This window comes from Erigeron canadensis, chromosome 8 (genome assembly GCF_010389155.1).
Source record: "Erigeron canadensis isolate Cc75 chromosome 8, C_canadensis_v1, whole genome shotgun sequence".
Classification (NCBI taxonomy): domain Eukaryota; kingdom Viridiplantae; phylum Streptophyta; class Magnoliopsida; order Asterales; family Asteraceae; genus Erigeron; species Erigeron canadensis.
Genome location: NC_057768.1, coordinates 26,944,642 through 27,016,730, shown reverse-complemented (window position 1 = coordinate 27,016,730; position 72,089 = coordinate 26,944,642). Strand labels below are relative to the sequence as shown.

The 72,089-nt window shown below is 29.9% G+C and overlaps 5 protein-coding genes across 6 annotated transcripts; 3 read left to right on the top strand and 2 right to left on the bottom strand.

Annotated features, from left to right (window-relative positions):
- The first annotated feature begins 1,293 nt into the window (after window positions 1-1,293).
- On the top strand, window positions 1,294-8,679 carry LOC122578772. The gene is made up of 8 exons (XM_043750804.1): window positions 1,294-1,748; window positions 3,148-3,288; window positions 3,580-3,807; window positions 5,358-5,565; window positions 5,709-5,845; window positions 5,991-6,071; window positions 7,945-8,011; window positions 8,134-8,679. The coding sequence occupies exons 1-8, from the start codon at window positions 1,414-1,416 to the stop codon at window positions 8,440-8,442; spliced, it is 1,506 nt and encodes a 501-aa protein (XP_043606739.1). The 5' UTR covers window positions 1,294-1,413; the 3' UTR covers window positions 8,443-8,679.
- Window positions 8,680-27,027: 18,348 nt separating this feature from the next.
- LOC122579627 (signal peptidase complex-like protein DTM1) lies at window positions 27,028-30,720 on the bottom strand. Its single transcript, XM_043751833.1, has 2 exons — window positions 30,358-30,720; window positions 27,028-27,400 (listed from the first exon to the last, which is right to left on the bottom strand). Exons 1-2 carry the CDS (start codon window positions 30,591-30,593, stop codon window positions 27,313-27,315), a joined length of 324 nt encoding a protein of 107 aa, XP_043607768.1. The 5' UTR covers window positions 30,594-30,720; the 3' UTR covers window positions 27,028-27,312.
- Window positions 30,721-41,811: 11,091 nt separating this feature from the next.
- On the bottom strand, window positions 41,812-43,976 carry LOC122578589 (protein CDC73 homolog). The gene is made up of 4 exons (XM_043750572.1): window positions 42,903-43,976; window positions 42,727-42,809; window positions 42,512-42,617; window positions 41,812-42,123 (listed from the first exon to the last, which is right to left on the bottom strand). The coding sequence occupies exons 1-3, from the start codon at window positions 43,915-43,917 to the stop codon at window positions 42,525-42,527; spliced, it is 1,191 nt and encodes a 396-aa protein (XP_043606507.1). The 5' UTR covers window positions 43,918-43,976; the 3' UTR covers window positions 41,812-42,123; window positions 42,512-42,524.
- Window positions 43,977-47,889: 3,913 nt separating this feature from the next.
- On the top strand, window positions 47,890-52,391 carry LOC122579682 (G2/mitotic-specific cyclin-2-like). The gene is made up of 12 exons (XM_043751901.1): window positions 47,890-48,007; window positions 48,191-48,256; window positions 48,361-48,511; window positions 48,618-48,674; window positions 48,781-48,829; window positions 49,024-49,155; window positions 49,233-49,346; window positions 50,200-50,292; window positions 50,373-50,594; window positions 50,694-50,792; window positions 51,316-51,494; window positions 52,030-52,391. The coding sequence occupies exons 2-12, from the start codon at window positions 48,199-48,201 to the stop codon at window positions 52,178-52,180; spliced, it is 1,305 nt and encodes a 434-aa protein (XP_043607836.1). The 5' UTR covers window positions 47,890-48,007; window positions 48,191-48,198; the 3' UTR covers window positions 52,181-52,391.
- A 2,755-nt stretch (window positions 52,392-55,146) lies between these two features.
- LOC122578566 (probable protein phosphatase 2C 10) lies at window positions 55,147-60,031 on the top strand. 2 transcript variants are annotated; one of them, XM_043750548.1, is made up of 6 exons: window positions 55,147-55,235; window positions 55,671-55,702; window positions 56,892-57,131; window positions 57,768-58,044; window positions 58,862-59,016; window positions 59,530-60,031. In XM_043750548.1, exons 2-6 carry the CDS (start codon window positions 55,679-55,681, stop codon window positions 59,665-59,667), a joined length of 834 nt encoding a protein of 277 aa, XP_043606483.1. In that variant the 5' UTR covers window positions 55,147-55,235; window positions 55,671-55,678; the 3' UTR covers window positions 59,668-60,031. The 2 variants fall into 2 exon arrangements, with proteins under 2 accessions (XP_043606483.1, XP_043606484.1); XM_043750549.1 differs by lacking the exon at window positions 55,147-55,235 and adding an exon at window positions 55,347-55,365.
- Window positions 60,032-72,089: the final 12,058 nt, after the last annotated feature.

The window sequence follows — 72,089 nt, the reverse complement described above, 5'->3', positions numbered from 1 at the left end:
AAATCATGTCAATACAAAGTCAATGACAACTTCATTTAAAAATTTATTTGGAAAAAGATCAAGTAATAATAACCATAATAATATATTTTTTTTGTTATTCTCATTAAATTTGGATCTCCTAACCCCAAAGGGACTTTGTATTTGATTAATGAAGATTTTTAAGAAATTGAAAAAGAGTCTCATTTTGTTAGCAAAATCGATAGCCAATTAATGTTGTCTTCCCCAAATATGTATGATCTTATCTTACATGAGCTATAATTCATAAATTCTACAAAAAAAAAGATAGAATATGTATGTGGTACGTAACTCTAACATCGTGAACCAAACATAACATGTGTTGATTAGCATTTGATTACGACTCTTGTTGTTAAAACAACCAGATAGTATGAAACACAAATATTCTGACAAAACAGGACATACACAACATGTTTATATATTAAATATTTTTAAAACATTTAATGACGACCGTTTTCTAAAAAACTTTTACCAAGTAGGGTACATATTAAATACTTTTCTAAACATTTATTTATTCAATTCCAAAACTTTTGAGCAATAATCATATGAATTTTTTTTTTTAATGAAATGTGTGAATTACTCGCATATATCAAAAAGTTTAACATATGTTTTTTAAGCAGGTCCGCACTAAAGAGCTCACTTGACGAGTAGATCCCCATAGAAAGTATAAAGAAAAAAAGAACTTACTTTACTAAGATTCGAACTTGAGACTTAATAAATTAACCGTGATTTACTTTAAAGTAAACTAGTAATCAATCCAACCAACTAAATGAGTTGGTTTATGTGATAGAGTCATATGTATGCGCAATGCGGCGACGATAGTGGTAGTTGCGCGGGGTGGTGGTGGCGGTGACATGCGAGGGCGGTAATGGTGATAAATGTAAAGGTAATTGATGTTATAGAAGATAGTGTAGTTATTCTAAGAATTGAATGATTTATGTTATAAATTATTTTATTGAGGACATTATATATATATTAGGTGAAAATATTTAAATTAATGAATAAATCAGAGAGGTATTTTTGATAGTTTGGAATTTAATTTGAGATTTGGGAAAAAGTTTTACTTTTATAATATTAGAGTATAGATATAGATATAAATATAGATATTCTATAAATAAAACTCAAGTAAAATACATGAGAAAAATGAAAAACATCACTTTTTAACCAAGCACCATATATATTTTCTTCACTTTTGCATTAAAAACTTTCTCTTTAGGTGTAACAAACAATAAATACATTCCAATTCAAAACAACCACATTTTACATACCACAAATAAAGCCAAAATTGCATAACAACTTTTTCCCTCTGCTCCCATCCTTCTTTCGTTAATCCCAATACTTGCACAAACACACGCTTAATCCCACGTCACCAATCTCCCTCTTTTCCGCACACTCTCCATGTCGCCGTCCGGCAACGATTTCACTGCCGCCGGCGACGGATGTACCTGTACCAACGACGGCGAAGAAGATAAGCAAAAAACGTGCTCGCAATGCGAAAAAAATAAGAAATTAGATAAAACTAAAATTCGACGCAGCAACGGGATGATGACGTCATCGTCGTCATACGCTTTGCTTAGCTTCGATTCGTTTTCAGTTGAAGATTATGATAAAAAATGGAGAATATTTACAGCTAGTGTTAAAGGATTTGCGATCGGAGCTGGTATTAAAGGCGGATTGTCACTTTTTGCTATTCTTGCTAGATTACGCCGTAGACGATCCTTATCTTCCGCTAAGTAAGTCCTTTTTTTATGTATCTATATATATATATATATATATATATATTTGATAGAGTATATTAGAATGTATAAAATAAAATTGAACTTCAATTGACCAATAGGAATCCTTTGTTTCATCCAGTTTAGTTAAAAAATGTATATATAATTTAAGTTTATGATTTTGTGTGATTTATGACAGAACTTGTTTCAAGCTGAAATGAAACTTGATTACAGATGTTCATTAGTTTCATGTTAAAAAAAAAAAAAATTGTATCAAACCAATAGGAATCATTTGTTTCATTCAGTTTAGCAAAAAATGTCTACAAACTTGTATCGAACCAATACGTGTATACACAGGGCTAAAGCTATCGTGATTCTATATTCGTTGCTGTTATAACTTTTGGAAAGTACAGGATTTGGTCCTCCGAAAGAGGAATCGTTTTTCTAGTATTAAGATGACTATTATATATTTTGTTTTAATTTCTGGAAATGTGTTTAGTAATGTAGTTAACATAATTAGGAAGTCAAACATATGGTTGTTCGGTTTTCAATGTTTATGAGGATTCTATTTGTAACAGAAGAGAAACAGTTAATAAGTTAGCGTAATAAAACTTTATTGCAAGTTGTTGTTACAGAACGTTTCGAAATTTTATGTATTGGAAGTACTTGGATTGATTTTAGAAATTCGAAGTGTAGATCTTTTGAATGGAGGATATTATTTTTTACTATAATTTTAATCACCTGCAAAGAAATTACCTTTACATTCTATGGATACTTTGTGAAATCTTGTTACAATAAGAAGATTTCCGATGCATTCTTTATGTTACTTGATGTGTAAAGTTCCATCTCCTTAGTACTAATTCTGTAAACTTCCATTTCCTGGGATGGGATCATTGCTTGTGTAAGGTTCATTTGCTATTGACGCAAGTAAACGGCATTATAGGGAAATGAAATGCTGTTTGGTTTTTAAGAATTTGAGGGGCGGTTTTTTACTGCTTATCTAGTTTTACTTAGGTTACATATGTGAAGATTATAATTTTATTTATACTTTAGATAAGTAGAATACAGGGAAATCTGTATGTTTTTGAAATAGCTGCAATAACTTTGCAAGTTTAGTACTCGTAATAGATTAAAAGTATTGCTGTTTGTTGGATATGAACTTGGTATTAATGTTGTCAATGTGAAAAATGACTACGTTGGAAACATCTGTTTTTTTTTCTGAGAATTTGGATGGTGTTTTATTACTTATATATTCCTTCTATTGTATTGTTAGAAATGACCTCAATCGTTGACATATTCAGTAGAAGGGTAAAGCGTACAGTTTATCTGAAGCCTGTATGTTGATTATTTTGATACAAGTTAGTAAGGGAATATTGGTCATCTATACAACCTTTACATATTTATATTTTTGGTTCAGGAAGGTACAAATGGCTTCAGGTGGTCAGGATTTGGTTTTGGCACTGAAAGAGACAGTCAGATATGGTCTCTTCCTTGGCACTTTTGCTGGGACTTTTGTTTCAGTTGATGAGTTAATAGCCGCTTTGGGAGGACACCAGAGGCATGTTCCTCTCCCCTTTCCTGTATTTCTTAGGAGTATTTGCCACTGACTGTGTCTTTAAGTATTTTTAAGCTATTGCCTATTTAAAAAAAGTACTTTTATATCTTCATTTTCATCTCTAAATTAGTTTTATATCACCAATTTGTATAACATGAATCCATCTAATAGCTCTAAAGCAAACTATAGTGTTATGGTGATTATATACAAATACTGTGGGCTGTGATTGTCAATTAAATTGTTGGTTTCATGTCATTTTCTGTTTCTTGACTTTCAATCCTTAATGATGTACAGAACAGCAAGATGGAGGGCTTTATTAGCAGGGTTAATAGCTGGACCTTCAATGCTCCTCACTGGATTCAAGACACAACATACAAGCTTGGCTGTCTATATCCTTATGCGTGCAGCTGTCTTGGCATCACGTTGTGGAATAAAGAGCAAGCGATTTGGAACCATTTGTAAACCTCTTACGTGGGCCCATGGAGACCTATTCCTTATGTGTCTCTCTTCTATGCAAATATTGTATGTGGATGCTTCTCCCATATCAAGCTTAATTTTCTTTTTTATATTTAGTACCAAGCTTTAAAGTAATCACACAGATCAAAAGTTCACTCTAGGAAGCTATATTGCTATAACTTTGGGGTATCTTATGAGTAGAATCTGATAAATTGCAGAGTTGGCAAGATAAGTAGGCCAGGCTGATAGTCTAACCGGATGGGTTGGAGTTCCATATCCCTCTTTTAAATATATATATATATATATATATATATATAGGTAAAGGTTCATGTGAGAACCATTTAAATTGGAAGAACCATGAGAACCACTATATTATAACTTGATGTTCATATGTGATAGCTATATGTGAATATATTCATTCACATATGAACAAATCAAATTATACTTAATATTATCTATGTTCATATGTGAATGGTTCTCAATTGAACCTTACCCTATATATATATATACTTACCCTATAGGGTAACACTCCGGTGAGAACACTTTTAAAATAAGAACGGTGAGAACACTTAAAAACATCATTTTGATGCATTAAAAGTCCATAAAACTAACATAGTGCATTACTAATTATCATTATTTAAGTGTTTAACAACACATTGATCCGTCAAAATCGAAAAAATCACGTTTTTTGTTTTGTGCATCCATCTTGGATGCATATTCATCAAAATGATGCATCCAACAAAAAACGTGATTTTTTCGATTTTGACAGATCAATGTGTTGTTAAACACTTAAATAATGATAATTAGTTATGCACTATGTCAATTTTATGGACTTTTAATGCATCAAAATGTCGTTTTTAAGTTTTCTTAGTTGTTCTCATTTTAATTTGGTTCTCATTTGATAGTCACCCTACCCTATATATATATATATACATACATATATATATAAGTAGACAACAATAATTGCCGGGATAACTGTGATTACAGAAATAGCATATTAAATTGATTACAACAAAATTTGGGAGGTTAAATGCATTAATAAGTAACTTCGGGCAGACATTCAACCTGTTTATCATTCGACTTATATGGCACATACCTTAGTAAAAGGCCATTTGTTTTACAAACTTTATGATTTGACCTGTCTGAGATGAAACTCAATCCAAACCAACCAATTTACAAGTAAATGGGTAAAAGTTACTGCTGTATTATGGATCGGTTAGGTGAGTTGTGATAAGAGGTTGGTAGGTTGCTGAAGATTGAGATGAGGAACAAGATTTCCTTTTTAGTGGTGGAAACTGTTTTATGTTGCCAACTATCTAAAGGATAGACTGATGTTTTATAGACTTTTAAACTGGAAAAAAGTAATACAAAGTCATTCAACTCTTTGGAAGGTTCAGACCTTATTGTTGATGTGGAAGTATGTTTCTTTGATCATATACATATCATCCAACGGGTATTTTGTAATGTGATGTTCCATTACTCGATTGAATTCATGTTGGGCATGTTATCTATGATCATACAGGTGTAATACAGAAATGATACAGCCATTGTTAGGAAATTGAAACTATATAAAAAAATTTCAGATTTCTAATGATTGTAACAATGTGGTTTCCCAGGTGTGCATACATACTAAATCAGGATAGCTTGCCTCTTTCGTACAAATCATTTCTAAATAAACATGGTGGAAAGGACCCAGTCATCCTTCAAGGTGTTAAAGACATTGCTTGTGGCATGCCTTTTACTAATCTAGAGCAGATACAGAAGTACTACAAGAGCACGGGTGTTGATGTCATACTCGATCCTCAAATGAAAGTTCCCTGTTCGGTATGCCTTTTATAAATATACTTCTATTTGCTGAAAAACGTAATTTTTTGAATTTTATCTTTCAATATTTTTGTAACTGTTGGATGAAGCGTATCGTGGACCTGTACGCTTTGATAACTAAACATAAAATATGGATTTTGTAGATTGTACATGAAAATCAATCATGTAGTTGGCATGCGTTTTCATTCTTTCTCCAAGCATACAAAAGAGCAGTACCAGTTTATCTTCCAGTTTATCTGATTCCTGCACTTATAGTACATCGACAGGGACTAGGAAAACGGTAACAAAATCTGTTTCTTTCTCTGCTATAGTCTATAGATGAGGTTATGTGTTTCACTTATATATTTGACCAACCCCACACAGTAATCTATTAATCGGAGCCAGACGTGTCTTGATATAAACTAGTTATTATATACCTGATGCAGGCCTTTCACAATATTAGCTAAAGGTCTTTTTGGTACCGCAAGATCAAGCTTGTTCCTCTCTACATACTGTACCTCTGCCTGGTGAGCTTCAGTTAATACACACTTCATTTTCTCTGCTGTTTATATGTAAAAGATTGCAATTGAAAATTTGAAATAGGGTAGAAGTTTTTATCAGTCAAATTGTTGATAGATAATACTATTACATTACGGAAATATGATTGCCTGTTAATTATCTCCTTGTAAAATCCACATTGATAACCTCAAGTTCACATAACCTATACGAGCCCTAACCTCCAATAGTATCTATGATATAGTATGACCAACTAATGAAGTCCATTCATTAGCCATCTGTCTTACAAGTCTCGGTATAAATTTGTTGTCAGTTTGGTTTGTGAAATGACTTGTGGTTTGTATGCTATCTCACTAATCTTTATCTTAATAAAAGACAGTTGGCCTAAAATTCAGTTCACCAATCGAAAGCCCAGTTTATGAAAGTTTAAAATTTAACTACGTAATAAACCATATAACAACAAAGAATTACAAATAAACCATCAAATTTGCTTAATTTATGTATATCTAATTATAATTTTTGTTATAATAATATTAGTTACACGACATCTCTTATGAATCCAATCCTAAATCTTGAAGCTTAGTTATCGTAATCTACAGAGTATATGTTTTGCTTTCATATGTAATCTTAATATCTACTATAAGACAATTGAACTAATGACTTATTAACCAATCAAATCGTTTGATTTTATCAATTAGCTCTCGCTTATGCATCATGTAGATAAACTATAAATTAAAAATCCTAATAATCATTATCCAAATATATTATTTTATTAGTATTTATATTAATTTGTAGAAAAAGTCTCATTAATTTACACTTTTTTGTTTTCCATCCATAATTTACACTTTTTAGCCATGAATACTTGATTTATACTTATTTTTAGCCATCAACTTGATAGAATCTTTTTAAGTTTACAATCATTTAATTAATTAAAAAAATTTCAACATAATCGATCTCTCAATAAAAAAGGTACATAATTTTATCCTTTAATTTTTTATATATTAGCTTTGTGTATTAATTTTTAAAGTTACAATTGTCACTCAAATCAAGAGTCCTAATTGTTATCAAAGAATATGAAAACAATCATAATTGTTATCTAATGATCATAGAACAGATGATTGGAAATAAACCTAGCCTGCATCATGATCAAATACAGGATCACAAGTATGTTTATATTTTAATTTTTAATTATCTTTCATAATAATATCACATTATGAGTAAAACTGGTTTCAAAAAATTCTATGATAGAGAAATTATTATAGCATGTGCCTTGTGAAATGACTACGGCAAGCAATTCCATCAATATGTCTCGACTAATAATGAAAGTGACAAACCTGTGATTATGGTACTACAACTTGCAAAGTATAACACTTGGAACCGTATATTTTCAAAATTATAAGCTTTTATGACTTAAATGTATGAAAATCTAATATTGATAATATCATAAACCCCGTGTCCAGTGTTGGACACGGGTCTAAAATCTCATGCACAAACTATTTACCGCATATTTGCATGTACAGAAATTGGGATATATTCTTTTTAGGAAAAACCATAGCCGTATTACTCGTTTTGGCCCACCACCTGACCCTGCCGTTTTTGCCCTACTAATCACTAAACCTTCAACTGTTTCTTGCTAATTTTTGGCCCGGTACACTACCTCTCCAGTTTCTAGTATAATCAAATTTCTTACCCAACATTGTAAGATATAGGCTCCGGGATTCATTTTTTTTTTATTGTGTTGGTCCCTTATGAAACAGAGCTGAATATGATCTGATACATTTTTAATCGTGAAATGCCTCCGAATAGTTCTTTTTTCCAGCTCTTTTGTTTCAGAATGTATATGTATGATTTATTGATTTGGATGATGGTGCTATTGCTTCTCAGGATCTGGACATGCTTCCTCTTTAGGATTTTTAAGAGATGTAACATCACCATGTTAGCATTGGGCACGGTAATACCACTTGCTCATTTTCTTCATTAGCAGTTGTTTCAACCCACCAACTTTGATTAACCGGCACCTTTATTTTCTTTTATTTACTTGTGTTTTGAGGTAAAACTTGTATTCTTCTGCAGTTCCCAACCGGTCTTGCATTGGCAATTGAGAAGAAGAGCAGGAGAATAGAAATCTCACTCTACTGCCTTGCTCGGGCGATTGAGAGTTTTTTCACAACCATGTCCGATGCAGGTTACATGCCCCATTTAAAGAACTTGAAAAGAGTGGATGTGTTAATATTCAGCATTTCAACAGCGGTCATAATGCATTGTTACGCCATTGAAAGAGAAGTTTTCCGATCTAAATATTTGAACGTGCTTGACTGGGTGTTCGGTGTGCCCATTCCTCCACATGATGCAACCCCACGAAAAAAGAACGATACAAATTGATAACTTTATATGCTTTGTAGTGATGCATGAATTGCAGGTAATACAATAGTATTTGATTTTTACTTTTATTTTTTGTGTTGATAATAGAAATCATGTTGTACGCATTGTTTCTTAACTAATGAAATAGGAAATAGGAAATAGGAAATAGGGATTTTGTATATTGGACATTGAAATTGGGGTTTAATGACACTGGACAAATAACTTTATTTATTTATTACTAAATTTAGATTGTGCTTATGCTATAACTTTGAGGTATCTTAGGCCATCTACAATGGTAGTTATAAAATGCCCAAAAATACTGGCCATCTTAGCAACACGTTAGCAAAATGTTATAGCACATTAACAAACACATTGAACTTATTTTGCCTCCAATTCAATATACCAAAATCCAATTTGCTTGTACATTAGCTAAAGAAAATATTGTAATAAAAAGTCCAATAAAGCACAATTCGCTAGTGGTCAAATGAGAAAAAATAATAAAAAAAATATCAAAGGCCCACTAAATGAGAATGCCTACAGTATGCTACCAAGCATTTTGATTGAACAAATTGGACGGCATTTTGAAGCTCCAATGGAGGCATATTGGTGGTCGGTGTGCTACCCAGTGTGCAAACTGGCATGGGATCTCAATTGGAGATGGCCTTAATAAATGGAATCTGATAAAACATAGAGTTGGCAAGCTAGGTGGGTCAGGTTGATAGTCTAACTGGATGGGTCGGGGCTACGTGTCCCCTTTTCAAATATACATATATCTAAATAATAATTGCTTCAGGACATTTAACCCGTCTATTCGACTAATCTTAATCTTATTTTAATATATATTATGAGACAGTTGAACTAATTAAATTGCTTTGTAACATCCCACTTTACCGCAACACAATATTGTCCGATTTGCTCGTAGGCTCACGACTTTGTTTTCGGTTGCCCGGGAAAACTTCATAGAATAGTTACCCATTTGGCATTGCTGCCTCCCGAGCACGCTTAACTATGGAGTTCTCCTTTCATCCACAGCCAATACACCCCAAAAGCGTTGTGTTATATAAGACCAATGATATTACTTATAGCCAAGATCTCTCTTGTATGTCAGCGATGTATGCTTTCACACCCCACCCCCTCCCCCCAACACAACTCAACGTCCTCGTTGAGTTATGCAAGTGCACCATACACTCCCGACAATCCCAAGGGTTGCTCTAATACCACTTGTAACACCCCGCCTTACCATAACATATTATTGTCCGATTTGCCCGCAGGCTCACGGCTTTGTTTCTAGTTGCCCGGGATAACTTCCTAGAAGGGTCTTACATAACACAACGCGTTTTGGGCGTATTGGTTGTGCATGAGAAGAGAACTCTACAGTTAAGCGTGCTTGGGCGGAAGCAATGCTAAATGGGTGACCCTTCTGGGAAGTTTGCCCGAGCAACCCAGAAACAAAGCAGTGAGCCTGCGTGCAAAGCAGAAAATATTGAGTTGTGGTAAGGCGGGGTGTTACAAGTGGTATCAGAGCAACCCTTGGGATTGTTAGGAGTGTATGACGCACTGGCATAACTCAACGAGGACGTTGAGTTGTGTTGAGGAGGTGTGAAAGCATACATCACTAACATACAAGGGGATGCTAGCTATAAGTAATATCAATGGTCTCATATAACACAACGCGCTTTGAGCGCATTGGTTGTGGATGAGAGAACTCCACAGTAAAGCGTGTTCGGGCGGCAGCAATTCCTTATGGGTGACCCTGTGGGCAACCAGAAACAAAGCGGACAATATTGTGTTGTGGTAAGGCGAGGTGTTACACGCTTAATTTCATTAGATTGATTCTAGCTTATGTCATCATTTAGATAAACTACAAATTAAAAATCTTAATAATCACTATCCAAATATATTATTATATTAGTATTTATATTAATTTGTAAAAAAAGTTGGATTAATTTACACTTTTTTGTTTATTTAAAAAAAAAATCAACATATGATTTTTTAAAACTTTTTTTTTTGGGGTTCAAAGTTTAACTATTATATTAGTTTTGCTTATTAATAAATATTAATATATAATAATATATTTGGATAATGGTTATTAAGATATTTAATTTCTACTTAAATTAAATGATGACATAAGCGAAAGTTAATTTAATAAAATTGAGTAATTTGATTGGTTAATAAGTCATTGGTTCAACTGTTTTATAGTATATACTAGATTTTAGGCCCGTGTCTAATACGCAGCTTACGACGTTATCAATATTGTATGTTAATTTATTAAAATTTAAAAATTAATATATTATTTTAGTAATGAAAACTTGATTTATATATCAACACTTTGACTTTTATATTGAAATTTTATTCAAAAAATATATTCATCAAAGTTGTTTATTATCACATGCTTAGCGATATTTGAATATTACAAAATTTAATATGTTCATCAAACTTATAAATTTTGACATAATTAGCGATATTTGAACATTAAAAAATCATAACTATATTTTTATATGATTTAATTATAAATAAAAAAAATTCAATAAAAAATAATAGTACAATTACTCTTAAAACATTAAATTTTTATTTGTTCTTAATTAGTTAATTTTATATTTATATGATAGAACATATTATTAGATATATATTTGTTATTATTCTATTGGATATATATTAGTTATTATTCTATTGAATTAATATTCGTTATCATTGTATCGGATATATATTAGCTATTCTTTTTTTTAATATTCTATTAAAATTAATGGGTAAAAAGTATAAATTTGTGATGGAAAAAAAATAATAAATTAAAGTCAAAATTGAAAACAAAAGTCAACTTTAATAAATCAAGAACTGTGATTGGTCGATAAGTCATTAGAGCAACTGTATTTTAGTATAATAATAAAAAAATTAGATAGATAAATAGATTAGGTTAGATTAGATAGATTATTATTATTATTTTACAGGGGAAAAAGTTTTTGGGAAAAGTTAATCATAATGACTTTTGGTATCATACAGTCTACACGATTGCACATGTATCCATCGATATATTATTACTAGTGTTCAGGCCCGTCCAATGAACGGGTAGTCTCAAAATATATTAATCAAAAATAAAAAATTCAAATTCAAATATATTAAATAGATACCAAAATTCTTGAGTATACACCATTAATGAGCTACTTTAAAACAAAATCAAAATAATCAAAGTTAATATATTAAAGTAATCAGGAACCTACTCATAGTAAATTTAGACTTTATATCTAAAAGATTATAGAAAGATATAATCGTAAATTCTAAGAGTTAATATAGGTTACAAATAAAAAAATTTAATATATAATATTTAGATTAGTTAAGTCATATATCACAACTTAATTAATACGAAAGCTAAAGAAGAAACATATGAAAATTAACTTCATATAAATATTGATTTCAATTTACCCATTTATTTTTCCAACTTTAGTTAAATAAAAAATTTAAAGTTTCTTATATTTTAAAAGTATAAACTATATAATTTGAAAAATACATACCAATTTATCAACAAATACCATCTCGAATGTTTTGATTTTTCTTCAAGTTGTTTCATTCCGAAACAGTCCATACATGCACAACACGAAGTCGTAAATGATGGTTAACATGTGTTGGCTTAAGATCTTCTTGATGATCTAATGTGGTCATATTTTTTGTTATTGAAGAAGAAACCATAACGAACCTATAATGGTCAACAAACTAAATTAAAAGAAATAATAATAACAATAACATAAGAATTCAATGTTAAAAATTAATAATAATGATTAATTATGTGCAAAGTATATAAAAAGAAAAACCGTTTTTGTAGTTGATTGTAGCTTCTTTTTTTTGTTGTCGTACGTGAATTATATTATAAATTACCAATAAAACCGAAAAGTGTAAATTAATTTGTGGTTATATTTTTTGTTATTGAAGAAGAAATCATAACGAACATATAATGGATAACAAACTAAATTAAAAGAAATAATAATAAAAATAACATAAAAATTCAATGTTAAAAAAATAATAATAATGATTAATTATGTACAAAGTATATAAAAAGAAATACCCTTCTTGTAATAAAATCGAAAAGTGTAAATTAATTATTTTAAAATTGGGTGAAATTGTAAATTGGTGATGGGAAACCAAAAAGTGTAAATTAATTATTTTTAAGTGTAAATTGGTGATGGAAAACCAAAAAGTATAATTAGTTATTTTTAAATTGGGTTAAAGTGTAAAGTAGTGATGAAAAATAAAAAAGTGTGAGTTAATTATTTTTAAATTGAGTCAAAGTGTAAATTGGTGATGGGAAACCAAAAAGTGTAAATTAATTATTTTAGATTGGGATTAAAGTAAATTGGTGATGGAAAACCAAAAGTGTAAATTAATTTAGATTAATATTAAAAAAATTAGAGGATTAATAAGGAGGGAGAATTAGACTCTAAGAGGAGAATTAGGGGTGCCAAGTGTACCCCCAACCCCCTCTTTTAGTTATATTATTAGAGAAGATTATTATTATTATTATTATTATTATTATTATTATTATTATTATTAATATTATTTTATTACGAAGTATTTGTTAGTCTCCTAATCGTAATATGATGGAGACATGGAGTTATAAATAGAATAGGATTTGGGTAGCTAATGAACTGCATATTGTCTATATAAACAGTTTTATCCTAGGTAGCCTTTTTAAATTAAAAGTTTAAACACGTACGTACCATCCAGGTTCGATCTGCTTTCATATATATATCTATATATACTTTATACGTACGTCGATCGATGGCCGAGTCCAATTCTTCTGCGATGGGCATCATGAGTTCTGAGCAAGTTGTCATTCCCGTTAACAACGATGACCAACCACACAACAACACACCATCACCATCTGCTGCCAATCCAAAGTAAGTTAATTCCATTTGAGTATAGTAGTAGTGCTTTTGAAAGTATATATCTTCGATCGATCGGTTTCATATTATTATCACTTTTAGACATATAAATAACAAATTTAATCACATATATAGCATATATCATACTATCTTTTAATTAGTTTGCAATTAATTATTTTCATTAACTAACTAACTTATGTTATTGTATGTGTTTTGATGCATTTAACAGGTGGTCGTACGACTTTTACTGTACGATTTGTTTATTCTCGTCTTATATCTACATGCTAGGTCTTCTGTTTGTTCGTCAAAGTAGAAGGACGTTACACGACGATAAAAAAAAATGCTTATTTGGAAAATAATGATGTGTTTATGATCTTTACAGTTGTTAAAGTTTGTGTGGCGGAATTGACGGCTTTGATATTGATTTATATACACTACCGTGGCTACTCACAAATAAGCCCATGGAATAGTTACACAACCAACATAAAGCGTACTGGTTCCATCTCAGCAGTTCTAGCAACAGTTTCGGTTTACATGATAGTGTGCGTCCCCCCTAAATTCAAACTTGATCGGGTTATCAGTCGAATGTGCAATACTCATTTCTATGATGTTTGCATTTTGCTTCTAGGGTGATGAACATAACGCGAGCGACGATGATCATTACTTTCCGATTTTTGCAGGCCCGTGCCATGAATTTTGGGTGCCCAGCTCGATAAAATATTAATGGTGCCCATTAAACGTCAAAATTTGTCATTCGGCTGAAGTATGGTAAGTATATATAAAAAGGTATCAAAACAACCATAAGAATAATATCGTTCGAAAATATAAAATAACTATAGCAAAGTTTTCTAACTTATTTTTAAATGCATCAAAATTTAAGTTTTGATAATTAATACCATAAGTTGTTTAAGTCTCACATGAAAAAAAATTAATCAAAGTATATAAATCAATATATATGTTTGAACAATGAACACTTCCAGTTTGCGTATTTACTCTTTGCGACTATCTGCATATATTAACATCAAAAAATATAGGATGGGATTATTATGTATGGTATAATAATAAAACAATAATATAATTCATAAGATATTGATGGACTAGTGGACTTTAATATATAAGATAACAACATCTTTTGACTAAGTGACGTATTGTATATAAAATTTGGTGCCCCTTACTTTTTGGTGTCCTGCTCAATTGAGCCTTTCGCACTTGCCCAAGACCGGGCCTGGATTTTTGCAGGAGTGATCGTACTAGTATATGTAGCTCTAGTGCTGCTCTTGGTGTTATTTGTACCCGTGGGCCCTAAGGGCCTCGACTGGATTATATATGGATCCATAATATCATACTTCATTACTAATGCGATACACTGCGCGCTTGTCATAATAAGAAACTAAGGAGGAGGGAAGGCGACCATTCGCAAAGACATAACAGCCCAAGAAGGATTAATTGAAGGCCCATTTGCATTTCTAAGAAACCTGCAGCCCGTTTCATGCATAATTAGTTAGTTATTTTAATTTTAATTTTTTATTTATTGTTTAGTGCACTTATTTTGTTTACTAATAATAATTAGGTTATGGCTGCATAGTAGGGAGTAGTGGCATAAAATAAGAACATGTATGATAAATCTTGTCTTTAATTAGCATGTTTAAGTACCGTGTTTTGCATTAATATAGAAAATCGTCATAAAAATCTCTTCTTGTCTTCTTTGGAGTGTTTGCCTACTAAAAAAAGCTACATCACTTGGTCTTTCCTTTCTGAAATCAAGACTAGCCATGCTAGAATATAATTGAAATTTTGTTTGCCTTAAAAAAAACGAACTTGAAATGCACTCGTAATATATAATAACAATAAACTTCGCATAAGGACAATTTTACCCATTCTTTGTATTTTTATGATGTATGCAAATGCTACCTATATGGACATACCGATATTAAATAAAATAAAATAAATACTAAAATAAAACAAATAAAACAATATGTTTTTTTTTATCTGAAAATCACCATGCAGCATGAAAATTATCGTGCATCAATATATGTATTTGTACTTTGTGATTCTTCGTGTATCAGTTTTATCATGTTTTTTTAAGGATCAAGATTTTATCCTATTTATTTTACCTTAACGCTTATTTTACAATAACCTACTTCTATACATACATCATATTCAATATTACTTAAATAAAACTTTTTAAATATAATACTCCTCATATATTTTTGCATCAAAATCAATAAGAGTCACTTTTACCAGACAACTTTAGTCATGACGTGTCATTCTTTTACTATCAAAACACCGACTATACAGATTGATGATGAGTTGATATAGTGGTTTGGAGTTCCATGATGATTTATAGGTTATATATAGGTTCGAATCCTTATTCAGCCAACTTTGATATCTATATAGGTAGTCTTCTATGAGAGTTTGACTTAGGTATAACTAGGTTTAAGTCTGAGATGATAGAGTTTACCTCTATTAATTATCGTGCTTTTGGACGAATATTTGAAATAAACATGAGTTTTGTATTTTATGTATTTTATTTTAAGAAATTATTGTTTTAAGAAAAAAGTTTAAAAGTATAAATTTGTGATGTAAAACAAAAAAGTATAAATTATATTATGACACGTGTTAATTTAATTAAATTAAAAAAATTAAGAGTTGTGATTGCTGGCCGGTCAATTGAAGTAAGTCAGTTGTATTTTAATATAATTAAGATATGATAAAGATTAAAATTAAAATAAGATTGAGATAAATTAATTTTTTTTAAAAGCCGAGATATTATCTAGACATTACCTTATTACTCAGTATTATTATTATTTACTTTGTTTATTTTAATACGATAGAGACATGGAGTTATCTACCAATATATATTATATAACAAGGTCTTAAACTCATTATTAAATAAATAGGAACCCTTAAACGAACTTCATCTTTAATTTGGAACCATTAAATTATATTTAATTATTTAATCTTTATTAAATTACAATATTAATACTCATACTTTATATGATTAGTCAAAATATATCCCTCTTGTATTTTAATTTTAACAAATTTATATAATTAAGATCTAATGCATGCGTACAATAAGGTGCCATAAACGTAAATATGATTAGACTCTAAATTTTTAAGATATATACTAGCATGTTACCCGCACAATGCGGCGGTGGTCGTGACAATGCCGTTGTAGTGGGGGGCCGAGTGTTGGTGGTGGAGACGGCGTCGAGTGGTGTGGATAATTGATGTAAATGGTTAATGAAAATATATTAAAGAATAAAGGATTGATAGTGTAAATTAATCATTAATGTTATGGGGTAGTGTATGTTGAAATATTTTAAGGGGTGCTAAGTGAAAATATTACATATTTTCAACACTTTCATAAATAAAAAGGGCTATTTCTTTTATAATATAGTATAGATAATATAATTAGTCGCGTAATACTTGGGTCCAAGGGAACATATTTTTGTTTATTTAATTTCATAATTCACTAACCTCTATTTAATATCCTTACCTAATATTAATTTTACATCAACCTTTTATTGTACCCGCGTAATACGCGAAAAACATATATAATTAATGAGATGTTAAATTTTTATTATATCATAAGTTTCACAAATATTTAATTATTTAATCTTTATTAAATGATAATATCAATACTCATACTTTATATGATTAGTCAAAATATATCCCTCTTATATTTTAATTTTAACAAATTTACATAATTAAGATCTAATGCATGCGTACAAAAGGTGCCATAAACGTAAATATGATTACACTATAAATTCTTTTAAGATATATACAATATGATTAGTCGCGTAATATTTGGGGCCAAGGGAACATATTTTTGTTTATTTAATAATTCACTAACCTCTATTTAATATCTTTACCTAATATTAATTTTACATCAACCTTTTATTGTATTTTAGTTACATAACTAGATTATTATCCGCGTAATACGCGGAAAACATATATAATTAATGAGATGTTAAATTTTTATAATATCATAAGTTTCACAAATATTTATCCAAGTTAGAATTAAACCATAAAAAAACATGAAGTTACATTATTGATGGTTTAGATTTCGGTTAACGGTAACCAGACAATTTAAAAATGGATACATCATTTATTAGAAGTTTCGTTAAGTAAGGTTTTCGTTTCAATTATTTTGATGTCTTTCATTCATCCGGATATATCTGCATTGTCATTGTACTTGTGTTTTAACGTTTTGCTCGAATAACTTAGTTATCCACTAAAATTACTAAAATTTAAATATCAATCTATATATCGCATGTTGCGTTAATCTAACTAAAAGTTATGTATAATATCATTGAAATCTTAATTCAGTTATTTTTCTGATATATAACTGTGATAGCTTACTATAAACTTCATATTTGTTTTTTTGTTCTTTATTAAGAAGACCGGTTTAACATTCGGTATGATTTTCAAAACATTAAATAATAAAATATTAATTAATATATAAAACTAAATACTTATAACCATATTTTATTACTTTATATGATAAAAATCCTATACAAAAACATAATTTAATGAAAATGTATTACATTGAAAAAGGAAATTTTATCATAAAAAAAACAAAAATTGATTTTAAAGATGAAAAATGATATAAAATATAAAAATATTAGTTTCTATAATTATATCATTAAAAACATTAGTTATTAATGTCTACAAATTTAAATAAGAAAATAATAATCATTTAAATCTATTAAAGTAAAATTAAATCTAAAAAGGTTAAAAAAAAAAAGAATATGATATCATCATTTGATCTAATGACTCTAATTAAAAGTTGAGCTTAATCTAAAGGTCCATAAATTTCCAATTATGAATTAAGGTTTCTTTTTAATATATATTTAGAGAATATAAATATAAATTTTAGAATGTTTCTATTTTAATCTTCCATGTTGTACGTACGGTAATAATAATGTAAAAATAATAAAAACACATAAAATGAGCAACCTTATTTCAACAAGTGCTTTGATATCTTTCATCGCAGTATCTACTCAGAGTCCTAAAATCATCTTTAAATAAATAAAAACCATTTGATGAATTTCAACTTTAATTTATAGCCACTAGATTACATTCTTTAATTTCTTAATTAAATAATAGTGATGCAAAATGTAAATTAGTGATAGAAAACAAAAACATGTAAATTATTGATGGAAAGCAAAAAAAATGTAAATTAATGTTTTTATAATTAAATGTCTTTTAAATTAGATATTAATGATGGATGATGTAAATTACTAATAGAAAAAAAAAGTGTAGATTATTGATTGAAAACAAAAAGGTGTAGATTTATGTCTGTGTCAAATACACGAATTGTTTATGACATTTTTAAAATAAGACGAATTGTTAAATATGTAAAATTTTAAATGCAAAAATATAAGTAAAACCAAATAAAAAGTGTATAAATCTAAAACATATTAATATTTTATTTTTTTTTTTTTTTTTATTGTAATATCCTAAAATCATTCTTAAAATATTAAGGAGCGTTAGATGATTTTCAACATTGATTTATGTCCATTAGATCACATTCTTTAAGTTTTTTAATTTGTTAAAGACAATATTAATTCTCACACTTTAGATGATAAGTCAAGATATATCTCAAGTAAATCAAATATTATTGATGGAAAATAAAAGATTGTAAATTGGTGATGAAAAACAAAAAAAAAATTGTAAAGAATGTGACTTTCGAATAATCATAGTAAGATTTATTTTATGAAAATCTAAATATAATAAATTGATAGAAAACAAAAAAGTGTAAACTTTTACCATTAGATGATTTTCAACATTAATTTATGGCCGCTAGATCACATTCTTTAAATTTTTAATTCATTAAAGACAATATTAATCCTCACATTTAAGATGATAAGTCAAAATATATCTCTACTAAATTAAATATTGTAAATTGATGATGAAAAACAAAAATATGTAAATTAATACGACTTTCAAATAATTATAGTAAGATTTTTTTTATGAATCTAAATAATGTAAATTGGTTATAGTAAACAATCTTTTTTTTAAAATATAATTAATAATTAAATGTTTTGTTTGTATTTATTTTTTAAATAACATAATTTACTCACATGTTTAATTATTTAATTTAAAGAAATCAAAAGTCGTGATTGATCATTAAAGTTAGGTCAGTTACTATGCACTTAATAATAGTGATTATGTATTGCTTCTTTGTATATAATTCTGAATATAATTAATAATCAAGTTCTTTGATTGTAAAAAAAAATGCATATTTTGTTATTTTAAAAAAATAACTACTAAGAAAAACTATTAATTTTATATTGATTCAAGATTTAAAGATAATGATTTTGATTTAAAATACTATTGAAAGTAATCAAAAATTACCTTTTTCTATCTATAAAATGGTACAAAAGATAAGACAGTTCCTATCCGTTTACCTAAAAAAATATCAATTGATCATAGATGAATTGGTATCGCCATCATGTTACCACATGAGCACACAGATGAAGGCTACAAGACACATGTTCAAACCTTGCCAAAAGCGAGGAAGAAACTATAGTTTATAATCTATGTGTAAAATGATGAGTCACTTGGGCATAAGTTCTATGTGGTGTGCACTATAGATATTAAGATGTTATATGAAACTAGATGATTCAAACTCATTTACCTAAAAAAAAATTTTGTATCTATATAAAAGATAAAAATAAATATCAAATTAAAACATCTTTAATTTGATATTTATTTTTCTTTTATATATATATATATATATATATATATTGACCAATCATATAAAGTATGAGTATTAATATTGTCATTTAATAAAGATTAAATAATTAAATATGATCTAATGGTTTCAAATTAAAGATGAAGTTCATTTAAGGGTTTCTATTTGTTTAGGAATGAATTTAGGACCTTGTTATATATATATATATATATATATATTAGTAGATATATATATAAAATAGAAAAGTAGTTAATATTATTTTTTAAACATATTATTATACAAGATTTTAGACCCGTGTCCAACACTGGACACGAGGTTTACGATATTATCAGTATTAGCTTTTCATACATTTAAGTCATAAAATCTTATAATTATGAAAATATACGGTTCCAAGTGTTATATTTTGCAAATTGTAGTATCATAATCACATGATCATGATGCGAGTTTATAACACGAATAGGTTTATTTCCAATAATCTGTTCTATGATAATTAGTTAACAATTATGATTGTTTTCATATTCTTTGATAACAATTAGGACTCTTGATTTGAGTTACAATTGTAACTTTAAACATTAATAACAAAGTTGATATATATAAAAAAGGATAAAATTATGTACTTTTTTTTATTGAGAGAGTATGTTGAATTTTTTTTCAATTAATTAAATGATTGTAAATTTTAAAAAATTCTCTCAAACTGATGGCTAAAAATAAATATAAATTAAATATTCAAGGTTAAAAAGTTTAAATTATTGATAGAAAACAAAAAAGTGTAACTTAATGAAACTTTTTCTACAAATTAATATAAATATTAATATAATAATATATTTGGATAATGATTATTAGGATTTTTAATTTATAGTTTATCTACATGATGACATAAGCGAGATTCCATTTGATAAAATCGAACGACTTGATTGGTTAATAAGTCATTAGTTCAACTGTCTTATAGTATATATTAAGATTAGTAGCTAATATATATCCTAACTAGATTAATACTCGGGTAATACGCAAAAAACATATATAATTAATGACATGCAGTTCCGGGGATCGGGGTGTTACCTTCAATTTACACCTTTTACACACAATACATACAAACACATGTTAAATTTTTATAATATCATAAGTTGACAAATATTTAACCAGGTTAAAATTAAACCACTAGAAAACATGAAGTTACATTAGTCGTCGATTAGATTCTGCTTAACAGTGACCAAACAATTCGCTTCTAGGCATGAAGTTCGTTTTTGTAACAAACCTTAGTCATTGTTTCTCATATATATTTGTGTGTTATTTAACCACAGTTTTGAAAAATGGACACATCATCTATTAGATGTCTCGCTAAGTAAGATTTTCGTTTCTTTGGATGTCTTCCATTCATCTGGATATGTCTGCATTGTCATTGCACTTGTGTTTTAACGTTTGCTCGAATAATTTAGTTATATACTACAATTTCTAAGCAATTTAATTATCAATCAATATATCACATGTTGTGTTAATATAATTTGAAATTATGCATAGTATCGTTGCAATTTTCATACAATTATTTTTTTGATATGTAATTGTCATAGCTTACTATAGACTCAATATTTGTTTTTTAAATTTTTATTAAGAAGGTCAGTTTAACTCCGATCCAATTTTTAAAACATTGATTTAATAAAAATATTATATGATAAAAATCCTATACAAAAGTCCTTATAACCAAATTTTATTTGTTATATGATAAAAATCCTATACAAAAATATAACTTAATATAAACGTATTACATTAAAAAAAATATATTTTAATAACATTAAAAGTTAGTTTTATAGATTAAAAATGATGCTAAATATAAAAATATTAGTTTCCATAATTATAGCATTAAAAAAATACTAATTCTTAATGTCTAAAAATTTAAATAAGGAGGTAATACTAACTTAATTTTAATAAAATAAAATTAAATCCAAAAATGTTAAATAAGGTATATGAAATCATTATTTGATCTAATGATTCTAAATAAAAGTTAAAATAAACGTTTCTCTTTAATATATATTTAGTGATAATAAAATAATACTCCTTTATCTTATATCTTATCCAATATAATAATAGTTAATATCATATATAAAAAACATTTTTTAATTAAAATATTCGAGATATGTTTCATTTAAAATATATAGATCAATTTTCTATTGATAAAAATAATAAGCTATATTTTAAACCATAATAAAGAAAAATTGAATATTAATAATGTCGTAACACCCTGTATCTACAATATTATATATATATATACATATATGGGAAAATTGATATAAGGTTGTCTGACACTTAAGCTTAGGTGTGGAACCCCTCACATACTAATTTTTTTATTATTTGTTGAATTTTAATTAAATCACATGGCCCCTTTGATTTTTATGGATTACAAAAACAATATGTGAGTGTTCCACACTTAAGCTTAGCTATATAACAGCCTTATATTCCCATCCCTTATATATATAATATATATATATATATATATTGAAAAGTTATTTTGAGAACCCTTGAAAAAGCAAGAACTTTTAAGAACCCATTTAAATCAATGTCAACCTTTAAATTTTCTAATCAATGGATATAATAAATATGGTATTTTTGTAATTAATTTGAATTGTATCTATTAATTTAATAATTAAAAAGGGTAGTTTAGTCCTACAATCTAAAAGAAACTGACGATTTTTTTAAGCATCAAAATAGGTTTTTTCGTTATAAAAATAAGTGTCCCACTTTTAAACACAAACCCTAACAATAATCTTCTATATCAATAATGTATAATAAATCCTTCAATTTGTTTTTGAGAATATGATGCAACTTTCAATTTGTTTTTTATTCCATCGGTGGAATTTAATCCGATCTCCATTAATATCAATAGTGGGTTGATTTTTTAATTCTTCAATTTTGTTTTCGTAGTTTGTTAATTGGCCATTGGCGAATTGCGGCTATAGTTTCTACAATCTTTAATTACTTACGTCCATATCTATGTTGTGGTTATAATTATAGGGATAATATTTTGTATGAAAGTATATTGTAACGAATTATTTTACAAATGAATATTTTATTAGATTAGTTGATGATCACATGTGCATGAATGATGCTATAAGCATATGTATGTTAGTATATTATATATAATGTTTCATAAAATTAGTCGGTAAGCACATGTGCATGGACGGCCATATTAGTGGCCATATTAGTGATCATACGTGCATGGACAACCATATTGGTGATCACATATGCATGAACAACCATATTAATGATCACATGTGCATGGTCATAGCGGTGATCACATGTGCATAAGCATCCATGTTTCTTCTAATTTATATTAATTTAATTAATTAATTATAAAAGTACAATACTACCCTTATAAGTATTAATTGAAAAGGTTCATAAAGGTTCTTACTTTTTTAAGGGTTCTTAGAATAACCTTTCCATATATATATATATAGGAACAATCAAATAAGAACGGTGTGAAAATAATAACACGGTGAGAACATTTTAAAACTACATTTTGATGCATTAAAAGTCCATAAAACTAACATTGTGTATAACTAATTATCATTATTTAAGTATTTAACAACACATGGATTCGTCAAAATCGAGAAAATCATGTTTATTGTTTTGTGCATCCATCTTGGATGCATATTCATCAAAATGATGCATCCAACAAAAAACGTAATTTTTTCGATTTTGACGGATCCATGTGTTGTTAAACACTTAAAATAATGATAATTAGTTATGCACTATGTTAGTTTATGGACTTTTAATGAATCAAAATGATGTTTTTAAGTGTTCTCGCCGTTCTTATTTTAAAAGTGTTCTTATCGAAGTGTTACTATATATATATATATATAGTAATCATCAATTGATAACTAAATTAAAATAAGAACAAATAAGAATACTTAAAAACTACAATTTGATACATTAAAAGTCCATAAAACTAACATAGTGTATAACTAATTATCATTATTTAAGTGTATAACAACACATTGACATGTCAAAATCAAGAAAATAATGTTTTTTTTTGTACATCCATCTTGGATGCATATTCTTCAAAATGATGCATTCAACAAAAAACTTAATTTTTTCGATTTTGACGGCTCAATGTGTTGTTAAACACTTAAATAATAATAATTAGTTCTGGACTATGTCAGTTTTATGGACTTTTAATGCATCAAAATGATGTTTTTAAGTGTTCTCACTGTTCTTATTTTAAAAGTATTCTCACCGGAGTATTACCCTATATATATATATATATATATATATATATATGTATAAAATGTCCGGTTTAGTCAAATTATCAATGACAGTGTTGAGATGACCGATTTAGCTTAAGTGAGTGACAACTTTAGGAACATCAACCTTTAACATTGATCTGCAACTTTGGGAACATCAAACTTAAGAAAATTATATTTTTCATATATATAAGTATAAAAATATATTTACTCGCGTATTACGCGGAACAATAATCTAGTAAATAGAATAGAATTGGGTAGCTAATTAACTATATCTATCTACTATATATATAGAGTTTTATCCTAGCCTTTTTTAACTAAAACACGTACGTACGAACCATCCAGGTTTTGCTTTCATATATATTCCATACATACATCGATCGATCGGAAGTAATATAATATAAGTTTCTCTTCTTACGTATGGCCGGGTCCGATTCCGCTGCGATGGGCAAGAATTCTGGGCAAGTTGCCATTACCGTTAACTGCGATGAACAACCACACAACACACCATCACCTGCTGCCATTCCAAAGTAAGTTTATTCCTTTTGAGTGTTCTTGTCAATTGGTTTTAATTAGTTAATTCCTTTTGAGTGTTCTTCTACTAAATAATAATTATGCGCATTAATTGAAATCTAAAGAGGGTTTTTTTTTTTTTTTTTTAACGGGAAATCTAATTAAAGAGTTATAAAGGCTGTTTAATTAAAACACATGTTGTCTTACTAGAGTGGTGCCCGCACGTTGCAGCGGCGACGGTCTATAACTCTTTAGACACCGTAACGGTTTATAGCGTTCGGTTTACTTTCATGAAATGCGTCAATGCAGGATCTAACCGTATATATCATTCTAAAAATAAGTCGCGGATTAGGTGAAAAAAATAATGAATTGCAAACACTAACAATGAAAAATAACAACTTATAATTGTAACGGAAGAGACCAGGGCAATTAAAAAAATAAATAGTCAACGATTAAAATTTAATACAAATATACAAATGACATAATTGGTTCGTAATTTCGTGAGTTATAAAAAGGTAATTATTGTTTAAATATTTTGTAATATAAGCTATGACAATTAAGATGTTTTTTGTTATCCGTAACAATACCTTCAGCAATAAGAGTTAATGAGGATTTTATAATAATAAGGGTTTTAGGTAATTGTGGTTTTTTTTTATTAAGGGTAATTTCAGAATTCTAGGTATAAGGTGTGTGGAGTTAGTTTAAATATAGAGGGTATATTAGGTAATTTAAAGGTAGAGAGTTAAATGGGGTAGGGGTAATTTGTTTATATAGGTAGTATAAATATAGATTAATATATCTTCGATCGACTTCATAATATCACTTGACATATAAATTTCATATTTAATCACATAACATATGATACTATATATCTTTTATTTTGCAATTTTAACTAATGGAATTATTGTTTTGATGTATTTAACAGGTCGTACAACCTTTACTGTACAATTTGTTATTTCTCGTCTTATATCTTCATGTTAGGTCTTTTGTTTGTTCGTCAAAGTAGAAGGACATTACACGACGATAAAAAAAAATGCTTATTTTGAAAATAATGATCTGCTTATGATCATAGCCATTGTTGAAGTTTGTGTGGCGGAATTGACAGCTTTGATATTGATTTATACAAACTACCGCGGATACTCACAAATAAGCCTATGGAATCGTTGCACGACCTACTTAAAGCGTATTGGTTACATCTCAGCAGTTCTAGCAGCTATTTCGGTTGGTATGGTATTGTGTGTATCCCCCAAGTTCAACTGGATCGGGCTATTAGTCGGATGTATAATCTCTGGGCTAATGCTTGCAATTTGTTATTGGGCTGAACGTATCGTGAACAACGATGATGATTACTGTATCAATCCCACTTTCGCAGGAGTGGTAGTACTAACATAGTGCTTCTTTTGGTGTTATTTGTACCCATGGTCCCCAAGGATCTCGACTGGATTATAAATGGATCGATATTGTCATTCTTTGTTATTATTACGATGTATAACTGCGTATAATAAGAAAACCAAGGAGGAGGAAAGTGCCCATTCGCAAAGACACAATAGCCCAAGAAGGAATTGAAGGCCCATTTGCATTACTAGGAAACCAGCCCGTTTCGTACATTAATTAGTTACTCGTATTTTTCTTAATTTTTTACATGTTTTGTTTACTGCACTTTTGTAGGAAGTAGTTGGCTAACATAAGGACATGGATGATGAATCTTGTCATTAATTAGCATGTTTAAATACTGTGTTTTGCATTAATATAGAAAATCCCCGGTAAAAATCTCTTGTTGTCTCTGTGTTTTGCATTAATTAGCATTATACTTGAAGGGAAGGATGGTATCTTTCTATATGCCCATATGAGTGCTGTAAAATTTGAAACTGAATCCGAGTGACAGACTTGATCCCCATATGAAAACTTGCTCTTGAATACTATAGTAATTAATTATACTTCAACGCCACCACTCAACATTTCATGACTATATAGGAACGCACGTGAATTTGGCAAATATGTTCGATACATTGAATGTCCAATGTGTCATTGCAAGGTTAAGATTCATGGATAATATTGCAGCATCAGCTTGAATTTGAGATGGTTTGAGGTCTCCAAAGTTAAAAAGATATGCGACCCAGTTCAAACTGTGAATCTAAGCATCACATACACTTGTATTGCACTAGTTTCATTATTGAAGCTCCGGATGGCTCAAAACGGCCATCTTTTAACATGCGTCTAATCCGTGATACTTCACTTTAAATATATGGACACACTATCGACTCTATGTTTTTGAAGGAGTGAAGGACAAATAATCATCATCATCAGTAACTCAGTATCCAACGAGTTCTCTTATAAATACAATAAACTATATATGTCCCTTTGGCTAAGATTGATTACATGCCCGAATATACACAAATGTGACAGGAAGGGCAAAGCTTAAGAAAGTAAGGCCCTTGACAACTATTAAGGGTAAACAAGAATTAATGAGAACATCAAGATATATGTCATGCCTGTCAAATCCTGCCAACTATCTCTAGTAAGTAAGTTCACTTACACATGGAGCTTATGTTGAAAATCCCTTTCTAGCTTAGGTTGATATGTACATCCACCATTGATAGAAAGCATACCCATATACCATTGCGTAAATAATTGTTCTCATAGGATAGAACCTAAACCTGTTAAAAACACAAAGGATAACTTTAAGTGTCACAATTATATCTATAATGTATTTCTGTTTCAACAGTGACAAAATAGAAAGATGTTAAAGAGTAATGGGAGAGTTAAGCCGACTTTATCCAGATGGGGACTCATGGGGTTGATCTAGACCTACTATAGATCACTTAAAGTAGTGATACGTACACCTAAATGTGTAGATTCAAAAGGGCCTTTTGCTTAATGCTATTCGAGGTAGCTCAACAACTAAGAGGTGATGGATTCAAATCTCATTAAGAACAAATGTACGAGTTTTGTGTGGTAAACTGGTATGACCCAAACAACATCAATGACAATGGAATGGCAATTGCATTCATTGATGTTCCTTTTCCCATTTTTAAGTTCTCCCTCTGAATTGAGTATTCTAGGTATTCTAGTTTCACTTAGGACTTAAAACATGTTCTTTCAAAAAAAAAAATTCACAGAAAGTGTTAATTATGGATATTCAAGCATACCATACTAGGTATCAACTCGTTGATATTTTAAACTGCTTAAGTTGTTGGATGTTGTTTTATTGTAGAAGTTTATTTTCGATATGCAAAATATTTAATAATTAGAAATCAATCTATTAATATATGGAGTGGTACCCGTTAACTATGGAGTTTGGGCTCATATATATGTATAGTTGAGAGACGTGAGTTGGAGCCTTAGGGATGTCCAAATCATGTGGGTACTAAGTGAAGGTATTTCGCCGACATTAAAAACCTTATGGGGCGATCATGATGGGGATCCAATATGGTTCCGGGTTAGGGTTCCTTCCTTTACCCTTTTTTTCAAATATTAATCAGAGCATGTGATATCATCTTTCATTATATATGACTTTTAGAGAGAAAGAAGCTAATGACAGTGACGAAATGGATGGATCATGCATGTGTCAATTTTGAATGTTATAAACATTTGGATATACTTTGTACATGTCACAAATCTTTGACTTACAACCTATTTCAGTCCATCTGGAAGTGAAAAATCCAAATTGATTCAAGTGTCAATTTTACATGTGAAATGTAACGGATATAGGAATTGATTTATAGGCGTAAACAACTTTCAGTTCAGGGTCTAAAGCGAAAGTATTTAACAGTTTATTGAGTTTGTTACTTTTCTAGTTGGAATGACGGTTATATTATTGTATGCGTATATATACATTTGTAATGAATAGAGTAGTGTTCGATTGATTCATATAAAAAAAAATTTCAATTGTCAATATAGCTCTTCAAGACTCTATATCGACTATTGAGAAAAAGAAATGATATAAATTAATCGAACACTATATACAAATCCAGAAATATAACCATTATTTCGATGCCTAATAACAAACTCAACAAAGTAGTGAATAGTTTAACTTTGGATCTTGAACTAAGAGCTGTTTGACACTTATAACCCAATTCTTATCACTATTACATTTCACATGTTACATGTATTGAAATAGATTAATATCATTGGGCTTCACTTAACGTGTATAAAAACTATACCTTTCCATATCAAAAGTCCACCTCTTGAATTTTATGACAAGTGTACAACTATTTAATGCATCTTAAGGAAAGCCCTTAGGCCTTCATTTACACTTTCATATCAAAAGTCCACCTCCTAAATTTTATGGTAAATGTATAATGCACCTTAATAAAAGCCCTTAGGGTTTCACTGAATCACCTTCAAAATTCTAATAAGCTTTTATCCAAATATATTATCGAAACACTTTCAAAAGGTTAACAACTTTAAGATAGCACAAATAAGCTATCAAGCCCCTTAAAAAGCTATTGACCTCCTTAATAAGTTGGATCAGATTCAAATTAAGAGATTAAGAAGTAAACATAAATGCAACAAAAGTTGGAAGTTGAAGTCAGTTAGTGCCAGATATATTGCATATAAATTTCAGAAAACCATCATGGAGACACATAGGCTTAAACTAAAAGAGTTGAAAGAGAAGGTGAAAAACGACTTAAAGGTTACGCAAATGGTAACATACAAGCTAGTATTATGAACGAGTCAAGAACCATCCCCGTTAAAATCGGAAGTAGCACCGTACTAACCTCGGGTGCAACATTTAGACAAAAGTTGCCTACAAGAGTACAAGAAAGCAACAAAACGACATCCAGAAATAGTGCTTACTGTCATTGTACTGAAACTTATGAGAAATATGGTTATTTAGATGAATTTTGTAATGGAATTTATGAGAACATAGTTATTTTAATGACTTCTGAAATTATGATGTTGCTGCTATGTGTGTGGGGCTTCAATATTTGTTGGTTAAGAAAAGTATAAAAGATGTTACGGTCACCATCGGAATTAGTTACACTTGAGGCAATACGGTTTGTGTGCTAATGTGTTTGTGCAGCAAACATTTTTCTAGTTGAATATTATTAGATAAGATGCCATGTTGGACTCTAAAATCTTAGTCAGCAATACAGTCATTCAAGGAATGGCAAAATTGCACCTATGTATTAGTTGTAGTGGCAGATAAGGCCTTATAAAAAAAGGAGTGGCAAAATAACTCTTTTCATGTATTTAGAGTGTTAAATTTGCCCTTTTAACCTAAAAACATATAACATGTTACTTTAAACTTTTTCACCTTTTTAACCAAAGGATAGTGAACTTGGTGAAATGTTTTCACGAGACGTCTCAGGTTTGAACTTCACTAGTTAAACGTCATAAGGGATACCTTTTTCAGACCAAATATCATTCTTTACAAGTATATAGAAAAGAGAAAACCTCCCCTGCCTTATTCCTTGAACATTAGAATTTAAAAAAAAAAAAAACAAAATTACTCCATAGTAATTCGCTCTCACACACAAATACAAAAATTACTCCATTTAATTTCTTGGTTCTTAAGTTTTTAGAAGAGTAAAACACACAACAAAAAATGGTACAGATAGATTCAAAGCTACTGAAATAAAATAAAATAATATGCAAGAAAATTGAGAACCTGGATGGAGGGGGAGGTATGTGAGGAGGATGTAGAGGGACAGACAAAGGTGAAGTCCATTGAGAAACAGGACGATCAAAGAATTCCCAATCAGGAAGAATAATTCCGCATATACCAAACATTCCAAATATATATGTAACACATGTTTTTTTCCATGAATGTGTGTATAATCCTGTTACAACCATTATCATAGCTAAACATACTAAACATCTCCTTAGACCTGAATCATCCGCCATATATATATAATATATTATATTATATATATATATTTATGTTATATTTATTATATGTATAAATGGCTAAAAAGCATCAATATAATTTGGGGGAGAAGTGTTTGGGAGTTTAGTCTAAAAGATCATTTGTCACATTGAAATTATGAGAAGGTGGTGGTTGGGTGGTACCATAAATGCGTTCTTTGTTTCTTTCTTGCACTTCTCCATTAACGGTGACATGTAAGACTTTTATATTATTATTATTATTATTAAGGAAAAATGAATAGACCAAAGTCTAGGTGTGATATACTAATTTTTTTAATATATTTTTAATAAATAAATATTTAGGTTTTCAAAAATTTATGATTTAAAAATTAATATACGTGTGTTTCACAGTTAAACTTAGTTACCTAACAGCTTTATATAATCATCCTCACATTATTATTATTATTATTATTATTATTATTATTATTATTATTACAAGAGCAAGTACCTGCGCGTTGCGGCGGTAAGATGGTGGGGTGATACCTAGGTCATAGAGTATGATAGGTTATAGGAGTTGATATGTCATAGAGTATCATAGTCAAATGCCTTAGCCGTACGGGCTCCGCCCTCAGATTTAAAAATTTGTCGAAAGTATATCGAATGACATCTCTAATAAAAGAGTATGAAATTTTAAGAACACCCATACAATTTTTATAATTTATTTGAGATAAAAGATTTTGAATGAATTGGAGGAATAAATGATTTATGGAGGAGAGGAAAAAAAGATGATTGGTTGAGATTTAAAGAGAGAGAAAGGGTATGATAGTTATTTTAGATAAATATAGAATAGATAGGAGGGGCATTTTGGGAAGTACTTAAAATTAATATTGAAAATTTCAAGTTCAATGTTGAAAATCTAAGAAAAATCTGTTTTATAATAGAGTATAGATTATTATTATTATTATTATTATTATTATTATTATTATTATTATTATTATTATTATTATTATTATTATTATTATAAACATCACTTCCATCAAAAATTAAGAGAATTTCAAGAAATTAATAGGAACTCGAGATATTACCTGGGCTCTTACTCCTCTAACTATAGCAAAAAAATTCTATTATTATTATTATTAGTAGTAGTAGTATTATCTTTTTTTTAAAAAAATAAACACCATTTCTATTAGAAATTAATAGAATTTACAAGAAATTAGTAGGAACACGGGATATTATGTATATTTAGACAAAAATGATTTAAAAAATGTCATTATTTTTGATGAATGTATCACAACATAAAAGTTTTATAGCTAAGTAGTTAATTATATAAGAAATAATGTACAGTTGTGGTAAATCTATTTAAAAAAAAGTGATACTCGTATCATTATTATGTAGGAGTGGATTATTGGAGGTTGAGAGGGTGCATGTGTGGTTCGAACTCCACATACTGCTCAATTGAATGTGACTGTGATGTTTCGAATGTTAAATACTAACTCGTTGTTTAAAAAAAATATATCACTCCTCAAAAATTATAGACCTCATGTTGAAAAGTTACATATTTGATATATGCAAAATGATCAATATACCTTTTCACCTAAATCTATAATTTATTCTTTAAGATAAATATACTATCTTATTTACTTCAGTTAGTTATACTACTTGCCACCTACCACCATAATCAGTCGTCGCCACCATCAACAACAATGCAACATTGTGCGAGTATCCTACTAGTATTAATATATGTATTTTCAAAAATGGACGTCATAAAATTTATATTTTATTAACTTGAATTACCATTTCCAAAAGGTTGAAATATTGATACTATCATATTTAGGGACGATTTTACTATGGGGGCAGCAGGGTCAGCTGCCCCCACCAGTTGTCTCCACTCCAATTTTTGTACAATGTAAATTTCTAAAAATTAATTGGCATATTTTTAAATTTTTTCTAAAAGTAAGGAAAAATAAATAAGCAAACAAACAAATATTATCTTTGTTGTCATACGCATATTTTCTAAAAGTCATTGGTCATCAAAATATTAATTTTGAGATAGATTTATTTTATTTGGATAATAAAAAAACTTGAGTTGTTTTAGTAATTTTCAATAGAAAAAATAAAGAAAGTTTAAAGAAAAAGCTTTCTTTGTTTATGTATGTAAAACTGTGTAATACATTAATAGTGTAACTGTCTGTGGAAAAACTATTTTCTTTCAAATTATTATATATATATTTATCACAAAAAACCAGTTATAATAATTATAATAGTTATGTAGGAAAGATATATATAAGCTAGTTATTTCATAAAATGTTGTATCTTTCAGATTTCATGCATTATGGTTTACATTTTCATTTAATAAGACATAGTCTGTCATGTGTGATCTATATATATTAAAAAAAATTGGTAGTTTTTAAATATAAGTGTTACATCCGGTGTGAGGAACAAATTCTTTTGATGGTCAATTTTCTATTCCCGAATTAGGGCCTAATTCTTTTGCATTATCGGATACGACTCTAATAAGTATAACAAACTTTTAAAATTGCCCTTCATACAAAAAATTCTGGCTCCATTTCTGAATTTAAATTGGATAAAATTAGTGCATGATATAACTTGTATAACATATCATAATATTGATCGGTTTTGGTTTGATATATTTTGAAATAAGGGATATCAATTTGGTTTAAGATTTAGACAAAACCGGACTAGACTCGTCCGTGAATACCCTAGTTCCAAAATGGTAGTTGATATAGCTTTTGTTATAAATGGTGTATATTTTTATACTTTAGATTGTTAAAGTTATAACTTTATTGAAACCAACAAAGCTGATGTTAATAACTGGCAATTTTTATATGTATGTATTTTGTTAAATATGTATATCCTTAGATACAAATTTACATAAAATATAAACTAGATTAATACCCGGTCGGTGACCGGGTAACCATGTAAGCTTATCTTGTATAATTTTAGATAACATATAGAGTCTAGTTATTATTAAGATTGTCAATATTTGACCTTACCCAAAATTTGACTTGAAACTGAATCCAAAAACTGGATTAAGGTTGTGAAATATCGACTCCGGTAACTCGTTAATTTGGTGTTTTTTTTTTTTTTTTTTTTTTTTTTGCTTTTTGGGTTAAAAGTTGAACCTGTCAATTCAAAAATATTTAAATTTATATAACTTTTTATTAGGTCAACCCAACAATTTAATTGATTCACATCTCACAACTCATTTGTCTTGAAATCAACCCGCCAACCCATATAATATGAGATCAACTTACCAACTCATTCGGTGTATAAATTGTTAGAAGATGTATTTTTAAAAAATGTGTAGTTTTGACTTTGATAAACAAATTTTTTGTTTTATAATATTGATATTTTTTAGTGTTATAAATAGTATTTACAACTTATAAAGATAAAATTTTACTAAATTATTTTAAAAATTTTCATCATTTAAAATGAAGCTTATTATGATATATTGAACATAAATTTTATCAAATATCCCCGAAGGGACAATTGAGCATAAAGTCATGACAAACTTTAATATATGTTTAACCGAACCAGAAATCCATATTCGGGTTGGATATTTTACCCGAAATTTTTTTTACACTAACTTAATATACTTAGTCTTGACCCTTTTGACTCGCTTGACTCAATACTAAACCATTTGATATGCCAATCTATCTAACTCAACAATAATGTTGTTTGACTTAGTTGACCTAAAATAAACTCATCTAACCCAAAATCAACCTATTTGACTTCTCAACCCATTAATATATGTGTTAATCGGTAACATGGGGCACTCATCTAGGTTAAAAATTTTCACCTGTAATTTTTGTTATGTTAGAGTAAGAGATTTTCAACCCGTCACCCCGACAAATGTCGATCTAAATACCAGTAAAATGTTATACATAGAATTAAGTGTCCCATAAATTTGATTTTCAATTGTTATGTACAATACGTACATAATGCGTTATCTATAATCCAACGACTATAAATAGCAAAGTTTTTTTTATATACTTCAATGAATTAATATTTATAAGGTAAAATTTAAAAGCTTTCTTTTTAAAAAAAACTATTTACTCATACATACATCTCTATCTCTATAACTAAAGGGAAGTGATATTTGTACCACTTCTTCTGATAAATGTACCACAACTGTGCAGTGTTAACTTGTACAGTTAGCTATACAGCTTGTACAGTGTGGTACACATATAAAGATTTGTGGTACGAATATCACTTTCCTTAACTAAAAGAGGATTGTCATGACATCATCATTTTATAAAAAATAATTTATTTGTCACCTATTTTAGTTCTTTTTTATTACTTTACTTATAATGTCATAAACATTTTCCTTTTTGAAATTTATTTGCATTTTTATTTTTGTTATTTTTATGAACTTTTGAGTTCTATCATATAAATAATTTTGTCATAACAGATTTTTAAATTATCCATATATTATGCGGGTTAAGAAGCTAATTATAAAAGATATTATTTCGAGTTTATAAATACCGTTAGAATGTCGCAACTTCTATGACGAAGGTAAGTTTTTATAAAACTTTTATTAATATGCTTGTTTTGAACTCAAGTTAATTAGCTAACTAATTAACTAAGTTTAAAGTAATAACTTCTTTAGGGAAAAAAAAATCAAGCAGTAGTTTCGATTAGAAAGAAAATAAGTTTGATTTTTAATTTTAGTGTAAAAGCATATTACTTTTTCATCTTTTTATTTGAAATTTTGACATATTAAATTGAAATGAACTTGTTGTGCTTTTTAATTCGTAATAATATGAATAGATAGAAGATATAATAATAATCATCTATTTTGGGCTTTTGTATCCATGTTATTTGTGGTATGGACTACACTCTTTTGAAAATAGTTTGCATGTAGTAAATAATTACCATAATTACAAGAGTATACATTTAAGTTAATTATAATAAGATAGTTACTATATATAATAAGTTAAAGTTGACTTTTAATTTAGATGACCAAGATTAAAAGTTAATCTTATTTTCGATGGTTAGGATTAAAAGTTTATTTGATTTTTTTTCCTCAGCTCTACCTGCAATCTACCAATATATATATAACTTGGTCCTAAATTATTTTATGAATAAACAAGGACCGTTAGATGAGTTCAAACTTTTAATTATAACCCTTAGATCAAAATAATTGTATTATTGTCAAATTTATTATTAAGTAACACGACATTAGTCCTTCTATTTTACATAATAAGTCAAAACATTATATACAAATATTATTTAATGTACTTATTTATCACCTAATAAGTAATGTTTTTATTTATACAAGTTTCTATTCGGCAATTATTTTAGATATATATATTACATTGATAATGCTTACTTACAATTTACGAATAGTTTGTCTTCCGAATTTATTAACATAAACATTAAGTAATAACAGCTTTACAACATTATCATATCATTCATTATAGGAGTACAGTATGTGAAGTTAGTTTTTATTATTATTATTAGTACTAATAATGTAGTTCAAAGTTACATGTACAATAACACGTTTTGAAAAAAAAAATAATATTTGTTTATGTATTATTAGAGGCTAAAATCGTATCTGTGCAATGCACCGGATAGATGGTCTTTTACATATGATTTTTTTAATAGCATTATGTTAAAATCAAAATTTCAGGATTTTTTTAAATATGACTGCTAACATTTTTTTAGACCGACAAGGTCCTAAATTCTTTTATGGATAAATAATGACAGTTAGAGGACTTTAAACTTTGATTAAAATAATGGTATTATTACCAAATTTATTATTAGGTAAACACGGTATCAGTCCATCTAATTTATGTATTTAGACAAAATATAACCTTATGTATTAAATTAAATAATATTAATATATAAAAATAATAAAGCATCTATATCTTTTTGTTTTTTTTGTACAAATCTAACATCATATTTTTTAATGTAATGTTATTATTAAATAAGTTAATATTGTATACTATCTATGAAGCTTAATAAATATATAACTATATTTGTATGTTTTTTTTTCCATACAACCTAACTAGATTATTACCCGCGCAATATGCGAGAAATATATATAATTATTAAATTAATAACATGTTAAATTTTTATAATATTATAAGCTGACAAATATATGATCAGGTAAGAATTAAACCACTAAAAAATAATGCCATTTTTTATACAAAATCAAGGACCGTTGGATGACTTCAAACTTCAGTTACAACTCCTAAATCAAAATAATGCCATTTTTTCAGATTAATTATTAAGTAAACACAACATTAGTCCTTCTACTTTATATATTTAAACAAAATATAACCTTATTAATTTAAATTATACACAATTGTTTTATGTCGTTCACACACATTTATATTATAGGAGCATCTCAATAAGTATGGATGATAACGCTTTATTATTTAAACCATATGATAACTGTTCCTTAATACACGGTATAAACATAAGTTTTCATTTTAACATAATTAATAATTACTTAGTAGGTGTTTGGGGTTGTGTTTGTAAAATACATTTTGCTAATAAAAACTGCGTTTTAAAAAAACATGTCCAATCTATTTTACCAAAATTACCTTTTGCCTCTATGAAAAATCGAATAATCAATTTTCTTAACCAAACACTTTTTCATTATTTTGTGTATGCAAACACAATAATTAGATAATCTTTTCAAGATGCATTTCTAAACACCTTTTTAGTTTATCAAATATAGCTTTTATAATAATAATATTATATATCATCTTTATGCATATTAAAATAATAGTTTGATATGTTCAAAGAATACTACCACACAATTATTTGTATCATATAAAATTTTAAAAATTCTATAAAAGAAAAAACTACAAATACATAAGCTACAAATATCGATACAATGGTAATTTTACTTTTAAAAGTTCAAAAAAAATAAAAAAATAATTATAAACACAAAACATATACTTTTTAAGGCTAAAAACCTTAAAAGAGAAAATCTAAACTTGAGTTCTTAAATGGTGAAAAAAAAATCATAATTTTAATTGAGAAATTGATATATTTGATACCTTGTAAAAAGATGATTTTTATCTATTAAAAAAAAGTATTAAAAGTTTGTTTGAGAGTAATTAAATGAATATTAGAGATAAGTGTAGTCCTTCAATATTGCAATATAAGGTTATTAAACTGCGTGAAAGATTATAAAAAAAAACTAATATATTTACGTGATTTAAAGAGAAGGTTAATCTATATTTAGTTCTTAATTATATTTCGCTAAATAAATCAGGTTATCTTGAATTTTAAACTATCACTTAATACAATAATTTTAAGTTTTAGTAATTGTATATGAAAACATGAAATCATGAAATTTTCTGTCTTTTTTTTTTCTCTATATATATTTAGACATATCTTAACTTTGATTGTAAATGCAATAATTTTCAATGAAACTTTGCTTATTTGTAAATTAACTCATTTTAGCAAGATATTAATTTACATCTTCTGCATCATGATACTAATTAATTTATTTTTAACATTTTTTTATTTTTCAATTTACAATATCACAAAACGATAAAATGTTATTAATTCAATATAATATCTCACGTATTACGCGGAACAATAATCTAGTATATATATATATATATATATATAATGTACATTAAATATAAACTAAGTTCTAATAGTTTAATGAAAGAAACTTTTAAGAACGCAATGAATGCAAATATCATAAACAAGGGCGAAAGGTTAGACCTTAAAAAGTCACCGAAGAGCAGTTCTTCTAGAATAAATTTGTGTCTTTAAAATTAAAAGGTTTTGATGAAACAAAAACTATAACTGTTTTCTTAATACATTTGTCATAAAATTTAAAAGTCGAGTTTTTAACTTAAAAATGTACGATTTTTAATTTAACATTATCTAAATTAAATTTTGAATAAAAAGATGAAAATCTTCAATTTAGGGGGAGGGAGTCAGAGAGCTCAACCCTCTCAACCTTCAATTTTATCCAATCAAATTACTCCACCTCATTTCAACCCTTCAACCTTTTTTCAACCTTTTTTCAACATTTTTTTAGTGGCATCCGAAACTCCCAACCTTTTCTTCACATTTTAATAATTTATCCTTAACTTTATAAACTTTACATAACTAACCCTTTTTAATTTATAACTTTTATTAATAGCCAAATATTACATAACACTTAAAAACATTACATTTTAAAAGTAAAAACATACACGTACGTAATAAAAACACACAATGCATAACTTAAAAAAAAAAAACATAACTACTCTTGATTCTCATCATCGTTGATTGACATATTTCATAATCCACGGTACGCGCGTTCGTTGAGCCACCACTTATCGTGTTCCGGGCATTTGACTTCATCCGTTGTTTTGTCTTCCCCGCAATTGTCGTGGTACAATTCGGCCCAAGTGCATTGGTCACCCAGCGTGTGACCCGCCTGAAAAACATCATTGACCACCCCCTTCACCCTCTTGATCTCATCCTGCAGAAACAAAGAATATGTCTCTTCGTGCTTCGAGACCTTGCGGCCTGGTGCTTCTATAATAGCAACATGTTGCTCGCATTGTCGTCTTTTCTTGCGTAGGTAACCCAGGACCCTGGAGAGATCAGTTTGAAGGAGGGTGTCCTCTTTGATATCGGTCATGATTCGTGTTTTCATCTCATCTTCGGTCAGATGAGGTCGGTGACCATTGTGTTTTGATGATGATGACGCCATTTGGTTAAAATGAGTGAGTGACTTTGTAAAAGAATGAAATTTAGAGTTGATGATGAATCTAAATTGTGCTGTAAGTTTCTATTTATAGAGTGACAATCCAGGTAGCCGTTCAGGGACTATAAGTGTAAATGTTTTTGAATTTTTGGTCGTTTAAGGGGCTAAAAGTGTAAATATTTTGAATTCAAATGTTAAAGGGACTGAAAGTGTAAATACTAGGACCTTATAAAAGATTTCAGATCAAAACTCAAACTTCTATATATCTGAAATGGCTTTTTCATCAAATGCCCTAACCGAAAACCACCAATGACTTTCGATCAAGTGAATGACAGTATCATGGCTGATATCCTCGACCACCGAAGGTTCAAAGAGGAACTTGTTGCCGTTGGTCAAAAACTAAAGGCGAAGAGGCAATGATGTAAAAAAGAAATCGATTATATACAAACCGGACATTGTACTAATCTTGAGTGTCAATACTTTCTTTATTTGCAAGGTAAGATCGACAAGATTGAAAAAACTATGGAAGAACTTGCCGATGAGGTCATCAACTTGAACCATTTGATCATAAATGCCGAAACAGTTTACGAACAAAAAAATAAGTGTTCAATATGTTGTAATGTTAAGTACTTTTAATTATGTTGTAATGTACTCTTTTAAATAATAAAATGTCATTTTAAGAATTTATATGAAGTGTGTGTTGTGTTTTTGGGAGTTTAAATGGGTAAAATATATAAGAAAATAAAAAAAATAAAGAACTTTCATATACTTGCCACTTCTGGCCCCTGGCTTCCTCTTTCTTCCCCTCCTAGTCCTCCAACGGTCAAAAGAAGTTTCACCAACTTGTCACTTCTGGCCCTTTCTTCTCCAACTCTCGGCGAGCTCCCATCTCGCCCGACCCAGTTCGCGCTCAACTCGCCAGACTTGCAGCCGAAGCTCTCCAGCTCTCTCGCAACTCGCTCCCATCTCCCTCAACCCTCTCCTTCGGCTCCCTCCCCCTTACAATAAATGAAATCGTGTTTGTTATGCGAAGGGTGGTTTTCAATCATGCTAAAAATTGGCAAACTTTTATCCAATGGATATTTGACATGTCAAGTATGTTAATCCATTCAAATTCATGCCAAAATGTAAAAGGTAGTTGACAACCATGTCAAATTTCGACACACATGCCAAAAACATTTTTTTAAACGGTTCATTATCAACCGTTAGCCAATGGTCACTTCAATTGGCATATCCGTTCCAATTTGCATTGCCAATGTCGCTTGCCGATCAGTACTAAAAGTAAATGGTAGGGGCAGTGGTCCAATTTGTCACCCTCTTCAACCTTTATCTAATTAATTTTTCTTTGTCCAACTTACGATTTTTTTTCTTAAAAACAATTAAAAAAATACATTAATTGCTCATTTTGTTAAACTATTTAGTCAATTAACATTGAAACACTTTTCAAGTTAAAATTTGTTTTAATACGAAACAGGAGGCGATACCAGGAAAAAATCTCAGAGGGGACAAAATTAAAAAATCCGTGAAATATAAATATAAAAGGGGTCAAAGTGTCAAAAACATATAAGAAATTTTTTAAAATCGATGAAAACTTTGAAAATACATGACAAAATCTAAATTTTGAGGGTGGGCAATTGCCCCCCATGTGGTACCGCCCATGTGACTTCTATAATTATGCTTAATTTTTAGTAACTTTGATTTGCCACACATTATTGTTCAACATGCGTCTTTCTACCCTGGTGGCATGGTATGTGAGTGGCTCGAAAAACGGCAAAATGGTTTATCGCATAAATCTTTTGTGGTTATGTGAGAAAAATATCTAACTTAATGAAGGCAATTACGCTTTAACAATTAAGGTATGCATATTTTATATGAATCATGCTAATTAAGAAAACATAGGAACGGGTTCCACATATGTCTGAGTGATGATCAATACGAGTTGTTAAAGAACGGTTACAAGGCTTATCGGATGGTGGCAAAGTTGATCCTGTGGAGGCTAACCCTTTGGATGCGAGATCTTCTGAAAAGCGACCACCCATTTGGATACAATGCTAATGACTATTCAGGAGGAAAGGAGTGTACAGGAAATGAGCTACTTGCCTGGGTAAAAGCTGCTGAATTCGTCCGGTTTAAAAAAGGAGTGTTTTCTCTGCAACGTGTGGGTCATGGAATTTTACAAGTAAAATTGTCCCTTAATCCCTTATGAATTCACAGAAGTCTCTGAAAATCTCATCATTCATGTTAACTGTTAAATGATGCTAAAACTTCGTACAAAACTTCGAGCAGATAATACTGAAGTGCGGACGTTATGGTGTGAGACTGTGAGATACCATCTGATTAATAAGTCTAACCGCCATTCCACCAATTAATCATACTGTTAACTACTTCCACATAAATACGTAAAACAGAATAGGATATGTAAAGTAGAATAATCTTAGTTTTTCATGGTTTGTATAAAACTGATTTGACTCTTGAATAACCAGAATCATTGTTTTGTTACATCAAACACCCCTAAACTGTCAAAAAAAAAAAATAATCCATACAAAAATAACAATATCTACTATCTAGACACAAATCAAATATAGATCATCAATTAGAACGGATAAATATTTAATTTAAGCATTTTGCCTACAACAACAAAGTTTAATAGAGTAGTAGTACGAAGCAAGTAGATGAGGATAAGAAAGAACGATACTTCACCTGCAATGCGCTCATAAATAAGACGTTCTTGGAATTCTATATGTCAACTAAATATAAAAACATACACAAGTTCCAAGTAGCAGTTGTCTTACTTCGCCATAGCATAACTTTGTACTTCATGTTAGTCTCTTCTGCTCTCAACACATTGACCAGACAATCACATCCCACTCTAAAAGCCTGCAGGATTCAAAAAGATCCACAAAAATTGGCATTCCATAGAAATCTTAGATATAGTTGGTGACGAACCAATATATTTATGAAGATATACGATCAGATGCCAGAGACAATTTAAGTCGGTCATAAACCATTTCTTTTACAGTTTACAGAGAAATAAAATCACAAGCTTTAGTTCACAACTGTACAAGAGAATAAGGGTGAAGACACAAGAGACTTTATCTTTTACACTTTTAACTTAGATCTTTTTGAGCGTCTGGATTTTCTTATATCTACTATGTATGTGTAGGAATTTCACATGTTATGAGATAATAATTTCTTTCTTTTACAGTCAAGTGTAAAGGAGATAAAGAACAAGTTACGCAAAATGGAAAAGATGGAAAATTTATACCTATCTATGCACTTCAGGAACGTGACCGTGAACGCACAAATTCTTCTAGTCTGTCCCAAACATCAAGTGCAGCAGCTCTATCCTGGTGCCTTTTGTTCTTGCTTATCTAATCATTGAAGGTGAAACAGGTTAAAAACGGTTAGAACAAGTGAACAACACACAAATAATAGATACAAGTAAATCCAAAAGCTCAAAGTCATTTCAGCTAATCTCACCGATATGATTTTCACATTCCATTGTTTCACATTCTTTGCTGACTCAACACTGTCATCCTCAAAACGCATGTAAAATCCAAGAACTGTAAATAATAACTCAGAATTAATATTATCTACACAAATAATATATTGAGCAAAAAACTAGAACAGAGCAACAAATGTAAAAAGCCACATACTTTTATTGAAAATCTCAACATGATCCTTAAAAGGCCAATCTTTAAACTGCCATTCTTTCCCCAAGACAAAAACCGCCACAACTCTACTCCATTCCTCTGCCTTCAACGCAGCCGGTTTATCCCTGACCTCATAAGCCGTCACAACTCTATCTCTACTACTAAACTTCTTCAAAACCGTCACACACTCTGGTTTCGGCCCTTGCATCTGTTTCATCTTCACATCCGTCGGTATAAAAACCCCATCTTCCAAAAACTCCTTCACATTATAAATCGTAATCAACGTCTGCGAAGCAGACGGCACCAAAATAATCGGCACCCCGTCACCAATCTTACTCCCTTTCATCATCTTCCCTCTCGGCGTCCCTTCCATCATCCCCAACATCAAATCATCCCCAACCCTACTTTTCGCAACCAACCCGTCTTTCCGTTGCTGCAACTCCTCCTTCTGCTTTTCCTCGTCTCTCTTACTCGCAGCCGTTAACACACTATAAAAATCCCTATGCCTACATTCCAAAACACTCTCTCTATCCCTCAACGGCCGTTCCATTTCCTTAACTAAATCCAACGGCCTTTTACGCCTATTTTCACTCTCATCCCTCTCATTATTAACACTATCATCATAACTATCAAAACCGACACCGTAAATATTACTATTATTAATATCCGGGGCAGGTACATTCAAATTATAATCAGACGGCAGGAATTCGATAGCGTCGGTTGAGCTAACCCTACCTTGTAAGTAATCAATTAAGGGCTTTCTATCTAATAAAGTGACAGCAGGGATTTTATGCGTGCCGGCGTTACGGATATAATCGTGATGCTTAATATTGAGATTTTGAATAAAGTAAACTAGGGTTTCGAGAGTGTATAAATTACCTTGTTTTGATCTGTATGCAGTTTCGATAGTGCAGGGGAAGGAGAGTGTTGAGCTGAATCTGTACTCGTTTCCGACTCGGACGATTTTGTCTAATGATTTTTGGATTGTCATCTCCCGAAGTGCTGTTAATGGATCCATTGTGGGTTTTTTTTTTTTTTTCTGACTCAACTCAGTTTCAGGTCTTGTTTGGTTTTCTTATTTTTATCAGGTAGGGATATATAGATGCAGTATATGTTTTGATTTTAGCACGTGAACAGTCGAAATAATTGTATTTTCTCCGATAAACAATCATCCCTTTTGCTTTCAAATAAGTCAAAAGAGCCGGGTTTCTTTGGCTATCCAATAGAAAGACCATCTTACGAATCACATGGCCCCAATGAAATAGCTTTAATTTGTAACTTTTCTTTGAATGTTTCTCCGAGCTTTATATGTATATCCTAGTTTCTCGCTAGATTTCATATTAATAAAAATTCCAATTTTAATGTTTTTTTTTAAAAAAAAAACCTTAATCTTTTTATTTATTTATATTTATTTTTAAATTAACCTCACGAGCTTTCGAGTAGGCTAGTTGATGTCCGAGCTCAACCCGAAATTCTACTCAAGTAGCTTGAGCTCGGCTCCACTTAGACCGAGTTAATTTTGAACAACTTGCGAGTCGATGTCGGATAACTCACGAACTTTCTCGTTGCATTGACACCCTAACTTATGCCCAATGGGGTTGGTGGACCATGGTAAGGTCTTAAGAGAATCCAATTGGGTTCGAATTTTAACAATAACAAAGAAAAGTATCATCCTAAAAGATGATTTACAACCATAATGTCAAACCTTGAAAGGAATAAGTAAATCTCTACTCCCTTATAAAGTAAAAGACCCCTTTTTATTTTTATTAATTTATGTCTTTGATTTACCAGAATTGTCCTTAACATTTTATCTATCTACATTCCTTTATACAATTATCACACCGCCCATTTTTAGAAATAGATACACAATAATTACATACACAATTATTAAATTACCCTTAATAAACTACCACTATGGAAAAAGTTTTTATTAAATACCAAATTTGCCCTTAATGAATTAATTTACAGTCTAAACCTTTATTTCAATAATTAACACTTTAATTCCTTATCTTCTAAAAAATTTTCACTATCACAATTACATCAACCTACACCACTTAACACCGCCACCGCCACCGCCACCAATAGTACCATCACTGACACCACTAGACCATCTTTCTCACCACTGTCACGGCATTGCACATGTACCATGCTCGTAGGATATTAACTGTCGCGCTAGATTGGTAGTTTTCAACTTAGAGATACTATATATATGATCGATTGTACCAATATCTTGACTTATCATCCTTTTGGAAGGTAATCAAGTTGCAATTTTTTTTTATCAAAGATTTGGTAACCATACTTTATTTAGGTGTTTATTTTTGCCTTAAATTGGTTTAACGAGTAAGTATGTTAATGTAGTAAGTGAACATATCAATTTGATTTAAACTTAATATTTAGAAATGACTTAGTTGAAAATGTCACACATGTATTAAGTCATTGATTTCATTAATATTTTTTCAAAAGCTCTTCATTCATCACATATAATACTAGAAACACATAACGAGAATGCTTAATCTACGGAATACATATGTTATTAGATTACTTGTCAATCTTATCTTATCTTACTATTTTATAAAAATTATCGCATTTTCTTTCTCCCAACACTTTTCAACATTTTTTCTCATAAAAATGTCCCCATGCAAAATGATCATTCTACCCTTAATGAATTAGTTAATACTCTCTTTTATTTATTAGTTTAAACATCTCCACTTAAAATATCTATAATACTCCTAATGATATAATTTACAACATAGACTCATCAACTTCTAAAATAATTACACTACCCCTTTTTACAATAACTATTTTTACAATAATAACCACACCGCCACTACCAACCACCGGCGTCACCACCACACCGTCGCCAACATCACACTGCCGTTACTACCACCACCGTCGCATTGTGCGGGTAAAATGCGTGTTCCAAAAAGATTATTAACCATCACCAAAGTTGCTTAGCGTAATACGTCATATTTCCTAATCTCAACTTCAAAAACTCATTACATAAATATGTTAGAAGTGATCTAAGAAATAGTTAGAAACAATCCCAAAGATATCATAATAGTTAGGCCGTGTTAAAAAGATCCAAAAAAATAACCTTAGACATTACATGATAACTTTAATAAATAAAACCTTATTCGTTTATCTATTTAAACTGTAACATATTTTAAATGTTATGAGTAAATTACAAAATAAATGTTATAAGTAAATAAAATTCTTTCTATATATATATATTTTTTATAAGTTATGGTTAAATGAACAAACCAATATAATAATAATAATAATAATAATAATAATAATAATAATAATAATAATACAGTAAAATAATCTATATATGTACCATATTATTAAATAAATAACATTTTATTTTTGAAAGTGTTGAAAAGTGTGTAGTATTTTCACTAAACAATCGCATTAACTCATTACATCAATTACTTTTACGTCAATTATTTACACCACTCGATGCCGTCTCCACCACCAACAATCGCTTCCACCACCCACCGTCCCCCACCACGACCGTTGTGGCGGTAAACGGTTCAGTTGGTTCGGTTAGCTAAAAATTTCAAACAGTTGGTTCGGTTCAGTTGGTCCGGTTCAAGTCGGTTAGTTAGGAATTTAGAACTATTAATTTCGGTTATCCAAAAAAGTCGGTTAATTTCGATTTATTTTCGGTTAACCATTTATTAAACTTATGCTAATATAAAGTTTATGTTTTCAACTATAATATTCAATTTACATTGTATTAATTAATTTTTCTATGTATAATAGTTATTTAACTAAATTAATATCTTGTTTTACATTGTATTAATTAATATCTTGCTAATATAAAGTTTAAGTTTTCAATTATAATATTCAATTTACATTATATTAATTAATTTTTCTATGTATAATAGTTATTTAACTAAATTAATATCCTGTTTTATAAAGAAATATATATTACATCTAATTTTAAATTATTTTTTTTAAACGTTATATCTATGAAATGCAAGTTTCTATCTAAAAATATCATGATTTACTACTTAAAATATTTTCTATGTGATATTATTAATATTTTTAATAAATATTTTAAACAAAAGTTAACAACTTTTTCTTAAAAAGAGTATATACATATAATAAATTACTTACAATATCTAAAATTAATCATAGATTATGAAAGAAAGCTAATATTGTTAATATTTTATACAACATATATACAAAAAACATTAGCTGAATAGATATGTAAATGATGTATTCATGTAATACATATACGTGTAAATATACATATATATATGATTATATGTAAGTATATATCAAAATTCGGTTTGGTTAACTGCGGGTAATGAATATTGAAAACCGTAACCGAACCGTTACACATCAGGTTTTTTATTTTCGTTTTTTTCGGGTTTTGGGTTTTTTTTTTCCGTTTTGGTTTTTTCGGTTTCGGATCACGCAGTTTGGACCGATTTTTCGGTTCATTTCTTACACCCCTAACGACCATCGTCGCATTGTGCGAGTACCATCCTAGTTGAATTAAAAGTAGGGTTTAGTATTTAGAAGTGTAACGAACTTTTACACTTTTTATATTGTATTAATGTAACTTACATTTGGTGCATTGTAGGAAAAAACTTTGTAAAACTATTCAAATAGTGTAACATTTTGACATGCACCAATCGAAAAATTACACATGTTAGCTCATATAATTTGCCACGTATACACTTTTATATTATTTGAACAGTTTAATAAAGTTTCTTCCTACAATGCACCAAATCTAAGTTATATTCATACAATAAAAAAAGTGTAAAAATTTCTTACACTTCCAGATGCTAAACCCTTCAAAGTAAATAGAACTTTGTACTTACCCCTAGATAAATTATAACTTGAGGGACCTTAAGTTAAAAAAGAAAACAAAGATGAGATGAGAGATCATCCAACGGACGTAAAGAAATAGCCGTTAATCCAAAAAAGGAAACTATGAGAAACATTTACAAATTCAATTCAATTATTATTACTTTATAACCCCTTCTTCTTCTTCTTCTTCAACGAATCAATCACTCAATATTTTCAATAATTGATTAATCCATCTTTAAACACATACTTTGAATGTACAATTAATTGACTATTCAAGAATTTGGGTATGCATCCGTTCTTGATAATTTAGGATTTTAAATCTTGATTGTGTTAAATTTAATGGGTTTTTGTTTTTATTTACTGGGTTCTTTTTCTTTTTTGAATTTATTCAAAAAAATTTCATCTTTTTATATATTGTAATGGATATTGATATATGGGTTTTTCTGGGTTTTTGATTATATGTGTAGGCTGTGAGATGGCTGGATCAAGAGATAAGTTTCCGGATGTAATTCGCTCAACAAGAACCACACATGGTAACTATTATTTTCTGATTAAATTTCTTAAATTGTATGGTTTTGTATTGATGTAGATAAACTGTTTGAGTGAATGAAATATTTGGAAATTTGATGTTTTACAGGAGCAGCAGGAGGGGGATTAAAGGCAGCAGCAGGCGGGAAATTAGGCGGTTTGGGGAGAGGGCAAAACCGAAGAATATTGGGGGAAATCAACAAGAATATCATCGGGGCTCCGGGAGCATATAGTTATCTCAATAATGGTGGATGCATAGGGTAATATACTAATGTGAACTGTTTTGTCATTTGTATATCATTGATCTTTTGTATTTTCATGTATCCATGTTGATACTTTGTCTTCCTTTTTGTGTTTTTATCTTAGAAACAATCCAATCCCTAGTAAGAAACCATTGGTTACAGTTCAACGACCAGTTACTAGGTCGGTAGTTGGCCTTTTTCTTGTTCTACCTACAAGAAGTTTGTGTTTGGATACATATATTTAAACCAAGTAGTTTATGAATTTTTAATTTGTACTGTTTATGTAGGGCGGTTAGTGCACAGATTGCAGGCAAACCATCCCTACCTTTACCAGAGGTACACACGAATTATCTATTGCTTTTGTCAGATTTGAAAAAACGGGCAATTGGGGTGTGTTAGGGTTGGGTAACTAAATAACAACTTTGTTATATATTATTTATATGTTTCTTTGTTTGTTAATGATATATAATATATACAACAACCAATTTAGAACAATAATCTGTTTGTTCGTTCATGTTTTCTTTTAATAGGGAAAGAAGCCGAAAATTGAAATAATCATTGACAGCCCTGAAGACTGCAGCATCGTTGATGTTGAAGATGACTTCAATGCACCAATGTTTGTGCAGCATACTGAGGCGATGCTGGGAGAAATTGACAAGATGGTATTTTCATTCTACCTTTTCCTGCATTTTTGTTTTAAGTTATATAAGCCTTCTAATGTGTTGAATATGTAATTTAGGATGAGGATATATGTGAAGAATCGCTTTTGGACATTGACGATGCTGACAGGGATGATCCGCTTTCAGTAGTGGAATATATTGATGACATTTATGCACATTACAGGAAACAAGAGGTAATTTTTATGCTTCTCATGATGTTAGATTACATAATCAAATGAGTAAATTGTAGAAAATTAGAAATAAAGACAGGCTTTTTTTTAATTTTAACGCTTAGTTCAAGAACATCTAGGTACACTTCCATTCGTGTTGCCCAGATGTCATAGTTTTTCGCCGTTAAAAATAGGTGGTGCCATGGCCGCAAAACTTGAATCTCCATGTGTGATTGTCATTTCAGTGTTGAAACGGTGTTTTACTTTTGAAAGTGGTGTTTGGTTTCTCTCAGTGTTGAAAGTGGTGTTTTACTTTTGAAAGTGGTATTTGGTTTCATTTACTTTCGTTGAAGAAAGCCTACTAGTAACCAGTTGACTATGGTCATTGTGGCAAAACTGGCTAACTGATTACGATTTTTGGGGCTTATTGGTCAATTCGGAATGGTAAAATCAGGCCATCCTTTGAATTAAAGTGACAAATTGGTAAGGTTAAATATATTAGCATCATAGGGAACGGATCAATGGGTTGATGGTTTTCATACAAAGGGAAAAGTTCAAATCAATAGCTAAAATGATATGAGTAAAATGGTTCGATAGTTCCTGAAAATGAATTTCTAGAGCAACCTGACTAGCACCAAATGCCTATTCTTACCCTTTTACCCAATCCACCCTACCTGCTCATTTTGTGCCATCCTCTAGTTGTAACATTTACATGATCTGTATTAATATTTACACATAGCATATTACTTTTCACCACAAAAACTTCATTGGATTGTTATTGAGGAACTTGTTTTTTTAATCTGAAAAAGTTTCTTCTAATGGTACACGTTGAATTCCGGTTGTTGTTCTAAAACTACGTTTACATACAAATTTGCAGATATCAAACTGCGTTTCACCTAGGTACATCTCCCAACAACAATATGACATAACTGACAGGATGAGAGGCATTCTGATTGACTGGCTGATTGAGGTACATTGTACACTGATTTTAACTTCTTTAATAGTTAATGCAGAATGCAAGTTTATAGTAACTTGTGATGTTCACAACAGGTGCATTACAAATTTGAACTCATGGAAGAAACCTTATACCTAACGGTCAACCTAATTGACCGGTTCTTGGAGCGCGAGACTGTATCACGCAAGAAACTGCAGCTTGTGGGAGTGACAGCCATGCTTCTAGCATGTAAATATGAAGAAATATCTGTCCCTGTTGTCGAGGATTTTATACTGATTTCAGACAGAGCTTACACAAGAACAGAAGTTCTTGATATGGTAAGTCTAGAAACAAGATTTTATAATCAATTTTCCATTATGGTTTATTATCACATAACGACATAACGACTCATGTTCGTTGTCTTCTGATCTTAACAGGAGAAGGCAATGGTGAATACCCTTAAATTCAATCTATCGGTTCCAACTCCCTATGTGTTTATCAAGAGGTTTCTCAAAGCTGCAAAGTCTTATAAGGAGGTCTGGCCTTTCTTTCGATCTTGTAAATCCATTCTATGTCTGCTTATTATATTGATTATGGATAAAAAGGGACTATACAAACAGGTGCTTAAGAGAATATGTCTTTTTTTTTTATTTCAATCCATTCATCGATTTTATTCTTATAATTCACTTGATTTTGGGCATATAGAAACTTATATATGACTGTTTTTTAACAAAAATATGTTTTTTTTTTCCATTTTGGAAGAAGAGTGATGTTTTATCATTCTTTGGACAAACTAGTGACCAATACGACTGATTTGTAACAATGAAATTATCCTTTCTATTCACAAATAATTTGTTGTCTCATGTTTTGAGGATTAATGCCCACTTTCATTGGTGCTATATCTATTAGTTCTCTAATTATTGGAAAAAAGTGGTTTATGGAAAAAAGTGTTATTTTTCATTATTTCAAGAAGGATCTTGCTTTTTCTATCTGTTGAAGAAATGAATCACTAGTATCTTTATTATTATTCTGATTGATGTTCTTGTTTTCTCGATATAGCTTGAGCTGTTATCGTTCTACTTGATTGATATGTGCCTGGTGGAGTATGAAATGCTGAAGTTCCCACCTTCACTACTAGCAGCAGCTGCTGTTTTCACCGCAGAATGTACTCTCAGCAGATCAAGACAATGGACTAAAACAAGTGAACTTCATTCCAGCTACACCGAGCGCAATCTATGGTAATTGGTTTCACCTCCTTTCTTTTTGGTGTTCTTATTTGCATGATTGAAGTCACCTTGAATGGTTCCATTTCTATCTCAGTTAAAAATGATAATTATTCAAAGAATTACATTCTACTACTTTCAAACTTTGTTTAGTTTATATCACAAATGTTCATATAACAGTGTCAATATGTCATCATCATTATTTCTTTCCATTTTAACTCTCCAAAACATAGTAGAATATGCAACTACTGCAAAAGTGGAAATTTGGTTTAGATCTAATGTGTCTCAATTAACAAACAAACCAACAAAAGTCTAAACGGACTGAACCGTTCCCTTCTCTGCTATGATATTACTTATTACAAAAGTCTGATAATACTTTCACCTGCAATTGTAACAAAAATCACATATTCCAGTCCTGCCCAACCAAATCCAGCACCTGCAGTTGCAGATGTATCAGAATTACACCTATCTCAGTTCTCCTTTATCTTTTGACTCAAATCCTTTTCACTTGTAATTCACTGAACAAGTTTGCCCTGCGCTTGTTTTTCAGGGAATGCTCGAAGATGATGGTTGGTTTGCACCAGAAATCAGGAAGCGGGAAACTCCTATCCGTGTACAAGAAGTATGGCACATCAAAGTATGGCCATGTATCTCAAACTGAGCCTGCCAGCTTCATGTTGGAGCCAAAGTTTTGGGATTGATTATGACTTGACAATATATGTTGAAATGGGTTTTTGATGAGCAACCTATAGTTGCCCGTGCATAGGTTGATTATCAAGTATAATTAGGATTTTATTACTCTACCTATAGTTTCCCGCGCATAGGTTGATTATCAAGTATAATTAGGATTTTATTACTCTATCTGTTAGATGTATATGGTTGTTTAGATAGTGTCAATATGACTTGTTAGTGTGTTATGTCTTTAACTGTGTATTCATCCTTTGGGTATGGCTGATGAAATGTGATACAAACAGGTATAACCTTTTGCCATTTTATGAGAAAGATTGTGATTCAAATGATCCCCAATAAATATATTACGATATATTATATTACACCAATTTAAGCTCTTGTAACTTTACAAGGGAGAAAAGGCATGTCAAGATACTCAGTCTTGAACAAGTTGGTCATTCCCACAAACATCATCAAGTGTTATAAGTACTTGTTATACAATAGCGATCCCAAGGAATCTCAAGTACTTAAACAGTTTTGATATAAAATCAATGAATATGAACAACTTTTTTCACCAATATAAAAACCCATGAACAGATTCATCAGGTATACTTGGTAGGAGATGAATTAGGAGCTTTATTACTACTCTATCTTTATCTTTATCTATGCTTTTTTATAAAGGTTTGGTTTTTCAATCCGGGATACTGATCGACCTCTAGTCCATTTTCAAAACATAGCAGCAAATACATACATGAGTTAATATAGCCAATGACTTGGCATATTGCAGGTCGAAGCTGTTTGTGTTCTGTGGTTATTCATTGACTAGACAAATGCGCGCGATGCGCCGGTGAGGCGGTGGCGGTGAAGGTTGGTGGCACCGGCGGTTGTGGTGTAGTTATTAATCTAAAAGTAATTGATGTAAAAGTAATAATGTGGTTATTTTCATAATTGATGGATGCATGTTGTAAATAATTCATTAAGGGTATTATAGGTTTATTAGGTAGAGATATTGAAATTAAATAAATAAAGGAGAGGGTACTATGGGTTTCTAAAAAAAAAATTTGAAAAATTTGGAAGGGTGTAGATAAGGTAGGTTGAATTTGAATATCTAATTGTGTTATTTTAGACATGTAAGTTTTTGTCTCTAACTATTTTGCTGAACACCAGTACAAAAATATAAATTAAGGCATTAAGCTTTCACATATGTAAACAAGCTTTAGCTTCGGGTTCAATTTCAGCTTTACTAAAAACACCTTAGCTCATAGTTACTTGTCTTGTTTGTCTAATAGTAACATGACCAATGTGTTGTTTTCTGGCACAAAACTTTCTTTAATTTGCTTGAATGCGATTTCTTTAAGGTGTTAGTGTAACTAATCGACTGGACTAGTGAGGGGTTTGCCTCTATTATATTGACTCGAGAGTCGAGACCGTTTTAGCGCTGACTCTATTTTTCATCATGAATTTCTACATGTGAGACCGTTTTTAGCGCGACTCTATTTTCATCATAGATTTCAACATGTGAGCCCAGAGCCCTTGTATGTATGTAAACTATCTGTTAATAGAAAGAAAACAGTTTCGTACATCTAAAAACGTTTTTTCACTAAAATTCTTTGAGTTTTTTTAAATGGAAAAAAATGATAGGATTTCGAAATTATTTGTTTATCATCTGTAAGCTTTTCTTAATGAAAGAAAAGAAAGTAAAGGAACCTTTAAAATGTAGGGTTTTTTTTCTTCCAAAAATAGAGGATTTGGGAAGAAAAGAATGATTTTATTTCTTCTTTTCCATTCTTTTGTTTTACTTTTTTTCCCCTTCATTTTCTTTAGAAACAAACTCAACGTTGAAATATGATTTAATCAAACAAGTCATTTGATACAACACTAAGTTTCCATTTTATAAGAATTTTATACTTCATAATATGAAAAGTGATGATTATTATGAAAACTCCGCTTTTATCCAAAGTCTTGAATGCGATCATTAAGGATGACAAGTCTTGTGGTTTTCCCTTCGAATACTTGTAACGGTCCATGATCAACGTCGCGTTGTCAAGGTACCGTGCAAGAGTTCACCATTATACGGATAGGTTTTTTTAATGTCGTATCCCTACTGAATGTCTGAGAAAAACTATGAATATTTTAAAGTTTAATTAATGTTCAATTTCTAAAGATTAAAAGCTAAACCATTAATGTTCGATTTCTAAAGATTAAAAGCTAAACCATTGAATACTTTAAAGTTTAATTAATGTGCAATTAGTGGTTTGATGTTCCTTTGATGACTTGTAGGTCTCATGTTCGAATCCCCATTCCATCAACCAAGGTTGTGGAAGTTGTTATGCGTTCCCAGATCGGTCGACTTGTGAGTTGTGAGTACTCGGGTCTATGCGGTGAATACTCGGGAGGTCAAAGTGGTTAAGTCGAGGAGTACTTAATCGGCCGAATCGGGTCGACTCGACACCCCACCTTGTAATGAGTACTCAGAAATTATTCGGCTCGACTCAATGAGTTTTACAACAGTGCCACCAACTTTGAGATATGGGTAATCCTTCTATGAGGGCTTGACTTGAGTATACGCAAGTTCAAGTCTGAGGAGATAAAATTTACCTCTATTAATCGTCGTGCTTTCAAACGAAATTCTAACTTAAAAAAAAAGAAGCTAAACCAGTGTATTACATTGGTTAGAAAAATTCATTCATCTATTCATTGGTCCCGATACGTTACGCTAACCTTTTAAAAGAAAAGATGCATTACAGATGTTAGATCTCACCTTTAAACAAAGTCTTCAAATGTAATTATCTTAATCCAAAAAAAAAATAAATTTACTAAACATAGGAAAGAAGAAATAAATCAAAACAGTCGAAGCCCAACATTATTGCCAATGTGGGGAAAAGGGTCAAAATGGTAATTCACAAGTGGATTCTACGCGGCATTGGTCAACAAACATCTGAAGTCAACGCGGGAATCAGTCTTCTTTCATAATTCTTTTTCTTAACAAAAATGATAAGTACAATACATATGACTAATTTCAGACATTTCTAAAAGTTTGTTGTAACGGATCAAAGGTTACAAAGTTTTGTTGCTGATAGATCAAAGGTCAAGAAAATTTATATGTCAACATCAAAATTTTAAGCATTTCTTACCGAATTAGCACATATATCATTACTTTTTCTTTCTATGATATAATAATAATACTCATAAACAATCCAAAAAAGATGACTTGAAGGTTGAAACACTTTTATTTATACCAAAATTTTTAAGTAATCCTCTATATATTGAATCATTTTCTGACTACAAAATTGACCCTCTTCAGTATATATTGTTTCGTATAAGCAAACTTATTCAGAAAATTTTATTTAGATTAGTACTAGTATTTTACTACTCCCCTGTTTTTTGTCCCCTTTATTTTGGCTTGTCATAAAAATTTTAAGATTTTGATAGTTTGTTTAGTGGAATTGCTAAAAGTTATTGTTTTTTGAAGTGGGGTTGGCTATAAATTGTTGGATGTTAAATATAGTTTCTTCTTTGCAGAATTCTTGATGGAAAGTTTATGCTGTTTGCAGGTAAAGAAAAGATTTTGTATTTCTTGAATTTATTACTTGATTGCAGTTGTTATACTTTTATTTACTCCTTCGTTGTTGATGTTACTATTTTTGTTTGAAGTTATACTTTTAGTCAATTACTAATATATGTCTTAAAGATGATGATAATAGTGACTTTCTATAAAGAGAAAGCTTCATTAATTGCAGGTTTTTCATTTGTGTTTTATTTTTCTTGATGGACAATCGGAATGAGACCGATGGAGTAATTTGCATGATCAAATAATAATACTTGTTTGCATATGCTTTTCTGTGTGTTTTGCTTTGCAAGAAAAGGATGTTATATGTGTTTTAGTTAAGGTTTTGGGGATAGTTTACTTGGTGTATCGATTTATGATGATTAAGGGATCATTTGGTTAGTCAACGATAGTTGAATATCTTTTGTTTTGCTATCGTTTTCTTATTAAAATTTGAGCAGACTGAAGGCAATAGGTTATATAATGGTTATCTTTAAGAGTTATCAAGTTTTATTGACCTTGTAAACCTTAGTTGTTGTAAATACAATCATTTATTTTCGGACATGCATTCTTACTGGTTTTCAGAGAGTTGCTCATTTCTTTCAAACTAATTTGTCATACTTGGCTTTTAGCTGAAACCAAAATTAAATCAAGTTTTCCTTTGCCAACCGCTTAAAACTGATTATTATGACTTCAAGTTGCAAGAATCAATTTAAAAGCAAGTCTTACGTGTTGTGACATAATCATTCTTTAAAGCGGTAGAATGGTTGGTCTACTAAAAACATGTAACTAATAAGATTCATTATTGCAACAGTTTTTTCGTATTTCTTATCTGAAAGTTGAACATGTTGGATATGTGGATGCAATTGATGCTATAAACATGATATTTTCCCTATTGTGTAAGTGCCTTTGATTTTGGCAGTGAAGTAAGACAAATATCCTGGTTTATCAGTTTTTTGCATGAATCTGGAATATGTGTAGCAGCCTTTAATGTTTGTAAGGTTTCAAAATTCATGTTGTGTAATAAAATCTTAGATATGCATGTAGATGTTGGCAAATTGCAGAACCATAATTGTGTTTTGTATTATATATGGTGATAGTGAAGTGATTATTGAAGATTGATCCCAATGTAAGATTTAGGGAACTATTTTCTTATTTCTCTATCCTAATGTTTTTCGGTTGTATTTATCATATAGTTCATAGGAGGCCCTTCATCGTATAGCTCCGGCAAGGGGAAAAACCATGAGGGTAATATCAAGTTTGGTTTTGACTTGGTCAAAGGAAAAGCTAATCATCCAATGGAGGATTATCATGTTGCTAGGTTTGTGGAAATAGATGACCATGAGCTCGGGCTTTTTGCCATTTATGATGGTCATTCGGGCGATCGCGTACCTTCTTACCTTCAGAAGCATTTGTTTGATAACATCTTGAATGAGGTTCATATCATCTCCCTAGTGCAATACTATTTACAGGTGGCAAAATGGGTGGGTTGGGTAACCAGTTAAAATGCGCTTGAATTAAATAGGTATGTTCTCGGTATGGGTCATGACACGTCGGTTTGGCAGAATGAAACACTTCTCATCCAAACTGTTTCAGTTTTTCTATAAATACTTGGTGTATCAGATATGATCATAAAGTTATTTATTTTATTAATAACATTTGAATGAAGTCTCTAGGAGGTACCTTGAAATTTTACAGTAAGCTTCACGGAACTTCCAACCCATTTCTTTGAGTCTTCATTATATATCTGTTGATGCATTAAATGTAATAAGAATCAACCCATTCTTACGAATATGCAGTGTACTTGGCTTTTAGTATGCAAATTACAAAACACTAAATGGTGTAAAGAGCGGTTTTGGACAAACTGCGTACAAGATGATGTTTTTAAGTTCATTCTTTCAAATTGATACGTCTTTTTGGCATTCTCACTCGAATGATGCATTTACAGTTCATTCTTGCAAACTGTTATGTCTCAATGTCTGCCACAAAAACCCCAAGTACATTGGATAAAAAGTTTAACCACTTGCTACCTTATTTAATGTTCAATGTATAATTATGAAGTATTTTTACAGAGTGGGTTTTGGGTTGACCCAAAGAGATCGCTATCCAAAGCATACGAGAAAACTGATGAAGCAATTCTTTCACATGATTCTGATTTGGGAAGAGGTGGGTCCACATCGGTTACAGCTATTCTTATGAATGGTCGAAGGTTATGGGTGGCAAACTTGGGTGATTCTCGAGCTGTTCTTTCTAGAGGAGGTGAAGCCATACAGATGAGTACTGATCATGAGCCTAGTACAGAAAGGGTCAGTATTGAGCACAAAGGAGGTTTTGTTTCAAACATGCCAGGTTTGACTTTATTCATTGGTTGGACTTTCTGTTCATTGTTTGGGGTAACTGCAGTAAATAGCACACGCTTTCAATTCATTTATAGCTTGTTTGCTAGGCTTCAAAAAACAGTACTAAAATCATCCAATAAAACCACTAAGGTGGTCTAGTGGTGAAGCGTTCTGGTGGCTTTGGAAGAGCTCTTAGGTTCAAATATCACCACATCGTGGTGTCTACAGTAAAGTTCTTGCCGATTCAATATTTGCAAAATACAAAGCTTGTCACTGTTAAGAGTCCCTCTCTATGAATAAAGAATGTCAGCTATTTTTAGTCACCCTCATAGCACCACCACCTCCGTAGTCTTCAAGGGTGAAGTCCTCAATTTTGTAACCAAGATGTCCAACTCCATCATTATTTTAGTTAATGTCTATGTTAATCTTACTGTCGAAATCATAATTGGCCACATGAACTTATTTCTTTGCTTGATCCAATAATCCAAGGACTACAAAAATATGATACTAAGTGGTGTATCACTAGCGTTACTAATGACTTCCTAGATTAAATTCGGTAAGAACTACTGATGCAATATAGCATCCTTATCAAGTTACGCAACCAATTTAGTTGACATGTACCGATACATTTTGCTTGACGAGCTGAAACTACAAGTCATTACCGAAACTGTGTGTTGTGGTGGTGGTGGGGGGAATCAAAATAACTTCTCATCCCATTATTTTGTGTTACCTTCCAGGATTATCCAAATTAAACCATGAAGTAGCTTAGAAGATATATTGTAATGGATCATTTCTGAAATTGAACAGCATTTGTTTCTTTTTATCAGGGGATGTCCCTCGAGTTAATGGACAACTGGCGGTGTCTCGTGCTTTTGGAGACAAAAGCTTGAAATCACATTTGCGATCCGACCCTGCTATTCATGATACAATCATAGATGCCAAAACGGATCTTCTTGTATTGGCAAGCGATGGTATCTGGAAGGTGATCCAATTATTTGTTTCCGCGGGTCTTTTTTAATCCTTTTATTACCAAAGAGTTGGCATAATGGATGGGTTGGGTGACGGGTTAAAACCAGTGTCCTTAGTGTAGGTCCTTATTATTCAGGTGAGGTTGGCTTGACCCGTAACACTTTTTTCTCTCATTACTTTATCTATTTATATCATCAAAAAATGAATACTTAGTTTATCAACTATTATCACACTATTCTACTATGATAAAAATATTATGAGTATAATTTTTTGAAACATTATCTAAGAGATTTTCAGTCATTAACATACACTCTGTTTTTTTTTCCCCGTTTGATCCACCTAGACTGTTTAAATTATAAGCTGATTCTTGAATTTTACCTGTTCGAAGTTTTACTAAAAACACAACCCAAACGAACCCATTTATAAGTGGATTGATCGAAGTTGCTGCCTCTTTTTTTATAGTATACAAGCACGACAAAACTTTCATGTTTTTTATTTTTGGTTTTGGTATTCTCGATTATTGCAGGTGATGGATAATCAGGAAGTGGTTGATATAGCAAGGAGAATTAAGGACCCCCAGAAAGCAGCTAAGCGAATAATAGCCGAAGCTTTGAAAAGAGACAGTAAAGATGACATATCTTGTGTTGTAGTCAGATTCAGGTAAAAAAAACTAAGTTCATGTTGTGTCTGTCTTTGATTTGCATTATGTGGGTCTCATCTGGTCATTGGACATGCGACCCGTAAGATGAAAATGAGAGACTAAATGCGCAAATACTATGTAAAGAAACTCAAGTAACCACGACTCTATACATGCAAATAAACCCTTTTAAGGGTCTATGAATTTGCTAGGCTGTCGAAGAACATATTTTTTTCAATGGTTGAAATGTTCCGCTTTTGTAAATTTCACCTTTATTGGTGTTCTAGAGACTTTTTTTTATTTGTTGATTGATTTTGATGTAAGATTATGAAGGTTAAGTTTGGTGAGCATATTTGGACCTTGAAATGAAAAGTTAGAGCTCTTGTGAATATATATCAGTGTTGTTACTGATCGTTTTGGCCTATGCTTAACGAATTATGTGTACTCGTTACAATGATTTGTAGACAGTATGTACAGCTAGCTTTATGTAGCATTTTGACCATTGTATTGTGTTTTGCCTAACAAAAAGGAAGGACTTAAACGAAACTGTATTTTTAAGCATATCATGATCATGCGTAACGACTTGCATTTCATGTACTTGTCGTTGCACATAATCTTGCATTCAATCTAGATTGGTTTTATCGGAAAACTGAAAATATACAAATTTGAATGTCGATAAGATCACAAGGATGTTAAACTACTGAGGAAACTTGTCGAGGAAACAAAGACCAGCCAACCGCGAATAAAGACAACATTGGAAACTACCTTGCATCGAGGATGGATTAGTACAAACTTGGATAGGAAACCTTAATTGATTTACTTGATTATCTATCTCGGACAAGAAGTAATGACCAAACTTTGAAAAAAATCCCGAGGGTCTATCATTATTCATTAAGAACTTCTCCTACCTCAATTTTACTTCCAACTACAAGTCAAAAAGTACGTTTCCTTGAACATACTTTTGGGTATTGTCTTTAAAAAGAGGAGGAAGAAACCTTTCGCAAAAGTTGATTAGCTACTACAAAATTTGATAAATATATCACAACTGCGCAATAGAGATTTGTATAGTGTGTTACATAAATTATACCTTATGGTAGATTAACTAAAAATGGGTGATAGTTTTACGGGCTTCCTTTGTGAAAGCGTTGTCAATTTTTGATACATTTATTAAGGATCATTGATGTTGGAGATTTAAGTACATGCCCTCAGATTAAGTCCATCATATCAGTACCATAAATTTTATTCATTTACCACATGCATCATCAACTTATACAGTATGATGTAATGCTAGTACAGTGGGGTAGAATAATAAAAAACCATGATACTAATATCGTTTCTTAGATTGTGATCCTTCATTCATCTTCGGATTAGATGCCAACGAATATAATATTTTACTTCCATTTAAACATTATTAGTCAGGTCCGTACTAAAGATATATTAACAACGTTAAGTATATGTTTTACTTCTAACTAAACAACTTTTATGTTGACATTAGTCGGTCTTGATACAAACGGTTTGAATATTCTTATTACATTACTACATGAGCTCATTGATTCCCATATAAAGTTATGAATCATTTTAACTTTATCTTTTCTCTTTTTTTTTTTTTTTTCTTTTTAGATTTCACTCTTTGTCTTAACTTTATCCTTTGAACCATTTGAACTACATGAGTTCTAGGGTGTGGCCACAATGTTATCGACTCAAAGTTTTTCCAATAAGACGCTAATTTTAAAACATCAATGATCTTATAATTTGACGTTTAAGATGTCAATTTTGTGTCATGTCATGTTAATCTTCTAAGAACTTCTTGTTGAATAAGAAATGATGCCTAAAAATTCTTTTTAAACCATAAGAAATACTCCCTCAGTCCTAATTTAAATGTTTTATTTTGACTTGTCAAGTCTTTCTTTCATAACTTTGACCGTAAATAATTTTGTTTGTGTTATATAGTACTTGATGAAAATCATATCATGTAAAATACATTTAAAACCCTCTCCAATCATATATATTACATCAAATATTATATAACACAAACAAAAATATTGACGGTCAAAGTTAAACATGAAAGACCCAAAATGTCAAACTATGACATTTAAATTGGAATGAAGGAAGTATGATATATGATCGTAACCTTAACCATAATAAATTTACTCAAATAGCCGTCACCACTTACAACGGTTTATCATACCGACCATAATCTTGTTGAAAATTTGTTAATTGCGATGAAGGACCAAAATAAGTAGTTGTGAGTTCATATGTGCAAAATGATAAACCAAAAATAATATAAGGGGTTAACTTGACACACACTTATAATATCCAAACATTAGGGTTTTGCAATTTTGGCTGGCTATATAACATCGCCGAAAAACACATCTTCATACTATCATAATTCATAACAGTCTCCAAATCCTTAAACCAAACATTCAGTTGTGTTTTTTTCTTTTCTTTTTTACTATTTTGTTAAATAATAGCCTCTTCTTTCAGCTACAAGATAATTTGTTTTTTGTTGGCTTTGTTCTGGGGGCATAAATTTAACTCCATAAATCAGGGTTTTAATTTCATTCCCAGATTTGTTGTGATAATCTCCCATCTGGGTGCCCTTTTTTTTTGGTAAATTTCAAATAAATAATTTTAATTTCTTGTTGATTAAATATGAAATAATTGCCTCACCTTTCGGCTGCAAGTGCATAGATATAATAATTATCATTAATATTCTTGCTGGCTTTGTTCTAGAGGCATATAGAGTTTCATTGCGGGGGTAATTTAATTTTACCTTGATTTTAGTTACTAATACTAATCTTGGTTTTGCCTTCCTCTGACATATTGTTCAAGTTTTTGAAACTTGGTTTTGTTTGGATTTTGAAAATATGTGAATTTGCGATTGAGTTTTGACCCAATAATTTTGACTTTTTGGTGTAAACTAGATTACCGCTGACACAAATTTCTATTTTTCAAAAATATTTTTGTTAGGGCACACTTTATCTATTTATAATCTTTTGAGCATATGAATTGATTTTTTTAATGTTTTAATCAGTAAATTAGATTAAGGGGTTAATCCTTTTGGAGATCAAAGTTGAAGGTTTATTTTCAACCTTTATCCACGTCATTGTTGTGATATTAAAGCTCAAAAACCGAGAAAAACTAAGAGTGAATATGAGTTGGTTTGAGTCGGTTTTTGCCTAAAATCGAAATCCTAATCAATCTTTTTGGTATTTAGAAAACCAAAATCATTGAATTCGAGTTTTTGTTCGATTTGGATTGTTTTTTTTTTGGTTTGCATTGGTTTTGGTTTTGTTTTCTTTTTCTAAAAGAAAAAATTTACGCTATTTATTTATTATTGTTATAATTTAAACTTACAATTATCAAGGGAAAAAATATATTAAACCAAAAAATACTAAAAATTTTTATTAAGTAATTATATTTTTTAGGTGTTAAAATAAGTATGATTATTATCAAACAATTTGATTTTGTTGTGTTTTTATCTAAAACATACAATATATATAAAACATACAATATATATAGTAATGACAAAAAATTTAAATATGATAACATATTTACTAACTACTAGTATGGTACCTGCGCGATGCGGCGGTATTTATGACGGTGATGGTGTGATGATGACAACGGTTGATGATGGAGCGACGTTGAGTTGTTTATATAGTTGATGTAAAAAGTTAATGGACATATTTTAAAACATAAAGGATTGATAGTGTAATTTAATCATTAATGTTAAGGAGGTAGTGTGTGAAAGTATTGTTAAGGGGTGACAAGTGAAAATATTACATAATTTCAACATTATCAAAAATAAAAAGCACTATTCTTTTTATAATATAGTATAGATAAGTAATGAGAAAGTACCCGTGTCGCAACGCGCGTTACGACGGTGATATGCTGGGGGTAATATGAGGTAATAGGTCATAGAGCGTAATAGACAAATGCCTTAACCGTATGAGTTTTTCCATCGCATTTAAAAATTTGTCGAAAGTATATCGAATGACCTCTCTAATGAAAGAACATGAATTTTTGATAACAAGATTTTGAATGAGAGGAAAAAAATGAGTAGTTAAGATTTGAAAAAAAGAGATGGAAAATAAGTGGTTGAGATTTTTTCTAAAAGTATTACAGTTATTTAAGATAAATATATTTAAATTAGTGAACAATTAATAGGGCATTATAGGGTTTTAAAACTTAGTTGAGAAGTTAAAACATTTGACGGGAACAAATGATTTATCAAGTAGTAGAGATAATTATAAATGTAATACGTACAGATATAAATTATATTAAAATATATTTGGTTTGGTTTAGTTCGGTTTGGTTTTTGATCGATTTTTTTGCATATGAAATCGAAACAAGTTTGGTTTTTAGAAAACAAAACCAACTATTCGTTTTCGATTTTGTCGGTTTGATTTTTTCGATTTTTAGTTTTTTTTTTCGGTTTTTGCTCACCCATAAAAAAAACGGTAGTGGATGTTACCTTCTATTATGTCATTAACCAATTTTAGTTGTGATTGTACCAAAATAGTTAATTTTTTTGAATTATCACAATATAGTATATCGCAACATACTGCAAGAATCACAACAAAAAACTCAAAATCGCAACAAAAAAAACTCAAAATTGCAACAAGAAATGAGAAGATCTATTGCCATACTGCAACAAGAAATGCATTTCACAGCAAAAAAAAAAAAGAGAATTTTTTATTTAATTTTGTTTTTTTTTGCAATTTGGTCGATTTTTTGCGATTTTATCCATAAAAAGATAGTAGTATTTCTGAGATTTTATGAATATGCAAGTACAAAAAAATAATCAGTATATCACAAAAAATAATATACTGGTTACTGTTCTAATTATGTTATTTGAACAAATACAATGAAAATGATATACTGGTTACTCTTTGTACTTGGATATTTCATAAAATCTCATTAAAAAACTTATACTTTTATAAATAAAATTGCAAGAAATCTTATTTTTTAAGAACAAAATTGCAAAAATAAAAGTAAAAGAATTCTCTTTTTCTTGTTGCGATATGGGATTTCTTGTTGCCATATAGCGTTTCTTGTTGCGATCTTCTCCTTTTTTGTTGCGATTTCAAGTTTTTTGTTGCGATTCTTGCAGTTTGTTGCGATTTACTTGGGTATTTTGTGATAATCCAAAAAAACTTGGCTATTTTAGTACAATCGCAACGAAAATTGGCTACTGACGTAATTCCTCTTCATTTAATGGTTTATTTCTTAAACTAAATAAATAAGTTTATCATGAATTATGGTTGAAAACAGGGGTGAGCAAAAATCGAACCAGAAAACCGAAATAAATAAATAAAAAAAAGAACCGAAAACCGAATGAAACCGATGGCTTTGGTTTTCATTTTTCAAAAACCGAACAGATCGGTTTAGGTTTCGGTTTCATATGAAAAAAATCGATCAAAAACCGAACCAAACCAAATATATTATAATTTATTTTATATTTATATCAATGTTACATTTATAGTTATTACTTATAGTTACTAAAGATGTTAATATATTTAAACTGTTTACTTTTTTAATGTACAAATCAATATAAATTATATGTTTTATATGTAATCGCACACACAAAATCAATTTGTTTTATAAAAATTATACTACATCAAAAGTATATAATAAATTAATAAAAAGGATCAGTATATTTTGGTTTCTAAATTATATTTTTCTCTTAACAATTCAAATTTAAATTTATAAGATAATAAAGAAAATGCGTAAAATTTTTTTTTTTAAAAAAAAACAAACCGAAATCGATCCTAACCGAATCGGAAATCCAACAAACCGAACCGAACCAAAATCAAATCTAATAGATTTGGTTTTCTAACACCTAATTGATTTGGTTTGGTTTAGGCAAAAACCAACCTATACTCACCCCTAGTTGAAAATATTAATCATGAGTTTGGTATCCTTATCGTACCTCAAATGATAATTCAAAATTTTTTTTTTAGAAATATAGATTTAAAAGAGATTAGAACTAGAAGTTAAGTATGTTTAAAAGAGATTAGATCTAGAAGCTAATATGTAGAGTTAAGTTCGCAAATGCTTTGTGGTTTGTCATGTTATCAAGTTAGAGTTGGCATAACATGTTCTACACGACCTGTTAAGACACAAACACGATATGACACGAATCCGCATGAGTTAGACACGATAACTAATCGTGTCAAATTGTCCAAGTACGAACATGGCATGAAATTTAACACATTACCTAATAAGTAACCTGGTAAAAGATCTATTAACAAAAATCCTAAATGTACCAACAACAAAAGAAGCGAACTTGCTAAAGAACTTGTTATATATATGGCTTTTAATCAATACATAACAAAAAAAATCGTTAATAATCCTTTTAACGAATACATAATGAACAAAAGTCTAATGATCATTTTAATTAATAATATGAAATATAGATAATTCCATATAAATGTATCTCTATAACATTCTATTAATGCTTATATATACAAGATTATATTGTAATTCATAAAATAATAAGATAACCTTTCTTTCTCCCCTAATTCTTCTTCTATATTATAATTTGTCATGTTATCAAGTTAGAGTTGGCATAACGTGTTCTACACGACCTGTTAAGACACAAACACGATATGACACGAATCCGTATGGGTTAGACACGATAACTAATCGTGTCAAATTGTCCAAGTACGAACATGACATGAAATTTAACACATTACCTAATAAGAAACCTGGTAAAAGATCTATTAACAAAAATCCTAAATGTACCAACAACAAAAGAAGCGAACTTGCTAAAGAACTTGTTATATATATGGCTTTTAATCAATACATAACAAAAAAAAATCGTTAATAATCCTTTTAACGAATACATAATGAACAAAAGTCTAATGATCATTTTAATTAATAATATGAAACATAGATAATTCCATATATATGTATCTCTATAACATTCTATTAATGCTTATATATACAAGATTATATTGTAATTCATAAAATAATAAGATAACCTTTCTTTCTCCCCTAATTCTTCTTCTATATTATAATACGTTATCAGCACGAATGACTCTAAAACCCTAAAACCAATACTTCGGCCGACAATATATAATTTTCTTGATCTCTATTCGAAACATCAAAAGATTTCATCCATCAAGGTTTTCTATTATAGTATAATTTTTTTGTTTCATACAAATTTTATTTTTTGAGTCGGCTATACAAATGTATATATATAGGTTTTTCAAAATCTTTTTGTTTTTAGATTGAGTTATTCAAAGTTCAAAGACGAAATCTCAAAACTCAATACAAATTTCGACCGACATAGTTTTCTTTATTATTAAAATCTCTACTGTTTGAAAGAATAAGGAACAACTATGTCATCAAGTATTTATTATGGATTATGCTTTTAGATAAACAGGTAAACTATATATACTTTTATATATATACTAGGTCTTTTACCCCGCGCAATGCGTGAAATATTATAAGTTATTGTTAGATTAGTGTTAATTTAAATTCTTTGACGTAAACACACACAATAACTTATATTTTGTTTAATTAGTTCAATGCGATTATTATCTATTTTGCATACACATTAATAAAGACAAAACAATGTTAAATATGAATATAATAAATATATCAAATTATCAAAATGTTTTGGAGATACATACGAAGATGAGAATAATGTTTACACATAAATATAATTTAGATAAAAACGGAAAAAAAAAAAATTAGATGATGCAAAATATACATAATTTAATAGAAGCAAATAAATAAAGCTACATATATTTAAGAATGACTTTCTATTGAAACAAAAATATCCATAAACATTTTTGCAGCAAAAACACAATTGCATATCAACGAAAAACCCATTTACACCAAATACTACATAACATTTATGTTCTTCAATGTTTATGAAGCTAAATATGATATAAGGGGTCATCTTACAACTTGTCAAACAAACAACCACCCCCATAAAAACCTTCAAACTAAAATACTAAATCCACAAGAATTTGAAATAGTAAACCTTCTTTTCTTGTAGTTGTGCAACCAAAATTATTCAAAATTCACTTAGAGGAAAATAAATAAATTATGAATTACGTAACAAAAGAGTTTTATATATGATATTAAATTACTAATATTATTAAAAGAGCTCACATAAACATCAAAACATTAAATGGTCCTGTATGAAATTTTCGTTAGAAACTTTGGTAAACATTTTATTAAAGGAAATGATGACAAAATTTATTGTTTTATGCATTAGTATACAAAATAAACTTTGTGCTAGTTGATCGATGAGAAACAATAACGTGCATGACAAATCTTTTTTTAATATAATGAAAGAGTATACTTGTCTTATAAAATTGAATCTAAATAATGAAATAAATATAGTTTCTTCTTTTTCACATATAAATATTGTAGAAAATTTATGAAGACTTCACGTAACATAAATCTTACGTGGCAATTTTTCAGAATAACTTTGAGTTTGAAGAATGTTTTAGAAGACTCAGTTTCTACTGTTTTAATAATTATATAGATATAGATATATCTATTCGGTAACAAAATATGTATTAGTCATCTATTGGTTTTTGGGTCATGTATCCGGCAGTATACTTGTCGAGAATTATATCAAGATGCATGATAATTTTTAATTGTTACCATTATTTATTCTTTTGATCTGTATTTTTGAACTTCTTTTGTATACTTTTGATTATCCGCTATAGTTATAATATTGTAACATAACCGGGATTATGTTTAAAGAAGTTCTTTCAATTATTAAGATTGCGTCAAGCAATTTATGTTTTCATAACATTATTAGTTACGCAATAAAAAGAACTAATTGTTCTTTTCTTATTCACTAAGGTGAATCATAACTGCGGTTATGTATTAGAAATTCAAAGGTTTCTAAGGTTAAAAAATAACATTATCAAAGGTTTCCTTACTAATCGTACTTTCGTTATTCACTTATGTGAATCATAACCACGGTTATGCATAAGAAACTTCAGTGTTTCCTCATGAATTATTTTTCGTTATTTACTAAGGTGAATCGTAACTAAGGTTATGCATAAAAAACTTAAAAGTTTCATGTTTTTGGATTGAATAAAAAATAACATGATCAAAGTCATGTTAAAAGAGCATATGGTACTCTTTGAATTTTTTTAAAGAATAAATAATTGTAGCTTATAAAAGTAAACAACAACGGTTATTCACAATGATAATTGAATTCAATATGAGGCTAATAAACTAAGGTTTATTATGCAAGAGCTACAAGTGACTACATATTCTCTTATTTCGTAGTTACAATGAAAATTATTGCAAAGGTGAAAATAATAATTATTAATATATTGAATTCATCAATCTCTAAATAATCTTGGAGACACAATTAAAGTTTGATAAGACCACTTTGCAAGAGAACGAAAAATCAATGATTTTTCTGCAATATCACATCCATGAAGATTTTAAAAGCAAATACATAACGATGAAAGACTTATTGGAATCATGTCAACGCTTGAATATATAACGGTGAAATACCCGTTGCAATTATAAGAAATCTCAATGGTTAGTTGACAATTTTTTGGATCAGACCGCTCTTGGTCTTCGAACTAGTTATTACAAATCAAAAGCTCTTAAACTAGATGTTATGTCAAATGGACTAAAATTATTTTTGATTTTGTTGGATAAAAAATTGTATGATTTGCTAATAACATCAGTTTATTACGCAACATGGTTATCGAATACCATGCAATTATGTCAAATATATGGAAAAAAAATATCATAACTAGAGTTATGTTTATTTGACATGAAGTTATTTATAAAATTCTCCGTAGAGAATGATATGGATATGCCATTGATTATTACTACTTGTAGTTCATATATAATAAAGAACAAAAGGTTCTTGTGTGATTCTTTGAACACATTTAAAACATAAATAACTATAGGTTATCGATTTTTTGACATTATTTGTCATTTCAATAAACTACGTCATGTAGTTTATTAGTTCTTAATAATTCTTTGTTGGGAATCATTACTGGAACGACTCAACTTTTTTTCAACCTTAGAGTATGCAAAATAAAAGAAAAGGAAAACTTATTTTGTAAAATTATACTTAGAAAAAAAAAAAACTATTGACAAAAATAATGTGAAAAAGTCAAAATATTTAAATTCAAAATCTAACAAATTAGAATACCTTAATATGTTATAATAGACATATCCTATAAGTTTCAAACCTTGAAAAAGTTGGATGAAGCTCGGAAATTTTTTGTTCGAGAACAGAAGAACTGCGGTCGCAAGCACGGTCGACCGTACTTTGTGTCCGTGCTCTCAGGAACTGGACACCAAGAGGAAATACTGCAGACGCTGAGCACGGTCAGCGGTGTCTGCGTCTGTACTCTTACTGGACACACCAAACATCAAATTTGACTATTAACTCAATTTGCAACCTTTTCCAAACTCAAACACAAGTTCCATCACACATCAAATCTGATTTCAAACCTTCACATGACATAATTTACAACGCAACTCAAGTGCCCATTTGATCATATATCATTTACACATCCATACGGGTCATTTTACCAAAGTTGACACCGACTAGGGTTTTACAATACATCAAGATTCCAAGACCATGACTCTAACCCAGATTTTTGCAGAAATGTACATAACAAAACTTTATCAAAACACCTCATATGTAAACAGAGCCATTAGTCCAAAGGAGTCACTATGGGTTCTAGCCATAAACCAATTTTTACCGTAAACAATCATCAACATGATTAACTATCGGGGTTCTTAGGCCCTGAAGGTTCTTAGGCCTTATAAACACTATGCCCCATATGGGCCTACGCCGAATCAATCACCACACATGGATAAATAAACTTCAACATGATGTGGTCAACACCACACATGGACAAAAAGGCTTCAACATGATGTGGTTGATTGACCCAACGTATATATAACCGTATGCAAGAGTACTCACCCCCTTCGCGATAACTAAATCCATGATGACCATCTAACAATAATATTGCTTTCCACCTAGCAATAATTCACAATTTTCACATATAAGGTCATCAAGCTCAATTACTTCATACACAAGGCTAACAAGCCATACATTACTATCTTTACTAGCATCTCAATGCCCTAACCCAACTTTTACGTAATTCACATTCTCATCATTCTCTAAAGTTGGCTTCTTTAAAAATCTCATTTTACTTTTACAACATCATGGCCATAATTCATTGTAATACAAAACTCACCATTTCATTATCTCGTCAATATGACCGTACAACATTTTACTCAAAAATCATTCTTTCCATCTTTTCATAACTACTTCTACATGGTCATACTACATTACTACTCAAAATCTTCATTCTCTTACTTTGGCCATAAAAATTACTAAAAACACCTTTATCAAAATATTCATGCAACCACATATCAATATGTTCCATTAAAAGCAAGAATTTAGAATAGCATTACAACATAGTCATCTACTTAAAAATCCCCAATTTATCAATTTTCATGAACCCTAGCTTGATTTTAAGTAAATAACTCATTTTAAGAAAAACCCCAATTCTTATCAATTCAAGAACCCTAAACTGAAATTAATCTAAATGACCCAGTTCATCAAAACCTCAAATTAATTACTTGCATGAACCCTAATTTAATTATAATAAAATAAAGTTATACCTTTGAGAAATAACAACTAGAATGCAAGAATTACAAATCTCCTTCTTCCCTTTTCTTGTAATTTTCGACATATACACACATATGCATGACACCATCTCCCAATTTTAACTTGATAGAATTCTTGGATGTTATTATTATGATGTTCACTCAATCTTAAACCCCAAATTTAATTGATAAGAAGATAGGTAGAAAGATTATTATTATCATTAGTTGAATTCTTGATTGAATTTATTAGAGAGTAGAATAAGAGATGGAAGAATTAGAATAGGATTAAGGATTTGGAGATGAAGATAAAGTGTGGAATGGATGAGTCAAAAGAAGAGAGGTGGCTGACACTTCTCCTTAGTGCCACGCCCCCTAACAATTTTTAGTGGGTATTTTATCCGTTATCCACTAAAGTTCCAACTAAATTAACCCCGATCTAAAAATAAAATACTAGGAAATTATTTTAATGTTAAAACTACAACAAAGGTTTATTTTATTTACTTTAAAAGTTTTGGATGTTACAATTACAATAAATTATTGTGCAACAATATACAACTTTTGTTGGATCAAAGTTTGGTTTGATTATGAATATCCATGTGTTTATGTCGAAAAATTCACATAAAATACTATGATGAATTGGCATATCATTTCAACTTTTGAAATACTTCCATTTTCTTGAAGAAAATGATCACCAAATTGGTGTGATATAATCACGAAGATCTATTATAAGAGCTCAATGTGAGAACACATCAAAATTTATGATAATGGTCATAAGAATTCTATGATAATCATAAACATGTGATTCTTCTAAAGGCTCG

What these genes read in the sequence shown, in the direction of transcription:
- LOC122578772 (XM_043750804.1), top strand. Translation starts at nt 1,414, where the DNA reads ATGTCGCCGTCCGGCAACGATTTCACTGCCGCCGGCGACGGATGTACC. An exon ending in CGATCCTTATCTTCCGCTAA is followed by an intron (nt 1,749 to 3,147) that starts GTAAGTCCTTTT and finishes TTTTTGGTTCAG; the next exon opens with GAAGGTACAAATGGCTTCAG. An exon ending in ACATACTGTACCTCTGCCTG is followed by an intron (nt 6,072 to 7,944) that starts GTGAGCTTCAGT and finishes ATTGCTTCTCAG; the next exon opens with GATCTGGACATGCTTCCTCT.
- LOC122579627 (XM_043751833.1), bottom strand. Translation starts at nt 30,593, where the DNA reads ATGGCGGATGATTCAGGTCTAAGGAGATGTTTAGTATGTTTAGCTATG. An exon ending in ATACCTCCCCCTCCATCCAG is followed by an intron (nt 27,401 to 30,357) that starts GTTCTCAATTTT and finishes TGTTTTTAACAG; the next exon opens with GTTTAGGTTCTATCCTATGA.
- LOC122578566 (XM_043750548.1), top strand. Translation starts at nt 55,679, where the DNA reads ATGGAAAGTTTATGCTGTTTGCAG. An exon ending in AAAGTTTATGCTGTTTGCAG is followed by an intron (nt 55,703 to 56,891) that starts GTAAAGAAAAGA and finishes TTTATCATATAG; the next exon opens with TTCATAGGAGGCCCTTCATC. An exon ending in TTTTGTTTCAAACATGCCAG is followed by an intron (nt 58,045 to 58,861) that starts GTTTGACTTTAT and finishes TCTTTTTATCAG; the next exon opens with GGGATGTCCCTCGAGTTAAT.
- LOC122579682 (XM_043751901.1), top strand. Translation starts at nt 48,199, where the DNA reads ATGGCTGGATCAAGAGATAAGTTTCCGGATGTAATTCGCTCAACAAGA. An exon ending in CTCAACAAGAACCACACATG is followed by an intron (nt 48,257 to 48,360) that starts GTAACTATTATT and finishes GATGTTTTACAG; the next exon opens with GAGCAGCAGGAGGGGGATTA. An exon ending in CACATTACAGGAAACAAGAG is followed by an intron (nt 49,347 to 50,199) that starts GTAATTTTTATG and finishes ACAAATTTGCAG; the next exon opens with ATATCAAACTGCGTTTCACC.
- LOC122578589 (XM_043750572.1), bottom strand. Translation starts at nt 43,917, where the DNA reads ATGGATCCATTAACAGCACTTCGGGAGATGACAATCCAAAAATCATTA. An exon ending in TGTTGAGATTTTCAATAAAA is followed by an intron (nt 42,810 to 42,902) that starts GTATGTGGCTTT and finishes TATTATTTACAG; the next exon opens with TTCTTGGATTTTACATGCGT. An exon ending in GGAATGTGAAAATCATATCG is followed by an intron (nt 42,618 to 42,726) that starts GTGAGATTAGCT and finishes TTCAATGATTAG; the next exon opens with ATAAGCAAGAACAAAAGGCA.